General features: G+C 34.0%; 6 protein-coding genes and 1 pseudogene across 9 annotated transcripts; 4 read left to right on the top strand and 3 right to left on the bottom strand.

Annotated features, from left to right (window-relative positions):
- Positions 1 to 1,896: 1,896 nt before the first annotated feature.
- LOC146959153 (uncharacterized) lies at positions 1,897 to 3,305 on the bottom strand. Its single transcript, XM_085740682.1, has one exon. The coding sequence runs from the start codon at positions 2,977 to 2,979 to the stop codon at positions 2,077 to 2,079; it is 903 nt and encodes a 300-aa protein (XP_085596808.1). The 5' UTR covers positions 2,980 to 3,305; the 3' UTR covers positions 1,897 to 2,076.
- Positions 3,306 to 6,445: 3,140 nt separating this feature from the next.
- Positions 6,446 to 21,133, bottom strand: TTN1 (ARM repeat superfamily protein). 2 transcript variants are annotated; one of them, XM_085740680.1, is made up of 17 exons: positions 20,827 to 21,133; positions 20,187 to 20,734; positions 19,327 to 19,426; positions 18,299 to 18,475; positions 17,152 to 17,337; positions 15,502 to 15,618; positions 14,933 to 15,037; positions 14,546 to 14,716; positions 14,235 to 14,450; positions 13,010 to 13,208; positions 11,931 to 12,136; positions 11,624 to 11,848; positions 10,967 to 11,542; positions 10,618 to 10,887; positions 10,046 to 10,090; positions 8,251 to 8,436; positions 6,446 to 8,083 (listed from the first exon to the last, which is right to left on the bottom strand). In XM_085740680.1, exons 1-17 carry the CDS (start codon positions 21,025 to 21,027, stop codon positions 7,793 to 7,795), a joined length of 3,819 nt encoding a protein of 1,272 aa, XP_085596806.1. In that variant the 5' UTR covers positions 21,028 to 21,133; the 3' UTR covers positions 6,446 to 7,792. The 2 variants fall into 2 exon arrangements, with proteins under 2 accessions (XP_085596806.1, XP_085596807.1); XM_085740681.1 differs by lacking the exons at positions 14,235 to 14,450; positions 14,546 to 14,716.
- Positions 21,134 to 24,983: 3,850 nt separating this feature from the next.
- Positions 24,984 to 27,096, top strand: LOC146959151 (uncharacterized). The gene has a single exon (XM_085734898.1). The coding sequence runs from the start codon at positions 25,650 to 25,652 to the stop codon at positions 27,063 to 27,065; it is 1,416 nt and encodes a 471-aa protein (XP_085591024.1). The 5' UTR covers positions 24,984 to 25,649; the 3' UTR covers positions 27,066 to 27,096.
- A 290-nt stretch (positions 27,097 to 27,386) lies between these two features.
- LOC146959150 (uncharacterized) lies at positions 27,387 to 31,103 on the top strand. Its single transcript, XM_085740679.1, has one exon. It carries the CDS (start codon positions 27,472 to 27,474, stop codon positions 30,979 to 30,981), a length of 3,510 nt encoding a protein of 1,169 aa, XP_085596805.1. The 5' UTR covers positions 27,387 to 27,471; the 3' UTR covers positions 30,982 to 31,103.
- A 15,762-nt stretch (positions 31,104 to 46,865) lies between these two features.
- On the top strand, positions 46,866 to 49,874 carry LOC146959149 (uncharacterized). 2 transcript variants are annotated; one of them, XM_085740640.1, is made up of 3 exons: positions 46,866 to 47,523; positions 49,168 to 49,348; positions 49,513 to 49,874. In XM_085740640.1, the coding sequence occupies exons 1-3, from the start codon at positions 46,977 to 46,979 to the stop codon at positions 49,526 to 49,528; spliced, it is 744 nt and encodes a 247-aa protein (XP_085596766.1). In that variant the 5' UTR covers positions 46,866 to 46,976; the 3' UTR covers positions 49,529 to 49,874. The 2 variants fall into 2 exon arrangements, with proteins under 2 accessions (XP_085596766.1, XP_085596767.1); XM_085740641.1 differs by having other exon boundaries at positions 49,168 to 49,543.
- Positions 49,875 to 52,635: 2,761 nt separating this feature from the next.
- On the bottom strand, positions 52,636 to 58,610 carry LOC146959148 (uncharacterized). The gene is made up of 9 exons (XM_085740639.1): positions 57,071 to 58,610; positions 56,731 to 56,832; positions 55,869 to 56,636; positions 55,662 to 55,766; positions 55,403 to 55,459; positions 55,091 to 55,252; positions 54,601 to 54,690; positions 53,691 to 54,011; positions 52,636 to 53,265 (listed from the first exon to the last, which is right to left on the bottom strand). Exons 2-9 carry the CDS (start codon positions 56,819 to 56,821, stop codon positions 53,045 to 53,047), a joined length of 1,815 nt encoding a protein of 604 aa, XP_085596765.1. The 5' UTR covers positions 56,822 to 56,832; positions 57,071 to 58,610; the 3' UTR covers positions 52,636 to 53,044.
- Positions 58,611 to 62,223: 3,613 nt separating this feature from the next.
- LOC146959147 (ferredoxin, root R-B1 pseudogene) lies at positions 62,224 to 64,158 on the top strand (annotated as a pseudogene). Its single transcript, XR_015024829.1, has 2 exons — positions 62,224 to 62,288; positions 63,396 to 64,158. The product of XR_015024829.1 is annotated as a ferredoxin, root R-B1 pseudogene (transcript).
- The last annotated feature ends 1,948 nt before the right edge of the window (positions 64,159 to 66,106 follow it).

Genomic DNA, 66,106 nt, shown 5'->3' with positions numbered 1-66,106 from the left:
TTTTTGTACGAGCTTAGGTCTCGTTTCTTTGTTGTTGTGGTTCTTGTTTTCATGTAGTTTGTATAGTAATTGTTTTTGGTTAATGAAAGTTATCTCTTTTTACCAAAAAAATATTTTTTTTTATTTAAATTTCACTTTTTAATATTCAATTTATATGTTTTAAAATTTAAATTTGAATTTAATTTTTTTAACAAAGGAATATTTGTAAAAGAAAAATCTTCAAGGAAAATATTGTTAGTTTTCGAATTTCCTATTATTATAGTGTAAATTTAAATTTGAAAAATAATTGAGTCGTTAAGCGTTAATTTTTTTTTTTTTCAAAAACAACGTCCGACCATGATGTATGTTATTTTTTAACTTGATTTTTTTTTAACGCTTAACAACGTCAAACATATTGTTTGTCAAAAAAAAAAAAAAAACGTCAAACATATTGTATCATTGCATGAGCTATGTTATTGCACGTTTAAATCTTTTTTTAAGGTACAATAAGAAAGAAAAAGAAACCAAAAGCCTTTAGAGGAAGGTAATAAAGAATGAATGAGACGTGATGCAATAAATCATGCAGTATAGGAGGGAGTAAATTCCACACTTCCATGTTGATAGTTATCCATCCATATTTTAGGGTTTGGGGGGGTAAATAAACATATATTGTGTGAACTAGTGTAATTCTTCAATCGATAAAACAAATGAAAGAAGCAATAATTAAGCTGCATAATTAAATCCTAAATGTACAATTTTTTTTTTCATAAATGAAATGATTTTTGTTAGCATTTTCTTTGAAGACAAAATATTGTACGAGTACTTTTGACATCAAAATTTCTTAGAAGTTTCGCAAAGGTGTATGATTAGAGAATTTCTTAAAAGTATATATTCTTCCAAAAAACAGCATGATTAGGTATTGTTTGTTTATTATAGCGTGGAAAATGTTGAAAGTTTGTCTTCTTCGATTTACCTTATTACACTACTTCTAATTTTACTAGTCTTGTATTTCTTGCAAAACTTATTAAAAATCAGACTAACTATTAGAAAGATTTTTTTTGTTTTTTGAGGGAACTATTAGAAAGAAATGAAACTCAATCTGACATTGAAAAGATATCTATCTATATATAAAAGCGATATATCAATTTGGTTGGATTTTTTTGGTTTCCGATTTTACACTTCATTTAAATTATTTTATTTACTATTTTATCATTTGTTTAAAATTTCTTAAAAGCTTCTAAACTCTTTAATAAAATGTGCTTAGCTCAGTTGGTAGGGACAATACATAAACATAAAATATGCAAGGTTCGGAGTTCGAACCCCGACCAGGAGTTCGAACCCCGACCACCACAAAATATAATGGAGTTCGAACCCCGACCAGGAGTTCGAACCCCAACCACCACAAAATATAAAAAATATAAACTCATATAAACTCTCTAATCACTTACTCTTCATTTAAACTATTTTATCTTTTTTTTTTATAATTTCTTAAAAACTTCTAAGCTCTCTAATAAAAAAAACTCACCAAACTCTCTAATCACTTACTCTTCATTTAAACTATTTTATCTTTTTTTTTATAATTTCTTAAAAAATTCTAAGCTCTCTAATAAAAAAAACTCACCAATCACATCTCTGTTATTTTTTAAAAAATGTTAAATTAATCGATCTAAATTGACACGGGAATACATTTGTGTCATACTAGTGAAGATTTTAGAGACAAGCATACGAGGGTCCAATTTAGTGTAGATTCATGAACTAGTATTTAAAATCTCTATTTTTTTTTTTTCACAATCTGAAATTACTTTAGAATAAACTTATATAATGTTCCAATCTCTAAAAAACTACAAAATACATTGGTATCAGTGCAAGCTTTTTATACATACATCTAAATTCTAATATATACCCACACATCTAAAATTATATCCGAAAACATATGGTATGTTCATGAATATTTTTATTAATAATTTTCTAATAATACATTTCATTATTACATAGTTTATTATAACAAACAATACTACAACAAACATGTAGAATTTAAGCAATACTTTTATTGTCACTAGTAAAAGTGTAAAACATTTATTAATTTCACAAATATCTTCAAATTTTCTCTTCCATTCTAGTAGAAATCATCTGGATATGTGACTCAACATCGAAATTTTTTGAGCCATCGCCTTCACCGTACTGTTCCTCCTTCATCAGTGAATCGCACTCCACTTTTTCACCATAAATTATAGCCATAATCAAGTAGAAAGACACTGCAAAAACAGTGACTCCAATAAAGAACCAGCTGAATTGAAGATTCACCAATGAAACAGCACGATGCATAGCCTTTTCATCATTGCACCTAACCATAAGTTGATCTCCTTCATATTCCAAGAAGCAACCTTTGGGTTGATAACCAGATATAGAAAGCACTAAACCCATGAACATAATGAACAAACCTTGGAAGATCATGCTAACAGAACGAACAAAACATACCAAAAAACTCATTGGAAAACCAATTCCCATAAGGGTTGTAACAAAACCTATCAGAATCAAAACTTGCAAACAATAATGATATTGTCCTTCTATCCCCATGTGACTTCTTGAATGAAGATGGAAGAGAAGAAATTCTTGTCCAAATGCTATAGCTGCAAGCAAAAGAGTAATTTCATACTGAGTTTTTTTAGTAACAGTTGATTTGTTTCTATCAAGAATTATGGCAAAGGTAGCATATATGAAGAAAGACACGGTAATGGAAGTGTGTTCAACTTGGTGGATATGGTTGGTAGGAATGGTTCCATTACTAGAAGCTTCGAAGATTTCTGCGGCTGAGAAGATTGCGCAACTGGCCACAATGAAATAAAGCTCTAAGTATCTACTTATTTTGGTGGGAAACCAAAAGGGTAATGAAGTGTTGGAAGAACAAACAAAGTGGAGTTTGAGGTAGTTGAAGAGGTGCCAGAAACCAAGTACAAAGAAAACAAACCCCATGCATATATGTCCCTCCAATGCAATCATAGTGCCTAGATAGTTATTTGATAAACACAACACACACAAAAATATAACTTAGCTGAGAATCAATGTGTTGGTGATAAAATTTGTTGTTCTTAAAGACCTTAGTTTATCACTCCAAAGTCCAAAACCAAATAAGATGCTTTATAGAGCTAGCTCTTTGTGTATCTATATAATGGGAGGGGGTATAATTAATATCTTCTCTTTGTATATAAAACAAAGAAGAAAAAAAACAAAAGAATGTCTCGGACAAATAATTTCCGCTCAAAATGCAATTATTGATTTGTCAAAAAAATATGAGTGGATGTTATGTAGTGTGCTATTCGTATGTGGTTGATTGCTGTGGATTGGGATTTGTGATTTATGTATACCTTCTAAGTTGTTTTGTTTTACTCATTCTGTTGTTTTTTTCCTTCCTGGTTTATACTTAGTCATGTTTTATGTTTTCTCAATTTTTTGTGTACTCTATTTATTTTTAATCTAAGTAGGATGTCTCATTGGCTTAAAAAATGGAAAGAGTGTAGTTAGCCAGTGTCCAAACAAGAGAACAGGCTAAGCCATCAATTATGATAGTCGAAAGCTAAATTAACATATTTTGTCTTCAGCCATTAATAGGAAAATATCTTGACTTTATCTAAAATATAATGAATAGAGACTTCCTTATTATTCATTTCATTCCAAATTACCCAAACACATAAAAACCAAATAACATACATAAAAGACGCCGTATTTTTGAACCGACTGTTAAAAAGCCAAACTGTAAAAAATGATTTGAAATACTTGAAGGATCAACCGATGAGAAACGAATCTAATGCCTGACATGCTGCCAAATTTTGCTGAAGAAATTACAATTCAAATAAAACAATTAACGATGTTTAAATATGATTTTGGTCCCGACGAATATACACATTTTTGCATTTAGTCCCTGTAAATTTTTGTCATTGGTCCTTGTAAATATAAAAAAATAAAAATTGGTCCATCGAAAGTTTTTAGACCAGTAAAATCTGTTTATTTTTAAATTGATTTCTTTTTTCAAAAAATTGATCTTTGTTATTAGTACATATAGACTAAAATCTTCACAAAAAAAAGGTACATATAGACTAAAATTGATATTAAACACATTTTACGAGGATTAATTCTAACTAACAAATTTTACACTAGTGACCAAAAAAATGACGATAAACAAATTTTATAATATCTTCAAAACTAAAACCATAAACTTTTTAATAATTATTGAAATCAAAACGACTCGTATTTGCATGGACTAAAAATATATTTAAGTTACAAAACTAATGTAATTAGATTAGTATAATTTAATATCCTACAAACCTATTTATAATAAAGTATAAATTTTGTCAACAAAAAAAAGTATAAATCGGATATACCGAGTTTAAAAATAAAAACAAAGTACTACATAAATTATATATATATATTTTTTTTGGACTAAGGTAGTATAAATGTATATAAAAGGTTCTATAAGAATGAAATTTGACTTTTACATAACAAAAGGTTATTTCGGAAAAATTTGATGTTGAATTTTACGAGATCTTTTTTTCTAACAAAAGGTAAATGATGAATTTGCAAATAAAATCATAAAATACTGTACAAGTTAATAGCTACTTGTAAAATGCCTACAAATAATATGATAAAATTAAAATAAATGGAATACACATGCATCCAAATCTACATTGACGCTTAAATCATTGATTAAATAGTCGGTATTTCAATAGTACCAAACCAACATCACAATTTGATGGGAAATCAAACAACGAGATCAGTTTTTGGAAACAATGTTATTCAAAACTCAACTATAAATTTCAAACTAGTTTTTCTTTCCCTAAAATTGAGTTATCCGTGTAATAAAACTATAATTGAGTTATCTGTGTAATAACTAGACCCTGACCCGTGCGATGCACGGGTTTATTTCGATTTTCATATATAAACATCAGATTGATTATATTATAAGTTTTTTTTTAGCAAAGATTATATTATTAGTTGTCGACATGTTTAAATGTATTATGTATAACATTTCAATAGAGACTACAATGAGCAAATTAAATAGTTCAAAATACACATCAAAGGAAAAAAAGTTACTGTATAAAGGGAAAGAAATGGATGAAACCGCAGACTTTTGGGTTTAGATTGCGAAGGAGAAAAAATGGTTCAAAACCGTTTGGAAAGAAAGGAAAAAGAATTTTTGAAAAGGGAGTTTAATATTGGATATCATGTAGTGGAAGGCAAATGATAACACAAAAACAGCAAGTGACTTGGTGGTCAACATGCGATGCACGGGTTTTTGTAGAGTTTCATATATAAAATATCAAATTGGCTATACTATTAATTGTAGAGTTACATTTAAACTCAGAAACAATCAAACTAAGTGACAATTGAGAGTGATCGACATGCACAATCTCAAAGAAGCAAATTAACAACATTTAGTTTGCATCAACAAAAATGAATATGGAAATCAACAAAAATGAATATAAAATCAAAGTCATTACTTTGCCAAAACAAAGTAATGTTATAGTCTACTGTAGTAATTTTTGCAAATAAAAATTCTGAACAAAAACTTCATGTAATATAATATAGGAAAAAGTGAAGTTTCTAATGAAAAAATTTATCATATGGATCAGTCAAATTATCTACAATTTTAAAGATGCAACTTTAATATCGTAACACGTAGTTAGTGTACACCAAAAAAAATATGAAAAAGAACTACTATCAATAAAGTTACTAAAAAATAACTGCTATGAGAGAGGTAACCATTAGGGCGGTTGGGGCTCTAAAAAAATATTTTAGTCATGTATTTCATTTTTGGAAGCAACAATATTTCAACAAAAAGAGAAATGGCATAGTGGCTATAGTTGTAAAGTGTAAGCATATGGTACCTGGTTCGATTCCTTGCAAACTCTTTTTTTCATAAAAATTACTCAGACCCACCGAAAAAGGCGGGATCAGAATTAGGGCAAACCTTTCAGAACTGTTTAACATTTATATATATTAAGATTAAGATTTCAATAAAACTATAGTTATTTCAATAAAACTATAATTTTTGTGGAATGAAAAAATTATTTCAATAAAAACTGAAATTTCAGTTTAGGGAAAGAAAAACTAGTTTGAAATTTATAGTTGAGTTTTGCATAACATTGTTTGAAAAAACTATAATTTTTGTGGAATGAAAAACTATAATTTTTATTTTATTACACAGATAACTCCATCCATCTAATAAAACTATAAATTTCAGTTTTTCGTTAAAGTAAAAATCGAGTTATCTGTGTAATAAAATAAAATTGAGTTATCTATCTATCTATTACTCTAAACGATTGCAAGCTTAAAAAAACAGCTCATGACTCTAGGAGCTCTTTGCAAACACGGCACAACCACAGCAATTCTAAAGTAAAACGCATATGCCTAATATCACTCCAACAAAACGGACCCTGCTATCAAAATTAAACATGCAAACACATGCAAGTATGGAATTTGATGTCATTTCATTTATATATGTTATCTCACAAATTCAAATATGCATGATTGATTGACTATCAATCGACATAGTAATTGGTATCAGAACAATCTCGTCAACATTAAATGCTTCAATTTGATAGTTGTCCTGACTCTTGAGTGTCTCGGCCGAGCAACGATCTAAAACGCTCTTGCTCGACCGCAACCATAGCTCATCACATCGTCTGATTTTTCCACGTGTATTCCAGGTTTGCCACAAGGCCATCTGAGAAATGAACTAAAGCGCTCTTGCTCGACCGCAACCATAGCGAATAAGGTTCTATATACATTATCCTCAAAACATACTCATCATATGCAAAACTTCATCTTCTCACAAAGTTATCAAAGCAACAATGGTCATTTTCTCAATATACATCTCATCCGCCATAAAACTCTATATTGGATACAATCTCTTCTCGACACTTATGGTCGAACATAGGTACCTTCAATGAATGTTCAACGCATGACTTGGTTTTCTAAATCATCCTTCTCATGCACTTCACCAAACACAATTGTATGTTCATTTCGATGCATCCTTGTATGTACATATAAAATCACTCTGATGCGCCCCGTTGGCTCAATACCCTAGCATAAGGCGTAGGATTCCCGCAAATGTGCCTTTAAACATAAATGCACTACAAAGATTGTCAGTTTCAACATCGTTATCTGCTAGTTATGATTGTCTGTCAACGGCTACCCCCGCAATTATATTATTAGTTATATAAATAGGTCATTGAGCGTCAGGAACCCCCTCTTCTTTTTCGGCTCTCAACGGATTGTTATTTGACAGAAACCTGATCACTCCAAATGACTAAACTTATGATAAATCACGCTAACTATTGTAAAAAAAATTAAAAAAATCATATTTATAAGATGTATATTATGTAAAGAGATTTTCGAAAGTGGCATCTATTCTTCTGCAAGACAATTTTATAAGAGAAGTTAGATCAAATATAAAAATATGATATCATATTTTATTTATATTTCATTCAAATCACCAAACAAATGACAAGTTTTGAATAACTTCTCCGCAAAATCATTTTTGATAACTAAATTATTTTTTAAAAAGAATAATTTTCATTATGATAAACAAACACAAGACTTCTTTTTTAAAATATCTATAAATTAATTAATTTTTACATTATTTAATATATCAAAATCATTTTTTTATAACTCGAAAAAAAATACTCTAGTCAATTCACTTGAAGTTCAATCTTAATTTCTTCCACAGAAAAAAGCACAATCTTAATTAATTTAATTTTACCATGTTGGTCAAACGTTCACCCACACGCTAAATCTAGGTTTGCACCAGTTAAAATCAAAACCCAGATGACTCGACTAATGAGGAATATGATGCATTTTCATCCAAATCTTTAGGCTTCTTAGCGTTGGTTTTCCTTGCTACTCCATCACCGTTCTTGAGAGATGACCCCACCTCCAAACCAAGCAATTCAAACAATTCAACTCTTTGATGTTTTGTCACACCCATGCTATCATCCCAGCGAGTCATAGAAATAATTTCAAGTGCTCTCTCAATCTTGTTTTCATCCACAAGATTTCCATTTTGCAGGAGGACAAGGTAGACATGTTCAGCTGAGGCTTTTCGAATCTGGTTAACAGGAGAGAACAAAGTAAACTGAAGTATGAGAAGCCACAAATCAAGCAAAAAGAGTAAATTGTGAACAAGAACCTATCTGTTTTGCAGGTGGTTACTTTTAAGTAAAAAAACAATATGCAGACTCGTAAATCATGTGCTGATGAATGTTTAAGAATCACCTTAGGGTACGGATGAACAAGAAAAGTAAGAAGTTGAGAGAAGGCTCTCGTATGGATTGGTTCTGGTATTGAAGCTATATAACCAAGTATTGCAATACCAGCATGCAACTTGGAGAAGTCTTTTGATCCCTTTAATTCTATTGCCAGAGAATCCAAAACAGCAGCACAAAAAGTTGGAGTATGATCCTGAAATTACAACGTATAAATCAAATGTGTTCTCACCAAAAGATAAAATCAATAGACACTCACATCTCATATTTGTAAATGGTAAAAATGGCTCATACAGTTTAGTCGTCTGGATGGCATGGGGAACTATGTACATACAAATACAACGTGCTCATGGCAAACCAAAATAGAAAGCGCGAACAGAACATAATAAGAAATGAAGGGGTAAAATAGTGGCATTAAGCATTGTTATCGGTATTCCCTCTTCGTGAATATCTGGACTCTTTCTTCCCTTTCTTATCTGCAATTCTTAATCTCTAGTTTAGCAGCCTATCACACACTTCTGTACATTGTTGTTGAAATTAAAAAGTATCTAGATGTGTGCTTAGTCCAAGTTCAGCTTATACGATTCTGCATCATTAAATAATTTAATGAACAATTCTTTGGTGAGTATGAATGTTTTACTTTAAAGTATAAAAGAAAATTATATATTTGAATAATTTCACTTGAACTTTTAATATTTTAATACTATGCTATAATATTTATTTTAATGTGATAATCAACAACACATGACTCATGTGAATACATGGGTATTTTGCTATTTTATTACATGTAGTATTATAAGAACTAATTTACCAATGAAAAATGGCATTAAAATTTTGTCGGAGTTACTACAATTTTGGATATTGCCCTTTTATATAACAACAACCAAACCTTATCTCACTAAGTGGGGAATTATAATAATTGATAAAGAAGAAAATTAACCTTTTTTAAAGCATATTAAGAAATTCCTTAAGCATTCCCTTCAAACAAAAAAAAAAATCCTTTAGGCCATGCCTTAGCCGATAGTATGATTGCGATGTTGGTTTTTTCTTAATATACAATGAGAATTGTTGTACGATGGTCATTTGATACTTATGAACAAGGACGACAAACAAATCGCATGTTGTGGCTGAGTTATTTTTCTTGAACACACCGTTTCTCACCATTTAACAATATGGTAAATCGTATTGTTTTTAATGCATAAATAAGTGACACAATAAATCAAATTACTGCCCATTTTCTTTTATCCACTGCAAGGAAGAAAAGTTTACAAAAATTAAGGGATTTTACACATGCAGTTTCTATATTGCATTCAAGATAGCATTATAAAGAATATAAGTTTGAAGACTTTGCAGGGAGCTACCTTCTTAAATTTCCATGTGATATCCTATATATTCATTTTCTAACTTTTTATTTGCTTCCACTTAGGTATCAAGGGGTACCAAACATCTCTTGCCTAAACAATATACAGGGGTACTTGACCGCCAAACTAATGCAGAAATAGACAGCATGAAGAGGAATATCAGACAACCTACTAAGGGTGTTCAAAACTGAGCGAACCAAATAGAAAAACCGTGAACCGGATCAACCCAAACCGAAACCGCAAAAAACTGCATTTGATTCGGATGTAATCAGGCCATTTTTTTATTCAACCGCACGGTTTGGTTCGGTTTGTGGTTTTCATTTTACCAAATGAACCAAACCGCAACATAAGAGAAACATTAATTAAACTTACGTCACCCAGCCCAATACTCATAGAAACTCAACAGGAAAGATGACAAATAGAAAACAGAGAAGCAGGACTAACCTCCATATTAAGGAATATCTTTTTGCTGAGCAGACTCTCAATAGTCTGAAATACAACATAAGATCATAAGTTTGTTCCAGAAAAAAAAAAAAAAAAAAAAAAAAAAGATCACAAGTATATGAGAGTTCCATATTATACTCGGAACAAATTTAATTACATGTATAGATTTACATTTCAAAACAGAGGAGGTATGCAACAACTATTATTGTATATACAACAAAAAGGACATAAGCCAACATTTGATTTAAATAAAAAATTAAAAAATTATTAATGATTGGGGTTAAAGAGAGTGCTGACCAGGACTCTATGAACTCAAAACATGACAAGGTATTTTTTGAAAGCAGGTCCTTCAACTGCGACCTATGGACCAGTCTTACCTTGTAGCCAACCGATTATAGCAAATTATGGGGGCAAGTAGAAGGTAACATACAGAACATTTTCCAACCCCCATACCATACGTGAAAATAAAAAAGAGATAACAAAAAGGTATAAAATAGTACCAGATCTTTTGAATGTGCCATTAACCAAACCAAGAATAATAAAGCTAAAGCACTGCTTAGGAAAGGCAATACCTTTAAAGTGGGTACGATGACTCTATCGCATTTCCTGTATTGTTGGAGAACCCACAGGATGTCAACTGACAGCATATACTCCCTGAGCATTCTTGTATTAGGGTCTTCAAATTCAACCCCTTTTAAATACTCTAACAGTGCCGAGAGTGATACCCTCTTCAAAGAATCTACCAAATCACCAATAGATATGACTAAACCTGATACCACATATCTGCTATAACAACCAAATTGAAGCAGCTGTATGATGTGTGGGTAAGTGTAAGAACGAACCTGCAATAAAATAGTATTGTATCTCAATAAAAAATTTGACTATCAACTTCAAGAAAGGATGAAAAATCTATAAACTTACAGCCCATTTTGCATCTGCTTCCTTCGGAATGACTTCTTCTAACTTCTCTCGGAAAGGTATATATGGAATATAAATAATCTGATTGTACAAAATTCTGTAGAGAACATTTGCTGCTATTTCTCTCAACTTATCCATCTTCTCCACAGCTTGCTTACAAATCCCTCCAACTAAATTGGTAGCAAGATTTTCATCGAATAAAAAAATCTCCGCATTTTTCTTAAGCATATTATCAGTCAAAGGCTGCACTGCGGATTCAATTTCATTTCCATCTGATTTTCTAGACAAGCAACCTGATCTGCCAATCCTACAGAGCATATACGCACACTTTTCAAGGCCATGTAATGCAGCCTCACGAACCCAAGAACCTACATCACCTCTGTTGTCAACAGAATAGTCATCAAGAGCTTCAAATAAACTTGTCATCACCTCATTCTTTATAAAAATAAATAGAGAAAAATCATTCTCGGTGAAAGAGGTAGCAGTATTCTCTCTTCCACTAACTAATGTTTCACATACTGATACAAGTCCTTTGACAGCATTTACTCGCGCTTCAGCATCTCTTTCCTCAGGGTTTTCCTGCAATAGGAAAGTGTATTGATAACACAAGAATTGAACCTTAACTAGTATAGATGTAATATTTACAATTTCATAAATTACCTCAATTTTACAACAGCCACAAAGCTTCAAAAGCACATTTCTCCATTGACTGGTTAATAACTCATTTGGGAAGACACCTATTGCCAATGCAGATCCTCTCCTTACAGCGGCATTTGGATCAGTCAACATGTTGACGTACTTCGCTATCAAATCACTAGTACCTTTATCATCTAAATCTAGTAAGTAAGCACGGATGAAATGTTCCAGCCCTTTAACAGCAACATTCTGTACATTAAAAGAGTGTTTCGCATGTCAGATACAGTAAATAATGATTCAAATTGCTGGTGTCAAAGGGATAGAATAGAACCTGTATGTGAGATTTTGGATGCCTCAAATTCTCATTTAGAGTATCGAGTAAGCTTTTCTTGATCTTTTCTGATAATGCCACTTTAGATATGGAGATGCGTTCAATAAATCGAGAAACAGCTGCACGCATTATTTCTCCTCCCTTTCCACGATAAAGACGTGCTTTTTCAATAGCAGGAACGACATTTGCAAGAGTTCTCTGTTTATCTGCCATTGACATTTTCAAAAATGTCAAAGTTCAGCTAACATCCTAAATATTTTAAAAACAATTAACTTCAATAAAGATATGTTTTACCATGATCATTAGTTCGTAAGATAAATTTAATAAACTTAAATATAATCCTCAGTCCAAGACCTCTTTTAATTTTCTTCTCAAGTTAAGGAATAAAGTTAAATTATTCCAGCAATTCTATTTCATAGGTTTCTTCTAAAAAATATTTTGTTTGAAATAAATGATATTCCCCTTCAATATCATATAAGTTAGACTATGAAAGAAAACTAAAACAGCTAACGACTCTAATAAATTTGCATAGCTCTGAAGTCGTTATGACATTCACTTATAAGTCAGATAGGAAATCAGCATCTTTAGTGCTTTACAAATGATAAGAAGTAGGGTAGATAGAACAAATGAAAATATTGCTGCTGTTGCTATTCCGAACACTTTCTGTACTTATATTCATAATATAAGACTACCGTTCCAAGTGTATATTAGTATAAGTCTAGCCCAAAGTTTCATTGTCCTATAACGCAGGCCCAACATAGACAATTATTAAAACAGAGCGATTCTGGCCAATCAATATATTTTGTATGTAAAATGTATAACATCGTGGGTTATCCAAGTTGTTTGAAGTTCCATCAGTTGAAGAAACAATTTAGTTTCACAGCAACATGTGAATATGAAACTGTATTGGTTGCACTGCAAGGAAATAGTCTCTTCGATTTCAGAACACAAGCTTAAATTATAGACAAGGCATGCAAGGCTAACTGCCTCGTTTTTTTTTTTTTGTTTCTTTTATAGAATAAACTTGTTTCACTTTCATGACTAACAGGAAACAGCATAAATAAAAGTTAAGTGACAACCTGAGGGAAGAACATAATTGCATTGATGTAATGCGAAAACAAGTTCCCCAGTTGCCAATGTTGCACCCTGGCGCATGCACAAGTCAGATGAAAGAGTACAAGGAATTAACTTCTCCATTACAGCACTTGCAAAATACTGAGGATCGTACTTTACAAGAAAAGAAAGGGCCTCTGCAGCAAGTTCTCTCAAGCTTTTATCCTGAAGACGTAATTTCCATGTCAATTCTCTAAGAATATATCACGAAAACTGAATACTGGGAAGGAACAAAAATAGCCATAAACTGTTGGTAAATACCAGAATATAAATAAGTTATGGGGAAAAAGTATACAAGATGACAACGAATCATTAGATTAAAAAGTAACAAACAGTTGGAAATAATCAAACTTAAAAACTTAGACCATCCTATTTAGCCATGTTAACTCAAGAGTTAAAAACCTCCACCGCTAAATGAACCTCATCTGTTACCAGTGAACTGCTGTGAGCCACATTGTCAGGAAAGTTTTGATGAAGTGTTGTGCCATTTGAAAATGATCAAAACCTTGCAAAGGAGCTCAAGTGAAATTATTCAAAGGTGGTCCAATGAAAGCATTCTTTTTGTTCTTTTCAAGACACGACTCATGGGTGACAAGTTGTTAGTTCTATAATCCTACAGAGTCACACACTGCAGGTAAGTAAAGCATCAAGAAGGGTCTCAAATTGATCAGGATAAAAAAACTGGACCACCAATAGAGAAAAGCGGGGTAGCGATTGTGTGAACTCAAAGGAGAAACTCGGATATGTGTGATTTCCCTTGGTAATCGTATTCGTACGTAACTCATATTGGTTAACATGTGAATGGAAAAAATCCTATTGAGGAATACCTCTACCATGTTTCTTCTAGGGAAGCCAATACCTGTAAGCAAGGATCTCCACGGGACTGCCCCATTTGACTATTCGAGGCTCTATGGACGGAGAATTTTTCCTACAAGGACGGAGATCATACCCTTTCCATACGAAGAACCCTTCCTCAAGCGGATTACTGAAATACCCTTTGGGTGCGTGTGTGAGTGAGTATTATGGTATGTTTGTTTGTCTTTTCACACTTTGTTTTTTTATAAAAAAAATACATAATCATTAGGTCACAATTTTTTTAAATATACATACATATACAAGGGAAATTAGGGTCAATAAGGTAGCGGTAGAATTGGCAGGGGGAAGAGAGAGAGATATTTAATTGGAGCATACCCAGTGACAAATTTTTCTATCCAGCAGGTCACTCACAAATGGAATAAGATATCCTTCGTATTGAGCGACGGAGATGGCAACATGAAGATAAGAGTTTGCTCGAGAAGAAAGTGAAAAAAAATCAGCAGTATTCACAATGTCAATGCCATGCGGATAATTTCCCTGCCGTCCAACATTCTCCTGGAAAGCTGCTGCTGCTGCTCTTCTGCAGTTGACCTAATTATCACATGCCAGTTAACCATTCCATTTACAAGGAGAGAGACGTTCTAAAATAAAGTGTGCCATAAGAAGGGCGTAAAAGATATACGGACCTCACGGTCGTAGCATGCCACTGTTAAGAGGTGCGGAGCAAGCTCTTCTAAAATGCTCCTCATATCTGTGTGATAATATGCACGTCCAAATGCCCAGCATACATATGCAGCAGCATCACGTACATTAGACCCGACACTATGCGGACCTCTTCGAACATCGTAATGTAGTGCCTAATAAAAAAATTATGTTTATTATTCCCACTGTCATGTCGCATTTATCTCAAAATTGATGTCAACAACGCCCCTGGATTCAGGTATAGGTTTCAAAATAAATAAAGTGCTTTGAACAAATAAATAATTATAAGCAGCAAACACCAAATAGTTTGAAGCCCCAAATCCTACAATTCATAAGCCTATGGAAATAGTTGCATCAATCGAAAATACCACCTTCACAACAACAGGAACAACTTTGGGAAGACTAGCAGGTAAGAGCAAGCCTCTACGAGAAAGTTCAGCCAACGCTAAGCAGCCTCCATGCCATGAACCCTCGCCCTGAAAAAATTATTGAATTTGAGCTGTAACACAAGAAGTCTGGCACCGGACAATAATAGAACACCAAAAAACTTGATATTTAATTAGGGTTTGTTGTGATCAAACTCAAACAGAACTAGACACAAAATCAACAAGGATGCTTTATCAAACTCCTAAGGATAATAAACTTTCCAAACTACCATATACATGTACCTTGTCTTGTCTCCCTATTAACATTTACTTATATCATAATATCAGAAATACCTAACTGCTATGCAACTATGTAATTGAATAACCACACAACTGCCTACATAGCTTCCACATGGGCAGACCTTCCCAATAGGTGGGTTATTGGTCTCTCGAGTTCCATCAGACAACTAGTTAACATAGCAAAACTTCTGCAATATTTGTATAAACCTAGGTGAATATAAATCTAATTAGTAAATTATGATAGTCGGGAACATGTATAATCAAAAGTATCATACCTCACCAGGTGAAAACAGCTCCAAAACAGAGGATAAAACCTCCTCAGAAAGGGAAGACGTCAAATGTGAAGTTATGCGACCAATACCTTTCGCTGCAGACCAACGGACAACAGTGTTCTACAACCCAATGGCAACATTTATATGGTAAGAGAGAGAAAAACATAATAGATGAAGAAAACATGATCAGCGTAAGTAGCTTGTAATGAATTAATGAGATGTTTAAACAGCGGTATATCATATATAATGGTGTGTCTGTCATCAGCACATCTGCCAGTTCACTTCATCAAATTTCCTACAAGCCCTCCAGGCAATCAGGCGGTCTACACTACAGTATGGAAAAACTAGTAAGGAATGAGGTGCAAATCAAGGATGTGTTGATACTTAATTAAGGGTGATTAACTGGATGATTGATTTTGGATGATATCTTACTTCTGGTTGGGAGTCTAATTGTTAAGTAATTGACTGACAATGGGGGTATGGGACCACTGTCTGTCAAGCAGGAAGGAAATAAATTGTGGTAGCTACAACTCAGTGTTATCGATTGCGGATGGCGGAAAGCAAAAAACCCACCATTTTAGGCCTTCGTATCAGCCATGGCACCGCCGTCCTTTACAAATCGGTTGTGGTGGTTCATGGTTATCAAAAAAACCGCCACAGATGATATTTGACAACACTGTTACAGCTACAGTACTATCGCATATGAGAGGATCGGGTTTTGGAAATATACAAAGAGCATGCAGAAAACTATTTGTAAGTTGTACTGAAACAGAATAATTAATAAAACTGAAAGATAGTTACAAGTCAGAGAATCATAAGTTTCAAGCTATGTCAACAATACTCTAGTATTATGTCAGGGAACCATTCATCTGAATAAATTATATAATTAAGAGCCCTATAATTATTTTGATGGAGCAGTGTTATTTCACCCAACAACCAACATTACAATCTAATAAACAAATCACAAAAGGAATGTTTCAGGATCTAAGGAAAACAGCATAAATACAGAGCCCATATAACTCAAAGCTCTACAACACAACCAAATCACGAGAAGAAATTTGTTATTTGATAGACTTGTCTATTTAGGTAACCCAAACATGTCAGAGCTGACTAATATTGGAGTAATATCTTAGTCCTTTATATTTAAAAGTGCTTCAGCAAGCCTGTTAGTCGGACCAGTTTCATCATACTTGATAAAGAGTCCCACATTGGTTGTGAGATGGCTTGAACAAGTGTTTAGAAGCGGGGGCAATCCTCACCTCACAAGCCGGTTTTGTGGGGTTGAGTTAGGCCCAAGGGGGGTGTTAAAGAGTCCCACATTGGTTGTGAGATGGTCTGAACAAGTGTTTGTATGTGGGGGCAATCATCACCTCACAAAACCGGCCTAATGCAACATTTTAACAATACACATCAGTATTATTTCACATCTCATGCAAGTTCATATTTCATATATCAAATGAGCATAGTCAACGTCAACGGAGTAATTAGAGCATGCAATAGCTTAATAGACTCCTTTATACAAACCATTTACAGAGAAATCAAGTCACCCCGTTTCCTTTCAGATGTATTATCATTAACCTGGACTTAGACTCACAACTTAGTACTGAGATGGAACATAAAATTCACTATAAGACTCTCACCCTTTAGACATACCATATCCCTCAAACCAGATAGCAACATCTCAATGATCTCTTCAACATTTTCTGGAACATCCATATCCTCATCTTCCGCCTCATCTGTAATTTCAATTGAGTTGGAGTAATTGTTGTTCGCACCCAAATTGGACTGATTCTCTTTGCTGGATGTATTCAAAGTAATATTTAGTTTGGTGGTTCTTCCCTGCAAGGTATGCATAGAATTGTCAAGGGAAGGAAATGGTGGCAGACATTATGCTTCTACAGTTGTTTATAATTAACTAATATACAAGTTCTTCTAAAAACAAAAGCTATAATGCTATTATATTTGATAACCCATTACTTAGTAACACCGATGAGAACCAAACATTGGAGTACAAATTTATGTCGCTGATACAGTTAGCTTTTATTAAGGGTTCAAACCACTAAATTCTATGAAGTTTAAGTCTGAAGCTCAGTTCAACTAAGTTGACTCGGGTCAGTAAGTAACATGATAGAAATACTTTCATTCATAATAGCTCAAATTTTTAAGAGGACCAATTACCCAGCATTACAAGGCTAAATTGCCCAAGAGATCCAACGGAAACTGTAAAATCAAGATAGAGAAATTGTGTATTATTGAATGACAAAGTTGAGCTCAAGAGCTCTACAATGGTGAAAACAGAAAATGAAAGAGATAAACCAGAGTCAAAGACTCCTAATCCAGAACAAAGCTCAAACTCTTCAAACAAACTCTAACGATAATTCTCCATGAGTTACACAATACCCTGCGCACTCTTTTATAAGAGAAAATCCTCTCCTTACAAAATATTCCCACGTCAAAATCAATTGGGCTAAAGCCCAGATATAGTATCCTATCAGGATCTTTGAGTTCAACTCTTCATATTTCCATTATCAATGTTTTCTTCAATTTCATCCACCCAGTTTTGTTTCAAGTTCTACACCAAGTCTTGTCTTGACTTGCAATAGAAGCACTGACTTATTTTGTTGCCATAACATGCATTTCAGGATAATGCATATAACTACAGTTTATTAGTTCCTGAGATTTAAATGCCAGCTCAAAGTAGAAATAAACAAAATATGGATAATTATACTTGCAAGTAAACAAAGGTCTCTTCAAACATAAGATATAAGATCCATGGAACTTGAATCACAGAAAAGCTAACCGTATAACGCCATGAGTGTATACGATGAGGAAGGCAAGTAAGCCCAATCCTTTGGGTTAACTTCATCAGATGCTTGCGGAGTAATGGACGTCGAGCTGCGATGGAAGACTTGTACAATATCGAAGTGTCGTTCCAAACGATAGGAATTACATCAAGCAAGAGATTCCGACTGCCTGCCTGCTTATAAATTTACGCTATAGCAGTTAGAATCATTGAAGGCAACAAAGACAGTCATTAGTTTTGACTACTTGAATCATAATGTTTTGCTCCTCATTCTTAGTTTGTATCTATTTGCATGAAAAGGCTATTATCAATTAGCAATTATCAATTTGTAACTTTATCAGGTTTAAGTAAGGAAGGAGAAAAGAATAGAAAAGAGGAAGAAAAACAAACTCAGAATAAAAAAATGGATATTGACTTGAAACGTTAAGGATGCAAAATAAAATACTAACCGATTAGTATTATTTACATTCCAATAATAGACTCTCAATCCTAGTTAAACAAAGGAACAAATAACTTCATAAAATAAGGTAAAAGCCCTCAAATTATTATATAAGTTATCCTGACAAATAAGACCCCTAAACATAAGGTAACAAATTATCACTAAAATAACATAATTGTCATAATCTACTATACGTCGCTCTCTCCATCAAATATATTGCTAATATTCTAATATTCCCCCTCAAGCTAAATTTCACTGAGTTTAAAGCTTGCTACAAATGAACACTTCAGATAAAAAAGAAGCTTCTAAAAATATAGAAAGCAACCTCTGCCAAACATGGCTGTAAAATAACTTAGGAATATGGTAGATAAGTCAAACTGATGAATATCTTTAGAGAGACTATTCAACAAGACAGCTGAAATGATAATAAGCCAAACAGAAATTTGTTGGCAAGCAATCAAGCATGACATGGCCTAAACTTGTCCGAACAACATATGCAAGCTTTCAATTCAAACACCAGTAATATTTAGGAGACCCAGAAACTCAAAATTGAAATTAAGGCCAGAGAATAAGGTTGCTAACAAACCTTGAAAATAGCAGCCAGTGCTTCAATGGCTCCAAGTAATTGGAAATTATGTGCATCTTCAGTTACAGAAGACATGACCTCGTGTGTCCAATCGACAAAGCTGAAGCAATAAGAAAAGTCAGTTTATACAGCAATGGTAGGGTAATTCAGTTCTTGGTTAGCATGATGATTAGTGAAACAATAGCTTGAACACGACACAAATGCAGGCATGAATACAAGCTAAAACATGCCGGGAGATGATAACATGTAAAGTGTTGTGATTTGTGAACTAGTGCCGATTAAAACATAAGACGTATGAAGATACTTAACAAAAACTTTACATATATATTATATTTGTAAACATGAGCAAAAAACAGAGAATCTATTAATTATTTAAGCAAAACTTGAATCAAAATGAAAATTATCTTTACATCATGACACAGATGTTTAAGGCAAGCAAAGAGAAAGCATGAGCTGACATTAAGAGGGTGGTTCAATGAGCAACTTAATTAATCAATTATCATTTTAAAGCTTATGCATAAGTTGTTTCTACGGTCAAGAATTGAATGGGTACCACCTCCAAATAAACTCCCTATGAACTTTTTCTATAAGCTGTCTCATGGACCTTACTAAAATAAGAAGTGAACAGCTTATGGCAATGTAGCACTAACACCAACACATGTGATTATTACATTCAATTATGTCATTTTTTTCAAATAATTATCTGCTTCGATGTGTCGGTGTCGGTGTCAGTTTCGTGTCAGGCGTCGGTGCTACATTAATAAGCTCTTCAAACACTTGGTGCTTATACTACTAATAAATTTAAAAGAAAAACTCTTCCAAACAAGTTCTAAATAAGCTATAAAAGTAAATGAATAAACCTTGTAAAGGCTTTTGTCATATCCGGACGAGTAAGTAGTCTCGAGAGCACTAATCCAGCCATAGTACTCATCCGACCAGAAACTGAAAGATAATCCTTACAAAACCCTATGATCCTCAACACAAGAGGTACAATCTCAAACTCACCCAAATTATCACTGCTCGCAATACTAGAATCAACACTAGATAAATCAAAAGGAACCAATACAAGTATATATAGCCACAACAACAACACACATTTCGCTTCAAATTCTCCAGTACTTTCCTCTCTCAAAGACGAAACTGAATTTTTGTCATGACACTTTTCCAGTAGAGACACCGCAAGTTCGAGATCAGAAACTTGATGTGGAAAAAACTTAATCACTGATTTGTATCCACAGACTTTGATAACTGAATACACGACTATGCATATAGGATTAATTATTTCAAAAATTTCGTCGGAAATTACACCGAGTTCGATTGTTTTTGATCGAATAATGTTCATCAATGGTGGAATTATGCTTTCGAGATACGGTTCTAGAAGTTGGCCTTGCTCTTGATACTTATCCATCTGCAACAAAAATATGAACAAAAAAAAGGTTATGAACGAAAACAGCATGAAATTTGAAATTTGATGAATGAAGAGAGAAAGGTGAAATGTACGATTGATCTGATTTGGTGAACGGAGGAAGGGTCGGAGACGCGAGAATTGGAAACGGTGTCGTTGAGGAAGGATTTGACGAGGTTCCATTCTTGAAGGAAGCACTTTTGAAGAACTCGCTCTTTTGAATCGTGTTCATCGTCTTCTTCTTCTTCTAGATTCATCACCGTCGCTGTAACTGTTTCTTCGCTCGGTGCTTCCATATTCTGCTTCTAGAACTGTTGTGACTCTACTGTCTGTTATCGCGCCTCTAATTTGAAAACCCTGCTTCTATCAATCAAATTTCATAATTATTCCATGATTAATGGTGATTTCCTAAATTAAGAGATCTTCGCGAATAACAATCAAATTTTAGATATGTTTGTACCTCCTTCAAAAAAAAAAAAAGATATGTTTGAACCTTGTGTTTGGTATGAGTGAAATGGGTGAGAGATATGCTTAGGCTATGTTTGGATGACCAAAGAAAGTAAAAGGAAAGATAGTGAAAGGAAAGAATGATAAAGGATTAAAAGTGAGTAGAAAGTGAATGGAAAGTAGGATGATTGTTTAGTTGTTTGAAATGAATGAAAGTGATAAGAAAGTGAAGGGAAAGAAAGATATAAATTTGGGAAATGACATAATTACCCCACTTTAAAATGAAATAATATATTTTAACTAAGTAGTATATTTTTTTTTCTTGTGATCAACTAAAATTGAAAAAACAAACAACAGAACAACATAAAATTAATGAATATTTAAAATGGAATGGTAAGCCGTAAGCATGCCTGAAGCTATAGTACTTAAGCGAATTAATTAAATACAAAGAAAATGAGCACGTGATGTAAAAAAATGTGCCTCAAAAGCAAGGACTGGTTGGTCATTTTCTTTTATTGGATGTCCCCTTCCAGTTTCTTCCCAAAATTGGACGGAAGGTTTTTTGTTATGGGCCCCACCAAAATGAAGCTTTCTTTCCTCACTTACAAAACAACCAAACTGTGGAAGCACAATGTTCAATAAACTTTCTTTCCTTTGTGCTATCTTTCCACTCACTATCACTGGATCCAAACATAGCATTGAGATTAGTTTTCTTCTGTTTGTTTGAGTGGAAATGGTGAAGAGAGAACAAAAAACATGAGATCCACCACCTTGACCCTTGAGTTGGGTTTGTTCATTTTTTACCATTGATTTATTAGGCATATAAATACAAATGAAATATTAACGTGACTCCTTCAATAAATTGAGGAAACTCAAACTTCACTGCATTTTCAATTCTCAACTCTTATGCGATGAAATAGTAAAATAAGTTGTATTTAGTTTCTGCATTCATCTTTATCCATCCGTGGAATTCATGGAGGATGGTCGTTAGACCATCATAAAAGGAAATGCTTTGAAAAAGATTTTTTTTTTTTTTATATTTGACGTATGTATGGAAGAGTGACTTTATTTTAGGTGAATTTGAGACTTTTTTTTTTCTCAAATAACACAATGGTATTATTTTTTAGGAGAAATTAATTTTATAGAGTTATAAATAAAAAGTAATATGATAAGTTGAATATAATTAATCAATTATAACTTTAATTAAGTTGCTTACACCAATTTATTTAAATAAATAGTTACTTTTTTTTTTGAAGAAAAATAGTTACCTGATTGGTGATATTTTTGTCATTTCACAAGTAATTTTGTTTCTCTATTCTCACTTTATATTCAACCAAACAAAAGAAGATAAATAGAGTATATCTTCTTCTTTTTTTTCTCTTTTTCTAAAACCAAATTGTACATTAAATTTTCTCCATTTCATCTTAGAATCAAATATATCATTTATGAATCCACTCATATATTTCATGAATTTCTTTTATTTTTAACGTATACTAACGTTTAGACGGGTACTCCGTACTCGTCTACCCGCTCTTTTTATTCTGATAATGTGTATGAATTACGTACATTGTTTTTTATGAAAATTATAGGTATATATAATAGAAATTTTGCATTTTTTTTGACAAAAACAAAACGATATTCATTCATTTAAATCGATATAGTACATCAGATACAAACATCGCTAAAAACGTAAAGGGTGAATCTGCGAACAAATTCATAGCACCCAAGTTAATAGCATAAAACGGCAAAATGCTTACAAATAATATGATAAAACCTAAGTCACCGAAATTCACATGCTTCCGGATCTGCAACGTTGTCGCCCTGTCATACCCCAATTTTTGACCTAAGGTCCCACTGACACATGTCCTCTGACCTGGAATATTCTCTGTCTTTTCAGTGAAAAATTTCGGTAGAGAGGTATTTTAAAATCATGTTTGGTTCCTAGTCGGGCCCTCTTCTCACTTTTTTTTATTATTATTATTAGTCCTTTTATTTTAATCTTTTATTTAACTCATTTCCATCTTTTATCTTTATTTTCTATTTCTTATTTTGTTTCCTTTATTATTTTTATTTTCCATTTTAGTGTTACTATTTATTTATCATTTTTTATTATATTTTTTTTATTATTAGAGAATATCCAATAAGTCCAAAATTAAATGTCCAGGGGTCCAAAATATTTTTCCTCTAAGCCATGCCATAATCAGTGTAGAGTCAAAACTTTCTTCCCATTTTTCATCAGGAACGCGTTTCATCATCAATACCTCTTCTCACTTTTTTTATTTTATTAGTCATTTTTTTTAAACTTTTAGTTTTTATTTTTATCTTTCATTTTTATTCAGTCTTGATTTTTATATTTTTTTTATTTTCCATTTTACCATTTTGTTTTTATTTTTTTCGTTTAATTACTTCTTTAGGTTTTTATTAACTTTTTTTTTTAATGAGTCCAAAAATTGTCAAAAAATATAGTGTCAAGGTCCAATTTTTTTCTTTCTCAAGTGTGCCACCAATCATGCCATGTCAACTCTACCATTTGAAAATTCATTCAAATCACATTCCAAAACCATCAATCTCATTCAAATCCCCATCAAAGTGCATTAAACCAATTTTCCATTTTTCATCAACCTTAGAACCTATAAATAGAGCTCTCATCCTTCACAATTTCACACACCAAAAGTTCTCTTGAGTTGTCAAAGAACTTTTCTCTCTTCTCCCTCATTTAGCTTGTGTTGACGAGCTATTCTTTTCTTCTCCCTCTTTTTTTCTGTCCCTTCGGAATTTTGTCCCTTCGGTAATTTTTGTCCCTTCGGTTGTCCCTCTTTTATATTTTCTTGCATTTTATTCTTTTTAGCATTTTATTTTATTTCTATTTAGCATTTTAATTATTGTCATTTATTTTCCAGCAATTAGAATGTATTTAGGTCCAATGTAAATATAAATGAGAAAAGTGTGTGTGTGTGCGTGTGTGTGTCTGTGTGTGTGTGTCTTTTATTTCTTTACCGCTTTATATATATCAAAAAATACAAAAAAATTAGATTAGGGATTTTGTGGTGACCTAACGTCACTACAAAAACCCACGCGCTTTTATTTTTATTGCTTCGTTAGTTTAATTTTCATTTATTATTCCAAAACAACAAAAACATTCAAATAACAAAAATCACAAAAATATTTTCATAATAAACCTTGATTTTCAATCAAGTGATCGTTCTTTTTACTTTCTTTCTTAATCAAATATCAAATCAATTTTAATCATACTTTGAGTCATCTTTCTTTCAATATAAAAAATACAAACAAATACTCATTTGCCACTTGGCTTTTATTTTAAAACCTTTTTTCAAAATTAATAAAAAAACACCAAAACAAATCAAAGGTCATTTTCTTAACCCGAACTACGTGATTTTGATCTTTCACGGGTACGTAGGCAGAGGACTCGTCCTTTCAAATCAAATTAAAATCAACTCTTTTTTTTCTTTTTTCATTTTGTTCACCATTTATGCACATCTCATTATTTTCTTTCAAAGCAAGTTTAAAGCACAAAACGCTAAATAAAGCCAAAAGGTTCTCGTAGAGTACTACGAATATTTAGGGTGCTAATACCTTCCCTAAATATAACCAACCCCCGGACCCCCCAATTTAAATAAATCTTTTCAAAGTCGTGAAATAAAAAGTGAGTCAAACGCTAATCAAATAGCCTTGATCTCCGAAAAATGACGCGACAGAAATGGCGACTTCACTGGGGAAGAGATTAAGAGGGTTAAGCCTAACTTGGCTTTGTTTAAAATTTTGTGCTTTAAACTTGCTTAAAAAATCCAAAAAAAATCAAAAATAAAAGATGGAAATTCGTGTATATATTTGTGCTTCCTTCTTCTTCCTCATTTCTTAAACGTGAGTGGTGAGATAAAGCTCTATACCCGGGCTTGAGGGAACTTAAGATAGGATCGGGTATAATCATAGTATCCATGCCAAGAGTACTCTTCGGTATTGGTACATGTGATAACCCACTCAATGGAGGGATCTTGGAGGTATACGTTTGTCGACGTGAGTACTCGCGTATGGCATGTTACTTTCAAGTGACCGTCGAAGTTGAGGAACTTTAGTCACCTTTAACCCATCTTGGCCTTTTAGGACGTAGTGCGGTGGCTAGTTGAGAGTACTCTCATATTGGTCGTCACGCGATACTACACCCAAACGAGACTAACCGATGAATATTGTTGGAACGAGAGTACTCTCGTCGCCTAACAAATATTCGGACGTGGTTGAAAACTTTGGGAACCTTGATAGAACCCTTGTTACATGTGCAAATGAAAACTTTAGCCCTTACCAGATAACGTTGTTACCCCTAAGCTCCAAGATTGTATAAACCTCATCATATCTCCTTGCATAATCATACATCCATGCATTCATTCATGAAAACTTTTTCCATTCATTAAAATATTGAAGGACTTATATTAGTTTCATTGTAAACATCGTAGATATGGCTTTTAAAACAAGGAAGCTTAAACAGTATAGCTTCAGGAAGTTGGATCTTGTAAGGTTAAGGGATCTAGGGAATAAGGTGAAATGCTCAGACCGCTTCCATCAAGACCATGGGAATCTGCTCGGTATTGTCAGGATGAAGGTTGATGAAGGACTCCTTGGCACTTTTGTTCAGTTCTATGACCCAGAGTATCATTGCTTTGGTTTCCCAGAGTTTCAATTGGTTCCCACTTTGGAAGAATATGCTTTTTGGATTGATCGACCAGTGCTCGACCAAGTACCTTTCAGTGGTCTTGAAAATCCTCCCAAATTCTCAACCATTGCCGAAGCTCTCCATTTACCAACTACCGAAGTAAAAGACCATATTACCACTAATAGCAAACTCTTAGGTCTCCCTACCAAGTTCCTTTACGAAAAAGCCGACTATTTCTACAGAATGTCCAGTGCTGACGCCTTTGATACCATCCTTGCCTTACTCATTTACGGCCTAGTGCTCTTTCCCAACCTTGACAACTTTGTCGACATCCATGCCATTCAAATATTCCTTTCAAAAAACCCTGCTCCCACTTTGTTAGCCGATACCTATCACTCCATCCATGAACATACTCTAGCGGGTCGTGGACTTATCAAGTGTTGTGCACCATTGCTCTATAGATGGATTACCTCTCATTTACCCCGAACTCCTCGTTTCACCACCAACCCAGACGGCCTCCGTTGGTCAGAGAGACTCATGGCCCTTACTCCAAATGAGGTGGTGTGGTATGAACCAGCTTACGACAAGGGAACCATCATTGATAGTTGCGGGTTATTCAACAATGTACCACTCATGGGCATGTATGGAGGAATCAGTTATAATCCGGTCCTTGCTAGACGCCAGTTTAGACTCCCCATGGAAGGAAAGCCTCTCAGCATTCATCTGGAGAACGTATATTACCACAATGAGAGTGACACTGCGGGAATGAGGCGTCAAATCGCACGAGCTTGGCACGCCGTCCGGAGGAGAGACAGAGGCCAGTTAGGAAAGCGGACGGGGGCCGTCCATGCAGACTATACGCAATGGGTTATTGATCGATCCACTGACTTTGGAATGCCTTATAAGCTCACCAGGTTCTTGTCCGCAACTACTCCAGCACCACCCATGCCGATGACCCTTGAGACTGAAAGGGAATATCAGAAAAAGATAGCTGAGTTGATGGAAGAGAATGCAAGAGTGACAGAAGAGTATAAAGAAGTAGTACGCGAGAATGAATGTGTAATGGGCCTACTAGAACAGAAGGATTGGGATATCAGCGAGTTGAAGAAGGAAATTGTTAGATTGAATGAAGAGAAGGAGGCCATAATTGGCCAGATCCCGGGACATAAGAAGAAACGAAGTGCTTTCTTTGCCAACACATGTTCTTATCCGTCTCCCTAGAATGATCAAAGTTTCCTCCAGAGTTGTTTACTGCCTTATGTTTTATATTTAAGTCTATCCCTTAGCTTGGTTGTTAGAAAGGGAACTATCTTGTAAAATTTTATATTTGTAAGTCTATCCCTTGGCTTGGTTGTTAGAAAGGGAATTATCTTGTAAACACTTTATTTATTATTAATGTTTAGGTTGTTTGTTTACAAATTTGCTTTTATAAGTCCTTCGATAAATAAAAAAAATATCATTTTTGCATAAACATATCATGCATCATTTTGCATTTCATGGTCTCAAAACCAAAGTCTCACACAAATTTTCTTTTCCAGAAAAAGTCAGTCCATTTCAAAAGGTGGCCCCACGTATCATCTACAAGCCTACCCGCACTATCTACACTCGAGCAAACGTTAAGAAGAAGATGGATTCTCTCGAACATGAAAACCGAGTGCTCCGTGAAGAAATGACAGCCATGCAGGCTAAAATGGACGAAATGGCTGAAGTGATGAAGACAATGGCGGAAGCGCAGGTCCAAGCTCAAGTCCAAGCTCAAGCACAAGCTCAAGCACAAGCTCAAGCGCTGGCTCAAGCACTAGCTCAAGCACAATCTCAAGCACAAGCACCACCGCCTCCTCCTCCTATCAGAACTCAGGCTGAAACATCCGCTGCCCCTGGATGGACAATATGTGCCGAGACTCCGACACACTCTGCTCCGCAACGTTCCATGCCTCGGTTCTCCCCTTTTACTGCTGGCGAAATACTCCGTCCTATTGTTTGTGAAGCTTCAAACTCTATGCCAGAAGGTCGTCCTTGGGGTGTGCCTGTTTGTCTCAGTGAAGTATTCCGCCCTATCATTTCTGAAGTGCCGATGCCTACTCACCAAAATACAGCTCATGTTCCTCCACCTTTTGTAAGAGCTCCTCCAGCCGCTATGACCTATTCAGCACCTGTGATGCATACCCTTCCACAAGATGAAGAACCCATCTACCATTCAGGGGATATGGAAGCCTATGATAGAGTCAATGACTTACAACAAAAATATGATGAAATTCAGCGAGATGTGAGAGCCCTCCATGGAAAGAAAATGTTTGGGAAGACTGCTTACGATCTCTGTTTGGTGCCGGACGTTCAAGTACCCCACAAATTCAAGGTCCCGGATTTTGAGAAATATAAAGGGAACTCCTGCCCTGAGGAGCATCTGACAATGTATGTGAGAAGGATGTCAGCATATGCCAATGATGACAAGGTCCTTATTTATTTCTTTCAAGAAAGTTTGGCTAGTCCTGCTTCAAAGTGGTACATGAATCTGGATAAGACAAAGATTCAGACTTTTCGTGATCTGTGTGATGCTTTTATTGAACAATACAGTTACAATGTGGATATGGCCCCAGACCGAAGTGATCTTCAGGCTATGACTCAGGGAGACAAAGAAACGTTCAAAGAGTATGCCCAGCGGTGGAGGGATACCGCTGCCCAAGTCAGCCCGCGCATAGAAGAGAAGGAGATGACCAAGCTCTTCTTAAAAACTCTCAGTCAGTTCTATTACATGAATATGGTCGGAAGTACCCCCAGGGACTTTGTTGAAATGGTTGCTACGGGTGTACGACTGGAAGAAGGAGTCCGAGAAGGACGTTTAGTAAAAGAAGGAACATCTGCAAGTGGAGCCAAGAAGTCTGGGAACCACCTCCCAAAAAGGAAAGAACAAGAGGTCAGTATGGTGGCTCATGGGGGGCCTCAACAAAACTATTCAACCTATCAACACGTTGCTGCCATCACACCTGCTGCCAATACCATCCAACCACTAAATGGCCAACCTCAATTCCCACAATATCCTCCACAACAATATCCCCAACACCAACAATATCCCCAACAACAATACCTTCAACAATATCCCCAACCACCATACCAACAATATCACCAACAACCATACCAACAATATCACCAACAACCATCTCAACAACAACAACCTCGACCACAAAATAACAGACTGAAAATTGACCCAATTCCCGTGACATATGCAGAATTACTCCCAGGGTTGCTCAGTAAGAATTTGGTTCAACTCAGAGCACCTCTACCAGTGCCAGAGAAACCGCCAGCATGGTATAAACCTAACCAGACTTGTGCTTTCCATCAAGGGTCCCCAGGTCATAGTATTGAAGACTGTTATGCCATGAAGAATGCAGTTCAGAGGCTAATCAACGAAAAGAAGATAACCTTTACAGACTCCGCACCAAATGTTCGAACCAATCCATTACCAAACCATGGTGCCGCAGCTGTCAACATGGTCGAAGATTGCCCAAAGACCCATCTCATTCTGAACGTCCAACACATCCGAACACCTTTGGTCCCTATACATACCAAGATGTGTCAAGCGTCTCTCTTTGAACATGATCATGCAGCCTGTGAAGTGTGTCTTCTAGATCCTCAAGGTTGTCAGAAAGTAAAAGATGATATCCAAGTACTCTTAGACCGAGGAGAACTTGTTGTTGAAAGGAAATGTGATGATGTATGTGTTATAACTCCCGAGGGGCCTTTGGAGATATTCTACGACAGTCGAAAGCCAGTTGCTGCTCCTTTAGTAATCTGTCTACCTGGTCCAATACCTTATGCTTCTGAGAGGGCCATTCCGTACAAGTACAATGCCACTATGATAGAGGATGGTCGTGAAGTTCCAATACCACCTTTGCTGTCTGTGGGAAATGTTGTTGAAGACAGTAGGATACTGAGAAATGGGCGTGTTGTTCCTGTGCTGTTTCCAAAGAAAGTCAGTGCTCCAGTAATTGAGGAGACTCGAGCTAAAGGTTCTAGTGCAGTCAAAGGTGTAAGTCAGTCTGGGGGGACCAGTGCAAATTCTGATATTGATGAGATTCTCAAGCTAATAAAGAAGAGTGAGTACAAGGTGGTTGATCAGTTGATGCAGACTCCGTCGAAAATATCAATAATGTCTTTATTGGTGAATTCTGATGCTCACAAAGAAGCTTTGATGAAGGTCTTGGAACAAGCTTTTGTGGACTACGATGTAACTGTTGATCAATTCGGAGGAATAGTGGGGAATATCACTGCATGCAACAATCTGAGTTTCAGTGATGAAGAACTCCTAAAAGAGGGAAGAAACCATAATCTGGCTTTGCACATATCTGTGAATTGCAAGTCGGATGCTTTGTCAAATGTGCTGATAGATACCGGTTCGTCTCTAAATGTGATGGCCAAAACAACTTATGACCAACTCTCTTACAAGGGAACACCTTTAAGACGAAGTGAAGTAATGGTCAAGGCTTTTGATGGTTCAAGGAAGGACGTTCATGGGGAGGTGGATCTGCCGATTACGGTTGGGCCACAGGTTTTCCAGGTTACATTTCAAGTAATGGATATCCAAGCATCATACAGTTGCTTGTTGGGCCGTCCTTGGATTCATAAAGCTGGGGCAGTAACCTCTACATTGCATCAAAAGTTAAAATTTGTGCATGATGGGAAGCTGGTAACTGTGAATGGTGAAGAAGCCTTGTTAATGAGCCATTTGTCATCTTTCTCTTTCATCGGGGCTGGCAGTGTTGAGGGGACATCATTCCAAGGACTTGTCGTGGAAGAAGAGAATACTAAGAAGAGTGGGGCATCTATTTCCTCTCTTAAAGATGCTCAAAACATAATACAAGCTGGAGGGTCTGCAAGCTGGGGAAAGTTGATAGAATTGCCAGAGAACAAGCGTCGAGAAGGACTGGGTTTCTCTCCGTCAGCTGATATGCCCTGGAAAATCGTCGTGCCAGCAAGAGGTACTTTCCACAGTGCGGGCTTTATTAATGCCCTGTCAGAAGCCAATGATATCATTGAAGACAATCCTGAGGGGATACCACAAAGCTTCGTGACTCACGGAAGGACTAGCCGCAATTGGGTTGCTGTAGATGTTCCTTTTGTTGCTCACTTGTCCAAGTAATGCATTTGTTTGTTTTTATGCTTTTTCAAAAATCCTTTCGCCCTGCCCCAAGCGAAAGTGAATATATCTAGGGCTTTTTGTTTCAAGAAATTATCATCAATCAAATAAAAATGCCGCTTTGTTCCCGACTTTTGTTTTGTGCTTTTTCTGAAAAATGGTAATACAAAAAACCAAAAAAATATATATAATCACTTTCAAAAAATCTGCATTTTACTTATTTTCTAAAATCATCAATCATATGTGCAGATTAAACATCAATGAACCCTTTGAACAACATAACCCTATGATCTCTCCCAACTTCGAATCCCCTGTGTATGAGGCGGAAGAAGAAGAGAATGAAGAGATTCCCGACGAAATCTCTCGACTACTTGAACGAGAAGGAAAGACCATTCAACCTTATGGGGAAGCAATAGAGGTGATCAACTTGGGTACTGAAGAAGACAAGAAAGATATCAAGATTGGGGCATCACTTGAAGCAAGTATCAAGAAACAAGTGATAGAACTTCTCAAAGAATATGTTGATGTGTTTGCTTGGTCATACCGAGATATGCCGGGTCTAGATACTGATATTGTGGTGCACCGGTTGCCGTTAAAGCCTGAATGCCCGCCAATCAAGCAGAAGTTGAGGAGAACCCGTCCTGATATGGCCCTCAAGATTAAAGAAGAAGTGCAGAAACAGATTGATGCAGGTTTCCTTGTCACATCAGAATACCCTCAGTGGCTTGCCAACATTGTGCCTGTTCCGAAGAAGGATGGTAAAGTCAAAATGTGTGTTGATTACCGTGATTTGAACAAGGCTAGTCCCAAAGATGATTTTCCATTGCCTCACATTGATGTATTGGTTGACAGTACTGCAAAATCCAAAGTTTTCTCCTTCATGGATGGTTTCTCCGGTTACAATCAGATCAAGATGGCACCCGAAGATAGAGAAAAGACATCTTTCATTACACCTTGGGGCACCTTCTGTTACAGAGTAATGCCGTTTGGGTTAATAAATGCAGGCGCTACTTATCAGAGAGGTATGACTACTCTTTTCCACGATATGATGCACAAAGAGATCGAGGTTTATGTAGATGATATGATTGTCAAGTCAGGTACTGAAGAGGAGCATGTCGAGTATTTGCTGAAGATGTTCCAACGGCTAAGAAAGTATCAACTCCGTCTGAATCCTAACAAATGTACCTTTGGTGTAAGATCCGGAAAGCTGCTGGGCTTCATTGTCAGCCAGAAAGGTATTGAAGTAGATCCCGACAAGGTCAGAGCTATCAGAGAAATGTCCGCTCCACAAACAGAAAAGCAAGTAAGAGGGTTTCTCGGACGACTAAATTACATCTCCCGTTTTATTTCTCATATGACTGAAACATGTGGGCCGATATTCAAGCTACTCCGTAAAGAGCAAGGTGTTGTGTGGACAGAAGATTGCCAGAAAGCCTTCGACAGTATCAAAGAGTATTTGCTGGAGCCTCCAATTCTTATCCCTCCAGTTGAAGGGAGACCATTAATCATGTACCTGACTGTGCTAGAAGATTCCATGGGTTGTGTGCTCGGACAACAAGATGAAACCGGAAGAAAAGAGCACACCATTTACTATCTGAGCAAGAAGTTTACTGACTGCGAGTCTCGATATTCCATGCTTGAGAAGACTTGCTGCGCTCTAGCCTGGGCTGCCAAACGCCTTCGTCACTATATGGTTAATCATACTACTTGGTTGATTTCTAAAATGGATCCGATCAAGTACATCTTTGAGAAGCCCGCAGTAACGGGAAGAATCGCCAGGTGGCAGATGCTGTTATCTGAATATGACATCGTGTACCGTACCCAGAAAGCAATCAAAGGGAGTATCGTTGCAGATCATTTGGCTCACCAACCAGTTGAGGATTATTAGCCTATCAAGTTTGACTTTCCTGATGAAGAAATTATGTATTTAAAGATGAAAGATTGTGATGAACCGTTATTCGGAGAAGGTCCAGATCCTGAATCAAGATGGGGTCTAATATTTGACGGAGCTGTTAATGTTTATGGCAACGGAATTGGGGCAATCATCATCACTCCTAAAGGTGCTCATATCCCCTTCACTGCCAGGCTGACATTCGACTGTACGAACAACATGGCAGAATACGAAGCATGTATCATGGGTCTTGAAGAAGCCATTGACCTGAGAATCAAAATCCTTGACATTTATGGTGACTCAGCCCTCGTAATCAATCAGATCACAGGAGAATGGGAGACGCGTCACCCCGGCTTGGTCCCCTACAAAGACTATGCAAGACGATTACTGACTTTCTTCAACAAAGTCGAGCTACACCACATTCCCCGTGATGAGAACCAGATGGCAGATGCTCTAGCGACCTTGTCTTCCATGTACCAAGTAAACCATCACAATGAAGTGCCTTTGATCCGTATCAGATGTCTTGAAAGACCTGCTCATGTATTCGCTACTGAAGAAGTTGTTGATGACAAGCCATGGTTCCATGATATCAAGTGTTTCCTTCAAAATCAAGAGTATCCACTTGGAGCTTCCAATAAGGACAAGAAGACTCTAAGAAGATTGTCTGGCAATTTCTTCTCAAACGAGGATATTTTGTATAAAAGAAACTTTGACATGGTGTTGCTCAGATGTGTGGACAAACACGAGGCAGATTTATTGATGCATGAAATACACGAAGGCTCTTTCGGAACTCATTCTAGCGGGCATGCAATGGCTAAGAAGTTATTGAGAGCGGGTTATTACTGGATGACGATGGAAGCTGATTGTTACAAGCACGCCAGAAAATGTCATAAGTGTCAGATCTATGCCGATAAAATTCATGTGCCGCCAACTGCACTCAATGTTCTTTCCTCTCCGTGGCCTTTCTCTATGTGGGGCATTGACATGATTGGAAGGATTCAACCAAAAGCGTCAAACGGGCACCGCTTCATTCTAGTGGCTATTGACTATTTCACCAAGTGGGTTGAGGCTGCATCCTATGCTAATGTGACCAAGCAAGTGGTAGTCAAGTTTATCAAGAACCATATTATCTGCCACTAGGGTGTCCCTAACCGCATCATTACAGACAATGGAACAAATTTGAACAACAAGATGATGAAAGAGTTGTGTGATGATTTCAAGATCGAGCATCATAATTCTTCGCCTTACAGACCTCAAATGAATGGTGCTGTCGAAGCTGCAAATAAGAACATAAAGAAAATCGTCCAGAAGATGGTGGTGACTTATAAAGATTGGCATGAGATGCTGCCCTTTGCATTACACGGATATCGTACCTCCATACGCACATCGACAGGGGCAACCCCTTTCTCTTTGGTATATGGCATGGTGGTTGTACTCCCCGTAGAAGTTGAGATTCCTTCAATGAGAGTTCTGATGGAGGCTGAGTTATCGGAGGCTGAATGGGTTCAAAGTAGATATGATCAATTGAATCTGATTGAGGAAAAGCGCATGACGGCCCTATGTCATGGTCAGCTATATCAAAAGAGGATGAAGCAGGCTTTTGACAAGAAAGTTCGCCCCCGTGAATTCAAAGAAGGTGATCTTATGCTCAAAAAGATTTTTAATTTCCAACCTGACTCCAGGGGCAAATGGACGCCTAATTATGAAGGTCCATATGTTGTCAAAAGGGCTTTCTCTGGTGGTGCCATGACTCTTCAAACCATGGATGGTGAAGAACTTCCACGTACTGTAAACACAGATGCAGTCAAGAAATACTTTGTCTAAAAATCATAAGAACAGCTCGGTAAGTCGAAAACCCGAAAGGGCGGCTTAGGCAAAAATGAGCGTCTCGGTGGACTGAAAACCCGTAAGGGCGGTCCAGGCAAAAGTTAGAGACATTAAACAGAAAATCATCCTGATAGGCTGAAAACCCGAAAGGGCGGTCTATGCAAAAGTTAAGGATAAAAAGAAAAGACAAAGTAACTGCATCCAGTCCGGCACAATCCACTTGGGGCATACCTGCTATCAAAGAATCTCCAATCTGAAGCATCAAAAGCAGCGGAATTCAAAGTTGTTAGAGAGTATAGGGTTATGAAGTTCAATGTACCTCTCCATTTTTTAAAAATTACCATTTTTTCAAACTTTGTAAAAGATCTGTGGAGTCGCGCCATTGGCAGGCCACCATTCAGTCAATAAAATTTGAGCCCGTGCCCCTTACTTGAAATTCTCATTTCTTCTACTTTGCAATTTTATTCTATTTTGTTTGATGATAATACTTGAAGCAAGTTTCTTAAAATCTTTTGTGTTTCTTTAAAAGCATAAACAAACAAATGCAGCTTATTTGAACTTGTTAGTAAGAGAAGGCGCGTCTACTTTCACTTCAAGGATGGTTGAGTCCTGACAAGCAAGCATGGTCTGACACTGCGGAAAGCCAAAAAAAAAATAAAAAAAATAATAATAAAAGCTCGCAAAGTCGAAAACCTGGAAAGGCGGCTTAGGCAATAGAGAGCGTCCCGGTGGACTGAAAACCCGAAAGGGCGGTCCAGGCAAAAATTAGGGGCATAAAAAAGGAATACACTCCCGGTGGATTGAAAACCCGAAAGGGCGATCCAGGCAAAAGTTAGGGATTCAAAAAAACAAAGGCACGACGACTAAAATGTGTCAATGAAAGTACATTCTGCATCGGCTTGCAAATGGCAACTTCTTCCAGGCTTTCAATAGAAGACATCAGTTGTTACTTTGTCCCCAATGAGATCATCTCCAACGAAGTTTGCTGAGTGTGTAGTACTGCAATGTCGGTCCACTTCCCACTTTACCAGTCCTTTCTAGTCTCATCGAGTTCATCCATCACATACAGTGAATACAGTCACACAAGTTGTACTCATACATTCATACATTCATGCAATTATACATTCATGCATTAACACCTTCACATATTCGTACACAGCATATGCATAATATCAATTCACACATGGTTGCATCAGTCACCCAAAGTCTCGTTTGGTCGTATCCTTTCGTTTTAGTCCTCAACTGTTTCAAGCTGCCTGTCCTAAACAACGGACCGCTTGAGTTTGTCTTTTTACCCTGTTCAAGCTACCAGTCCTAAACAACGGACCGCTTGAGTCTCTTTTTTGTCTTGTTTCAAGCTGCTAGTCCTAAACAACGGACCGCTTGATTTACCTTTTGTCTTGTACAAGCTGCCAGTCCTAAACAACGGACCGCTTGAGTTTCCTTTTTGTCTTGTTCCAAGCTGCTAGTCCTAAACAACGAACCGCTTGAGTTTGCTTTTCATCTTGTTCAAGCTGCCAGTCCTAAACAACGGACCGCTTGAGTTTACTTTTCATCTTGTTCAAGCTGCCAGTCCTAATCAACGGACCGCTTGAGTTTACCTTTTCATCCTGTTCAAGCTGCCAGTCCTAAACAACGGACCGCTTAAGTTTCCTTTTTGTCTTGTTCAAGCTGCCAGTCCTAAACAACGGACAGCTTGAGTTTCCTTTTTGCCTTGTTCCAAGCTGCTAGTCCTAAACAACGGACCGCTTGAGTTTCCTTTTTGTCTTGTTTTAAGCTGCCAGTCCTAAACAACGGACCGCTTGAGTTTACACTTCGTCACGTTTCAGTTTGAAATCACATTTTATTTTCTTCAGTGTCATCCCCAATTTAACTGTTCAAGTGATGTCGCTAAAAAGTTTTGTCTTCATTAGGCTATCGTTCCGAACTGATACGGTAGTAGACAATCTCTTCCCAGGTGGAACTGTAATTCCCCAGCGCAGTCGGATCCCTTTCTTTCACGAATTTGGGTATCCCGTTATTGTTTCCACCCCAGTCAAATCGTCTTTGCTGTCCTACATTCATACTTGCATCATAAGCATTTCACAACATCTTAGGTCAAAAATTGGTGTACTTTTGTATTTAAGTCTCTTCGGTCCGTCAAATCAAAGACTTCATCTTCAAGACTCCGGACGAAGAAACTTAAATAGGGGCATCTGTCATACCCCAATTTTTGACCTAAGGTCCCACTGACACATGTCCTCTGACCTGGAATATTCTCTGTCTTTTCAGTGAAAAATTTCGGTAGAGAGGTATTTTAAAATACCTCATGTTTGGTTCCTAGTCGGGCCCTCTTCTCACTTTTTTTTATTATTATTATTAGTCCTTTTATTTTAATCTTTTATTTAACTCATTTCCATCTTTTATCTTTATTTTCTATTTCTTATTTTGTTTCCTTTATTATTTTTATTTTCCATTTTAGTGTTACTATTTATTTATCATTTTTTATTATATTTTTTTTATTATTAGAGAATATCCAATAAGTCCAAAATTAAATGTCCAGGGGTCCAAAATATTTTTCCTCTAAGCCATGCCATAATCAGTGTAGAGTCAAAACTTTCTTCCCATTTTTCATCAGGAACGCGTTTCATCATCAATACCTCTTCTCACTTTTTTTATTTTATTAGTCATTTTTTTTAAACTTTTAGTTTTTATTTTTATCTTTCATTTTTATTCAGTCTTGATTTTTATATTTTTTTTATTTTCCATTTTACCATTTTGTTTTTATTTTTTTCGTTTAATTACTTCTTTAGGTTTTTATTAACTTTTTTTTTAATGAGTCCAAAAATTGTCAAAAAATATAGTGTCAAGGTCCAATTTTTTTCTTTCTCAAGTGTGCCACCAATCATGCCATGTCAACTCTACCATTTGAAAATTCATTCAAATCACATTCCAAAACCATCAATCTCATTCAAATCCCCATCAAAGTGCATTAAACCAATTTTCCATTTTTCATCAACCTTAGAACCTATAAATAGAGCTCTCATCCTTCACAATTTCACACACCAAAAGTTCTCTTGAGTTGTCAAAGAACTTTTCTCTCTTCTCCCTCATTTAGCTTGTGTTGACGAGCTATTCTTTTCTTCTCCCTCTTTTTTTCTGTCCCTTCGGAATTTTGTCCCTTCGGTAATTTTTGTCCCTTCGGTTGTCCCTCTTTTATATTTTCTTGCATTTTATTCTTTTTAGCATTTTATTTTATTTCTATTTAGCATTTTAATTATTGTCATTTATTTTCCAGCAATTAGAATGTATTTAGGTCCAATGTAAATATAAATGAGAAAAGTGTGTGTGTGTGCGTGTGTGTGTCTGTGTGTGTGTGTCTTTTATTTCTTTACCGCTTTATATATATCAAAAAATACAAAAAAATTAGATTAGGGATTTTGTGGTGACCTAACGTCACTACAAAAACCCACGCGCTTTTATTTTTATTGCTTCGTTAGTTTAATTTTCATTTATTATTCCAAAACAACAAAAACATTCAAATAACAAAAATCACAAAAATATTTTCATAATAAACCTTGATTTTCAATCAAGTGATCGTTCTTTTTACTTTCTTTCTTAATCAAATATCAAATCAATTTTAATCATACTTTGAGTCATCTTTCTTTCAATATAAAAAATACAGACAAATACTCATTTGCCACTTGGCTTTTATTTTAAAACCTTTTTTCAAAATTAATAAAAAAACACCAAAACAAATCAAAGGTCATTTTCTTAACCCGAACTACGTGATTTTGATCCTTCACGGGTACGTAGGCAGAGGACTCGTCCTTTCAAATCAAATTAAAATCAACTCTTTTTTTTCTTTTTTCATTTTGTTCACCATTTATGCACATCTCATTATTTTCTTTCAAAGCAAGTTTAAAGCACAAAACGCTAAATAAAGCCAAAAGGTTCTCGTAGAGTACTACGAATATTTAGGGTGCTAATACCTTCCCTAAATATAACCAACCCCCGGACCCCACAATTTAAATAAATCTTTTCAAAGTCGTGAAATAAAAAGTGAGTCAAACGCTAATCAAATAGCCTTGATCTCCGAAAAATGACGCGACACGCCCAAATCATTGGTTGAATTTGTAATTGACTGGTGCCGGCCTTTCAATAGGAACTAAACGAACACCGCGACAAGATGCGAAATCAAACGCCGCACAAGACGACAAACAACACAACGCCGCACTTAGACGACGAAATCACAAAAAAAAACACAAAAAAAAAAACTAGATATATGTGAAAACCACTTATTTAGATTGAAAGGAAAGAGAAAAAAGATGCAGAGGGGTGATTCTAGGTCAAAAATGACCTAAAACCACCCTCCTCGATGAACGAAGGAGAAAGAAAGTTTAGAGAGAAGTTGGAGTTTCTCTCACTAGAAGAGCAAAAGGAAGTTGATATTTTGCATTTTTAAATTGCAACAAATTATACTTATAATTTTCAATGATATCAATAAGGTAACAAATATTATATTATACTAGCGGAAAGACGGACACTATCGTGCCCGTCTGTCCGCTCTTTCTATTGCGTTAACGCATGTGATTATTTTATTATGTTTGTTTGTATAATTTTGATTAAATTTTTTAAATATTATGGAAATTATTGATATATTGATTTATAAACAAAATATTGTCAAGTCATATAACAAAATTAAGGTAAAAGAATGATCCTTTATTGTTTATTCTTATAGTAATTAGTAACATCAAAACATATATGTGTGTTGTGTAAAAGAAACATCATAAATAAATGTATAAATGCCATGTTAAGTAAAAGAAACATTGATATGATTGCGATAAAAGAATATTTTTAAAAACTACATTTTTCGTAAAGTCTTCATCTTCTCCTTCTATTTTCCCTTCTTTAATGAGAACTTTTGTTGAATTTTGAGAAACTCCTCTTGATAAAGCTACATATAATTGACCATGGCTGAAAACATGTCGTGGATGATAGATTCCGACATTGTGAATGGTCTGCCCTTGTGACTTATTTATGGTAATAGCAAAACTTAGTCTAACAGGAAACTGTTTTCTACTAAGCACAAAAGGAAGTCATGAACTCGCATTTGTTTTTAATTTAATTCTGGGCAAAAATGCTCTTTTTCCAGCATTGCTTCATGTTAGGATTTTCACATCTAACATATTCTTAAATAAACCACGACATAACAATCGTGTTCCATTACGTAGGCCATATCTAGAGTCTATGTTTCGCAACAACATCAAATGTGCACCTTTTTTTACCTTTAAAATATGTAGTCGGATACTTCCTTGAGTAGTTGAGTTTAGGAATTCCTGTTGATATAAGTTATGAGTATCCCCTTCAACCTCGTTAAATGACAACAAATTATGTTATTCTCCTGGAAACTAATTAATAATTATGTCATTCAATTTTTTAGCATCATCATTTGTAGGTGTAATTATGGCTCTTTCGACCATATATGAATTATGATATTACTCATCACCTATGAATCACATACACTCCTCAAATTAGATGTGTCTGAACACGTGTTGCATCCGCATCCACAAATATAATTACCCTAAATTATGTGATTTTCTCAAATTATCAACGTTATTGGCGTGTCACTATCCGTGTTGTATCTGGTGCCGGTGTTCATATCCATATTTCTTAGCGGACCTATCTTTTTATGGCCTCTCAGATGGTAGTTTGAATGTAACCAAAACAAAAGATGGTGGTTTGAAGCTTTCCAGTGTTTATGTTTTTAGTTGTTGGTAAAATGATTGTGATTATCGTTTAACAATTTTGAATTGTTTAAATGGTTTTAACACTTTGATTTCACTGTAATTTGTTGGGTATTGGATGGGGGCCATGAGAGAAGTTTATCAATTGTATACATACAAAACGTTTGGAATCACAAAGAAAAAAGCAATGCTTTTTTTTCCTTTAAACGGCAGTGGAAGGAGCTTAACGACAGGGGTGTTATTGCTTATTTTCCCTTTATTTAATAATTAAAAAAAAATCACGGTTCTCTTTATATATATAAAAAAAAGTACGCTATCATAGTTTGTATAAGCAATTATAAACCAGCGAAGTCAAATAATTCTTAAAATTAATCGTAAACAATTTGAATCATAACCGCTTATAACCAGCAAAGTCAAATATATAATCTATAAAATTAATCGACTTTGATTAGTTGTAACATGAAAGAAAAAGAAAAAAAAACTAAATAGGTTAATTATGAATTTTCATGCAGAGGGTTGAGAGAGGTTGAAAAAAACTAAACAATACGGGAACGAACTATTAACTGCGAGAACCCTACTTATTAATATTTAATATAGTGCTAACAAATCTTTTTCTAAAATATTTTGTGTCCAAATCTTTTTTTAGAGGATTTAAAGTTCAATCTTTAACATTTTTTTTTTATTTTGGTATAATCATTAAGATTATTTTTTGCTCACGTTTGTTACTAATATTTTTTTTAGAGGATTTAAAGTTCAATCTTTAACATTATATTTTGTTCAAGTTTGTTACTAATCTTTTTTATCAGGAGATTTAAAGTCCAATTTTAACATTATTTTTTGCTCACGTTCGTTACTAATCTTTTTTTTAAAGTATTTAAAGTCCAATCTTTAACATTATTATTTTTTGCTCACGTTCGATACTAATTTTTTTTTTAGAAGATTTAAAATCCAATCTTTAATATTATTTTTTGGACACGTTTGTTACTAATCTTTTTTTAAGAGGATTTAAAGTCCAATTTTTAACAATATTTTTTGCTCATGTTTGTTAGTGATCTTCTTTTTAGAGGATTTAAAGTTCAATCTTTAACATTATTTTTTGCTCACGTTTGTTACTAATATTTTTTTTAGAGGATTTAATGTCCAATTTTAAAAATACTTTTTGCTCACGTTTGTTACTGATCTTTTTTTTAGAGGATTTAAAGTCTAATCTTTAACATTATTTTTTGGTCATGTTTGTTACTGTTTTTTTTTAGAGGATTTAAAGTCTAATCTTTAACATTATTTTTTGCTCACGTTTGTTACTAATCTTGTTTTTAATTTAGAGGATTTAAAGTCCAATTTTTAACAATATTTTTTGCTCACATTTGTTACTGATCTTTTTTTTAGAGGATTTAAAGTCCAATCTTTAACATTATTTTTTAGTCACGTTTGTTACTAATTTTTTTTTGGAGGATTTAAAGTCTAATCTTTAACATTATTTTTTGCTCACGTTTGTTACTAATCTTTTTTTAAGGATTTAAATTTCAATCTTTACCATTATTTTTTACTCACGTTTGTTACAATTGATCAAAGGTTAAGGAAGAATAACTTATATTAATAAAATAATATGGAAATATTGTTTTTTGTGGAAGGGATATGAAAATACTTGGCAACCTTTATCGGTTGTATTGAGGGGAACAACACAGATGCACAACATAAAATCGGCTGATAAAAAAGTAACATGAGTTTTTGTTTTGTGCTAGTTTTTTGTGAGTTTGATTTGTGGTTAACGGAGGTAAAAGAGGGTTAACGGGGACGATTAGTGACATGGATTAGTAATTTACGTGTTATTTTATAATTGGCTAACAGTAAGAACAGTTCATAAGGAATTGTGCGTAAATTTTCTCCTTAAATTAAATTTATTCTTATCTACTTGTTACATGTGTTATTTGTATTTAAAATTAAAATTAAAAATTAAGGGTATTTTTGGAAAGAAAATTCCAACCCAAATGTGTGCTGAAAGGGGTAGTTTTCTTTATATATAGTATAGATAAATACTTATAATTTTGAATGACACAAACAATATAACATTCTTACATTCAAGTTTATTTAATAGTATAATTGAAAGTGAAGAGCCAATATTTAAGAATACAATTGAAAGTTAAAAAATCAACTCAAAATGATTTATTTTTTTATATACAATATTGATATACGCATGTGGACATTCAAGAAAATTGATTTTTCATATACGACTTTAGCTAGAATGTTCTTCTAGCAAATCTCCCCTCAACCACATTTTCGATTTTGATTAGTATCAAATCTTAAATTCACGTGTAGCAACAAAGGAGGGAGTATTTGACTTTATTGTGATCTATGGATGACTTTTTTTTCTTCGTTTTTTGAACTAATTATAACTAATTTGTTTGGCATAACAACTGTTTATGAGTTTATATTTGAAGTTTTATGATAAAATCGAATATATTTACTAGTTTTTGTTAATCTAATTCACGGTGGGCAGCAGGATTTTTCATAACCAGATTGGATAAGCCATGTTTACTTATAAAGATGTCGAAGTAACAGTGGAAAAAAACTATGCTTTAAACTCAATGTATCAAACTTAAACTGTTTTTCATTCATGTAGTCAATCAGCTCATATTAGCAGCAGAAGGTTGTAGACACTTCCTGCGTCATAAACCTCATGATGATGCAGTTTTTTGTATTGCTCGGACGTACATTTTAATGAACTTTACCGCCATTATAGGAGACGCTGATAAATTGATTTAACACAACTCCTTGTCTTTTCGACAAGGATTTTTCACCTCCGCATAATTATCATCAGCGAAAATCGTAGTTAAAGTCTTGCCTTCACGTCGTTGAATTGGAGAATGATTTTAACGTCGTATTCATGTATAGGTCTTCGTCATGACTATTCGCACCACAAATACATATACATGCATTTTTACCGGATAATGTTTCATCTCTTAAATCTTCTTTTTTATAAAAGATAGTATTGTAATTCATGTCGTTGAATTGAATAATGATCCAACAAAAGATCATGGCTACAAACTTAGCACCGTCATGCACGCACTTCTACCGTATAATTTTTCATCTTTTGGATATTTTTATTTAGATCCAATGTAGTACTTTACTCATTGAGAAACCCACGAGCATCCTAGTCTAATTTGTACAAAATGATGAAAGAAAGAAAAAAGACGAAAATACAAAAAATAGATGGAAAAAATGAGACACCATATATTTATTTAATACTGTTGATATTCTTCGTCAAATTTTAAAGTGGTAAACAATATAGATTATAATTTCTCCATAAAACAATTAAACATACAACATTTAATGTGATTATTTATGAAAAAAAATTAGTTATTTGATCCCTAAAAAATAAATTATTTGATATACAATACTAGATACATGTATACTATAGATAAATCAATTAGGCTGGCTTTTTCAGTTTCAGCTACATCGTTAAATAAATTTGACTATAAGAACGTTATTTTGTTGTTGTCATTTAAATAGATAACAATTTATATTATATTTTTTATATTGTTAGTATCTTTGAAAAAAGATAAGTTTAGTTTAATACCTGTAATTTCAATCTAAATCAAAATAATTTTAATCAAAATTTTATAAAACTACTGTTAGTAATGCATCAGCGTAATAAAAAGAACAAACAAACAACTCCGTCTTAACTCTAGTAATACATAAATACAATATATGCTAGAATTTACAACAACTTTATATTTATAATGTATATAAATAACATCTATTATATGACATACATGACCCAATTGAGTCATACACAAACAACGAGTGGGTAGTTGATGTTGTTGTTTGTGATTAAAATGCATAACTCCAAGAGTCATGTTTATCGCATGACAATGAAGAAAATCAAGTGTGTATGATTTATCAAGTATAATTAAATTTGTTTTTTTTATTATATTAGTTGTTTATTTGAGGATATTTTTATCATTTCACAAATATATTTTTTTATTCTTGTCACTTTATATTCAACCAGACAAAAGAAAATGGAGTACTTCTTTTTTTAGGACATACTACCTCCGTCCCAATTTAATTGACCTACTTTGGTTTTTCACACAGATTAAGAAAAGTGTATAAATAAAGGGGAAAGTGGAATATATTGTATTGGGAATGATAAAAGTAGTATTATTTAGTGTTATATTGTATTGGGAATGATGAAAGTTGTATTGAAAATTGAAATGAGTCAGTTATTTTGGGACACTTTTTTTTAGAAAATGGGTCAGTTATTCCGGGACGGAGGGAGTAGCATTTATTTATTTTTCCCTTAAATCAAACAAATACATTAAATCTTTCCTCTTAAACCATTAAAATACACTAAGTTTTCCCTTTAACCTTGGGGTATGTGGCACGCTGTTAGTCAATGAAACCAAACATACCCTTTATGAATCTATTCATTTATTTAGGGTGTATTTGGTTTGGAAGAGAAATTGGTAAGAGAGAAATTGGTAAGAGAGAGTTTGAGAAGAGAGAAAGATGTGAGAAATAGAGTAGATTTGAGAGGTTGTTTGTTGTAAGAGAAAGAGAAATGAAATAGGGAAGAGAGGAGTGTACTTTTATAGAAAAGTGAGAAAAGAGATATTATATTTCCATTTAAAAAGACGAATATACCCTTGATTAAATTTAGTTAATTTTTAAATTAAAGTGAATCCATAAACTATTTAATTTTTATCTTTGTTTATTTAATTTAAAATAAACACAATTTAAACGTCAGATTTTAATACGTTTTTAAAATAACAGGTTCTTTATTTTCTTTTATAAAAAAAAAACAACACTTTTTTGGTTGATATAAAAATTTAAAAACGGACGCAAGCATAATCATCAGGATTATAATCAATGGCAAAAGTGACTTTTTGTATGGAAAAATCAGAACAACACTCTCTCTCTCTTGCCATTCTTCACAATTTCTTCGCTAGTTTGAAGAGAAATCATAATGACATGGGGCCCATCACTTTTTGTTCTCTCTTCTTAACTTCTCTTCATACCAAACAAGAGAAGTTTGCTACTTCTCTTCTATTTCTCTCTTCTCTAACTCTCTCTTTCTTATTTCTCCCAAACCAAACAAAGGGTTAATGTACTTTATTTTTAATTTAAATGTAAAAAAACAATAGTAAATACAATCATGAAAATTTTATTTTATTAAAAGAAAACCTTAAAATGACAAAAAAGAATGGATGGAGAGAGACGCCTCGTACAAAGAATAATCATCAAACCTTGTCAAGAGTTTTCCAATAATATTTCGAGCAGGGACGGTTTTAACCCCAGCAAGCCGGGTACATGCTCAGGCTTAACACATACTTTCTTTGTATCAATACAAAAAATTTAACATGTAGTGACAGCCAAAATCCGTCAATATAGTGTTAATTTCCGTAGCTAAATGTGTCAGTTTGTCATTGCATGTTTTCCATTTTACCTATGGACAAAACTGTAGGTAATTTTAAGGATACCATTTTAAAAACATTAATGACCCCTACCTTGCGGCTGTCACTAAAATCAAAATCTATATATACTCCATTGTTATTTTAATTTATGGTAATAAAATTATAATCACCATTCATAATAGCTTATCAAACAAAATGACATAATATCAAGTTACAATTTACAATCACTTCTATGATCACTTCATACCTAAAAAAAACTTACAATCACTTCTACAACAGGGTTCAATAAATCAGATTTTAACTTCTAATTTGTGGATCTTCAGCAAATCACACTTGGAAAAGCTACACTTATCAACGATCCTTGCATAACCTTCAGTTCACTTCATCAATATATGTAATCAACACATAATGTACAATATATATAAAATTATAAATGCACTCAAATCGCCCAGACATGTTAAGAACATCATAAGAAACTCTATTATAAAATGTTTTAGTTTTTTAACAAATAATAAAAATTTAGACATAATAATCAATTTTGAACTTTTGTCAAAAAAAAAAAAATCAATTTTGAACTAGTTTTTTGCGTAGGAACTTTGTATAATTATCTAAATAAGTACCATTAATCCAAACTTAGGTTAATTTGAAGAATAAAAGAAAAAGGGGAATTAGTCACTTTAGTCTTTGAATAGGAAAGGAGTCGTCACTTTAGTCCCTGAATGCATATAAATTGCAAAATAGTCCTTGAATGTAGACCATGTTAGTCAATTTAGTCCATGAATGCATACTTCGTTAGTCAATTTAGTCCCTGAATGTAGACTCCGTTAGTCACTTTAGTCCATGAAATTGACCAACAGAGTCTACATTCAGGGACTGTTTTGCAATTTCTCTTTATTTAGGGACTAAAAATTAAACTAATGTAAGTGAATTTATTTAAAAAAATATTTTTTGAAATTTAGGTTGCACTGTAAAAAAGTCAAAAGACATAAAAGTGGTTTCATCGTCGTACATAACCGCGTGCGTCAACCAGATAACAAACAAAGACCATTTCCCCGATCTCGATTTCTGGTTCTTCTTCTTCCTACGGTTGATGTTGCAGTTTCTGTATCATTGTACATAACCTCCTAAACTCGTTCGCCAATCATGGGTGTAGGCATATCAGTGTTAATAGCACTAAAAGCAACAACCCTATTACTAATCTTCGCATACCTAAAAAACCTAGGCTTCTTAATTCTATCCATTCCATTCCTCTATTCATCCTTAGTCTCATTCCTCGTCTCAATCGCATCACACCCTTCCATCGATCTTCCCTTACTTCTCGGCAAAACCTCCGACGGAACATTCCCAATTGTTTCACTCATTATCTTCAGTCCTTATCTTTACTTCGTTCGAATCTTCTCCGCGCTTCGAAGACGAAAAAGCGGTGAACCACCTTATAGTAAGGTTCATGATGGACTTTACGTTGGTGGTTGGCCTTCTTCGCCGGAAAAGATGCCCCCGGGTGATCCTGCTATTATTGATTGTACTTGTGAGTTTCCGAGGTTGAAAAGTTTGAGTGGTGGTTTGCCTTATAGATGTGTTCCTACTTGGGATACTAGATCTCCTCAACCTGGTGATATTGAATTGGCTGTTAAATGGGCGCTTCGTAAGAGGGATCTTAATCGTCCCATTTTTGTTCATTGTGCTTATGGTAAGTAATTACTCTTCTTCTCAACTTGTTTTTTACTCCATGAAATGAAATATTGTAGTATCGAATCTCTATGACATAATCAAGATATATGATAGAACATTTATAGCGTAGCTTTATCCATGTAGCTGACCCCACTTAGTGGAATAAGGCTCGGTGGTTGTTGTTAGTATGAATGTAACTAGGTCCTTCAGAGTTTACAAACAACAGTCATACATAATGCACACCAATGACTTATGCTGGACCTTGATGGTAATAAACTAGTGGTTATGTTAGTTTTCCAGGATTTGAACCTTGAACTTAACTCCCTAGGTTTCTTTTGGTTAACATCCATATACACCGGAGTAAAAATAATCAATATTTACCTTGTAACATTTTCAACCTACAATTATATGATAGCATGGTAGTTTTGAACTACCTGTCCAAACAAATGCCTTTTCTAAAGTTGTTTTGAACTTTCTAAATTTGTGCTTGTCAAGGAAAAACTTTGGATGATAAGAGAATGTTTAGAAATTGAAGAAAACGATTTACCAATATATACACTAATCCAAAGTCCAAATTCTCCTATCTAAATTGGAATTGAGACGAGGTCAAAATAGAAGTCATCTTTGACCATTAGTTTGTGACCACATTCTGATTTATGTGAAAGTGAAAATTCTAAATCGCATTTCATTTTATGAGAGTAATGGAAATCTAAACTTTTAAAAATGATCTCTTTACTTTTTCTGCACGTGAGATAATAGAAGGCCCCTTACAGTTTTCTATGTTGTTTGATAAAGGGAGCGGTGATAAAGGGAAATGTTGGACAGGTTGTTAAAATAAGAGTAAGCAAACCAACTAAAGAGAGAAAAGAACCCTCACATGTCTTAAGTGTTTAGAGATCTTTTGTACTGTGAGTCCTTCAAGGAAACAACAGATAATTGAGATAACCATTGGAAGAAAGAATTTTACTATTATAATTTTGCTAGTTTTGGCCGTTGTACACTATTGGCATCAACAACACTGTTTGTTTTGGTGATCTTCTTACTTTCGTGTTCATTATCTTCGGTTGACAGTTTTAAGAACTCCTCGCCCTGTTTACTGGGTGTTTAGCACTCTGTGAGTGCTCTTTCATCACTATTATCAGTACTTGAGCTGCAAATCTATGTATATCAATGTTCCTTAGAATAACACACATGCAATGAAAAAACTGGGTGATGCATGATTATGAAAAGCCCATATTGTCAATTAGGTAGGATTATATGACATTTATAATGCTTACCTTTTTACTCATTTTCATTTATGCCCTAGTCTATTCATATCATACACCCTCCGGTCACTATTATAAGCACAAATCGACGTTGTCTTAATTATTGAATCGATTCAGAGCAAACATCCAGAGATGAATTAAACATACAAAAAAGTGATACTATTATATTCCTAGGTCCCTGCATAGGCATGTGCACTGATATAAGTTTTCTGATTGACTAGTTGTGTTATTGTAATATAGTGAAACTCTCATTGGTCCAATGTCTCCACATTTAACTTACAAGTTACAATGTAAATGTTACATTATTTAGTTACTGTCAAGCCAGACTATTATGCTTGCCTATAAGAATGTGATATAACCAACATCATTTTGTTTTGTTTTCCCTTTCTTGTGTAAAGGTCATGGAAGAAGTGTTGCTGTGATGTGTGCACTGTTAGTTGCACTAGGTGTCACAGATGATTGGAAAAATGCTGAAAAGCTGATAAAGCAAAAACGGCCCTACATTCGCATGAATGCTCTCCATCGCAAGGCACTTGAAGAATGGTCAGCGCATCGATTGTCTACGCCGAAGCCAAAGAAGTGATTCATTGACTAAATCTGATTATTTTTGTCAATCCCAGTTTGATGGTTTTCCAGACAATACTTAATGGCAAAAAACTTGTGTAAAATAGATTCTCCTTGTGCCTCTACTTTATTAGCATTCTTGTTTTCAAATTAATCTAGAACCTATTATCTGGTTACAGATTGCTCTATAAATAGCTTCTTCTGATCGAACATGTTTAGTGAGAACTGATGTGTTGAAGTTGAACAATGGAATGCTCATATTATGAAAAGTTGGAACCACAGTTGAGACCATTGCATCGTGTAATGCCCATGGATAATGATTGCAAGTTATATTTATGACAACTGTTAAACTGTCTGTCTCCAAGCTCAAGTTTTTCTTTGCATAAGGTTTAGTTACTGCTTGTTTTGAGATTGTTTATGACACAATGGAGAGATGCCTGCAAAGTTATATGGCAGTAAATTTTATTGGTGTAATATTGTTGCATGATAGTTTTAATGTTCCAAAGATCTTAGTTGAAAAATAAATTGGAGTTGTATGTAATTGTTGTGGTTATTCTGAAGTTTTGATGTAATGGTGTGATGGAGTATTTTCAAAATCAATCATCATTTTGAAATTTCATAATTTCAAAGATCATCTTGATATTCCACTACAATTTTTGAACTATATTGAATTTATTGATGATTTTGTCATATTCAACTACAACTAATAAACTAAATATAATTAGTTTCCATCATATGCTTTGCACTCATTTTTCTTCACCAATGGTTTATCCCGTTGGATTTTTGTTGGGTTTTATTTTTTATGAGATGGATATATATGTTCACTTCAGTTTTGTTTAATCTTCCAATTTGTGTTCTCAATATTTCCTTTTCCTTTTTCTATTTTAATAATATCTTTTTGAGGTATCGCAGATGATTGTAAGGGGTTGCGGTGCTAACTTTGTTGGGTTGCTTTCTTCTTTTGTGACGAGCCTTAAAGAAGCAAGGATGTAATTTGATCCGGCCTTAAAAAAAAAAATTAAAATCAAGTAGAATTCTGCTCTTTACCCAAATAGTTTTGCTCACTCCCAAAGTAAAAGTCCAAAATGCCCCTACGCAACTTAACATGCGCTAGTTATATTGTTCAAAATACACTAGCGCATGTTAAGTTGCGTAGCGTGACTTAACATAAGTTCAAAATACACTAGCGCATGTTAAGTTGCGTAAGGGTATTTTGGACTTTTACTTTGGGAGTGAGCAAAACCATTTGGTTTCTTTAATAAGCATCAAACTTTTTTATTTGACCACAATTTTTGAGGGTTAGTGGTAAAATAAGCATCAAAGTTTTTTATTTGACGACAATTTTTTATTCTTCTTCCTTTATTTTTTTTTACGCTAAAAAAAATGCATATATATATTTTTTAAAGAAAACAATAGTAAAATTTAAAGAATTGTATATTTATTCTTCTCCCTCTACTATTTTTATATGACATATTTTATTATTTGGTTTCTTTAATATAATCTTGATCTTTTCTTATATTGTAAACACACAATTTTGTACTAATTTGTCACGAAAAAAATACGATAGAGGAAGTAACCCTGGTCTTTTCTTATATCCAATTTATTTACAATAATTTTATAAAAAATAAATAAATTGATGTATTTTTTTATATAAATAACGACAAATTAAAATAATCATCTCCATTTAAATTAATTTTTGTTGTTATGAACATACATAGATGATGATGTTATTTGAGAAAGAGCTCATGATTGTAAAAAAAGTGTATACATAGGAAAAACATACATGTAAAAAAAGCAGGATTGTAACGACAAATTAAAATGCTTAATTTACCATTAACCCTCAAAAACTTTTTTAACGTGAAAAAAAACAATGGGAGAAGAAAAAAAAAACAAATCAATCAATTAAATGACATTTATTGTTGAGGAATGCTAAGGACAATCTCTCTCACACTCTCTTTCAAACACTCCCTTAATTATTGGTCCACATTATCAATTTTTTAAAACCAATTACTTGGTAACCGGTTATGCTGGTTTCTATTCAATTTCACTCACCGTTTTTTTTTTTTCAAATTAAAAAGAAAAGAAGATACATCTCGCATGAGTAATGACCTTTCTTTTTGCCCAGATCTGATTTATGAGAACAGCCAAAATCAACCCTCCTGCCCAAACACAACTACACATCTCAACAATCCAAAGACATACAACATCCTTACAAATTAAAAATGGCTCTTTTTGTCTATTAAAAAAATCAGGTTCTTTGATTTTCTGAAAATGATTACTTGTCTCCTTATGTTTATATCACCTGCAAAATCTCTTTCTTAATGTTCATATCATCTGCAAAATATCCAACATCCATCCAGAAGAAATTTGCTTGAATTTGACACAGACATTATACCAATTTTTTGAAGATTCATGTGCCTTCATCGCATCTACAGTGTAGAGGATTGAATCACTTGTTTATTGCTTGCCACCATTTTTATGAGTTTGATGAAGAAGGTTGTCTTGCCACTAATCTTGTAGTTGACGTGTAACCAAAAAAAAAAATCTTGTAGTTGACGATAACAAATTGGGACTTTGGAAAAACATGAAGTGTGGTAATGAAAAGTCAAGAAAATAGCCTTTTCTGTTTTTATTGTTTGTTTTAAAATTAAAATAAATGAAACCAACCCAATCGGTTGCCTGTTGCAAAGCGTTTTAATAACAAAGACTTGGGCCAATAGTGGAGCGAGTATCTAAGGGCGTCTGTTTGAGCGACTGCGCCTAGCAGTCCTCTTTATTGTTTTGTTATTTTGTTATTTTGTAGTGATAAGTGCTACAATAGAAAATGGAATTAAAGTCTACCATATCAATTAATCTAAACCATTAATCAAAATTGCAATTAAAGGTCAAGATTTGGAGTAAGTTATTATACTTACTCTTGGAGTCAAAATATCCCCTCTATATATATATATATATATATATATATATATATATATATATATATATGAAAACAGGTTCTTGAAAATTTTGCTACTAAAAACTCATTTAGATTGCCTTAAAGTATCTCACGCATGTGAAATGAAGATATGTGATTTGTTGATGGATTCAAAGTTGTAGCATAAGAAATCGTAGGTTGTGGACCTTATGGTTTCATTTCTCAATTGCTGCAAAGTCTTCCGCCAAGTAGAGGTTAAATTGACAAAAGAAACTATCATCAGTGTCATACTTGTAATGGCAGACATAGAACTGGCATAAGTATTTAATTTGAGGGAATGGTGAGCCATTGAGAAGGCAAAACGGTTATAGAATTAGAGGAGACATAGTTGACGATGAAAGAAGTGAATTGTGATGTTTTGAAAAGGGATACTTTGAACCATAATAATAGTAATCAATACTCCCTCCGTTTCAAAATGAGTGTCGTTTTAAGTGTTTACACACATATTAAGAAATGCAATGATTAAAAGAAAGAGAATGGTTATTTTACCAAATTATCCTTATTAACTATTGGTTAGTTTTAAAAGTAATATTTTGGAAGTAGTGTGCAGAGTATTAATTGGAGGGTACAATTGAAAAGAAAAAATTATTATTGCATTGAAAACTGAAAGTGACATTCATTTTGAAACAAACTTTTTTTGCTAAAGCGACACTCATTTTGAAACGGATGGAGTATAAGTTTTCCTTTCAAAAAACAAAAATCAAAATTTCTGATCCCAACATATGGCACCCCATTGTTTAAAGAGATTGCTGTTTGCTGCCATCCCAATACACCCTACCCCATTCATTAAAGGCATTGGCATGATGTTTTGGACGTACACTGTCACCCCAAGACACCGTACCCTGTTTAAAAGGACCGTCTTGATGTTCTGGACGTACGCTGGCACCCCATTGTTTAAAGAGACTGTTCTGATGTTCTGGACGTACGCTGGCACCCCAAGACATCGCATTAGCAACTTCTGTTTATTGTTTTGATCAAATAAGAAACCAAAGGGTGAGTATACTTTAACATGGCTGAAAGTTAAAAAAGAAAAAGACAAGGCACAACAGCCAGATGCATAAATCGAATAGCCAAAAAAAACATAATAGAAGACAGGCAAACATCAAACAACCAAAAAAACATAACAGAAGACCGACAAAACAGCAAAAACAAAATAGAGAATGAATTGGGGTTAATTTTCCAAGTCAGCAATAGTAAGATAATAACCAACTTATAAGCATATTAACACCGAATCAGTAGCTAGCATTTTCTTCATAAAATAGGAAAGCAAAAGGAATTGCATTCTAAAGCCAAAATCTAAATCGTAACAAATGGATGAAGTGCATTAATTCAACTGCAAAGAACACATCAATAGAACATTACAGCATTGAGAGTAAAACTTACCTTTTTCATCTTTAGCTTTCTCTGGCTGCATTTCAGTAGTAGCTTCACCAGGCTGGGTAGTGGGTACAGTAGGAGCAGCCAAGCGTATTCCAGTGACAGGATTTGATGAAGGATCAGAATTATTCTGTTGGCGACATGATACTTTGATTATTCTTTTGGTTGCCAGAACCTCGTCACTGGCTTTTTTGAAAGTTCCAGCTTCAAGGTCATTGTCATTTTCCTCATCGTCAAGAGGAGTGTCTCGAGTGAGCTCCCGTTCAGCAGCCCTTTTCTCTGACGACTGTAAGGCATTCTCGGCATCCTCCATTACAGAAAGAACTTCTATATCCCCAAATTTCAATACAACAAAAATTGCAGTCGGAAAGTATGCATTCAACATAAGAGTGAATGACAACACATGTATGCATAATGTATAATTATAAGCTTCATATACATACTGAAAAGGCAAAGAACATGTTATAAATCCCCAAATTTCAATACAACAAAAATTGCAGTCAGAAAGTATGCATTCAACATAAGAGTGAATGACAACACGTGTATGCATAATGTATAATTATAAGCTTCATATACATACTGAAAAGGCAAAGAACATGTTATAAATCAGCTCACAAATCCCAATAAGATGGTTATAAGGTTCGTTCTATTATGTTAAAAAACATAATAGAAGACAGACAAAACAGGAAAAAAATAGAGAATTCCAAGTCTGACAACAATACCAAGATAAACATAACCAACTTATGTGCATATTAACACTCGATCAAGAGCTTGCATTTACATAAAGCAGTAAAGCAAAAAGAATTCTATTTTCACATGGTTCTAAAGTCAAAATCTAAATCATGACAAATGGATGAAGTGCAGATTAATTCAGCTGCAAAGAACATATTAATACAACATTGAGAGTAAAACTTACTTTCTACTTCTTGTTTCTCAGCAACAAACGGGTTGGTCGTCAGAAGAGACTCTCCCTCTATGCTCTCTACTTTTCGCTGCTTAGCAACTTCTGTTCATTGTTTTGATCAAATAAGAAACCAAAGGGTGACGATATTTCAATATGGTTGAAAGATAAAAATGAAAAAGGCAAGGCACAACAACCAAATGCAAACATCGAACAACCTAAAAAACATAACAGCCGACAAAACAGCCAAAAAAAAAGATAGCAGACAAAACAGGCAAAAAAAAATAAAATGAAACGGGATTAACAACAATAGCAAGATAAAAATAACCAACTTATGTGCATATTAACATTCAATTACAAGCTTGCATTTTAATAAAGCAGTGAAGCAAAAAGAATTGTATCTTCACATGGTTCTAAAGTCAAAATCTAAATCATGACATATGGACAAAGTGCAAATTAATTCAACTGCAAAGAACATATGATTACAACATTGAGTGAAACTTACTTTCTACTTCTTCATTTTTAGAAGGAAATACGTTGATCGTAACATGAGGCTGCTCTCCCTCTGTGCTCTCTATCTCTACTTTTTGCCTCTTAGCAAGAAACAAGTTGATTGCCACATGAGGCTTTCCATTTGTGCGCTCTACGTTTTTTATCTTAGCAACTTCTGTTTATTCATCAAAGGCAAGAAAACTATATCAAAATCGAAACACAATCAATTTCTAAAAATCCCCAAAAAAAAAATCAAAGGTTTTTTAAACCCTAACAAGCGCGGATTCACGTAACATATCATCACACCATTGAGAGTAAAACTTACTTTCTACTTCTACCTTCTTAGCAGGAAACACATTGATCGTCACATGAGGCTCTCCATCTGTGCCAAAGGGTGAGGATAATTTAACACGGCTGAAAGTTATACAATAATAATGTGGATGGAAAGAAAAAAAGAATTGTATCTTGACATGGTTCTAAATCTTGACATGGTTCTAAAGTCAAGATCTAAATCATGACAAAAGGATGAAGTGCAAATTAATTCGCAAAGAACATATTAATACAACATTGATAATAAAACTTACCTTCCACTTCTTGTTTCTCAGCCACTTCTTGTTTCTCAGCAAGTAACGAGTTGGTCGTCACAAGAGGCTCTCCCTCTATGCTCTCTACTTTCCGCTTCTTAGCAACTTTTGTGCATTATTTTGATCAAATGAGAAACCAAGTGTTAGAATATTTCAATATGGTTGAAAGTTAAAAAAAAAAGAAAAAAAGACAAGGCTCAAACTTACTTTCCACTTCTTGCTTCTCAGCAGTAAATGGGCTGGTCACAGGAAGCTTCTCGAAAAGAAATGAGGCGGTCTTCTCAAAAAGAGACTGGCTGGTAGCCACATGAGGCTTCTCAAAAAGAGACGAGCTGGTCTTCACAGGAGGCTTCATAAAATTAAAACGATTCGGGCTGGTCTTCACAGGAGGTTTCTCAAAAGAAAACAGGCTAGTCGTTGCAGGAGGCTTCTCGGAAAGAGATGGGCTTGTCGTCACAGGAGACTTCTCAAATGAAAACAGACAAGTCTTTGCAGGAGGCTTCTCAAAAAGACATGGGCTGGTCGTCGCAGTATCATTCCCAAAAAGAAACGGACTGGTTCTCACATGAGGCTTCTCAAAAAGAGACGAGCTGGTCTTCACAGGAGGCTTCATAAAATCAAAATGAGACGGGCTGGTCTTCACAGGAGGCTTCTCAAAAAGTGACAGGCTTGTCGTCACAGGAGGCTTCTCAAAAGAAAACGGGCTAGTCGTTGCAGGAGGCTTCTCGAAAGAAAACAGGCTTGTCGTTGCAGGAGGCTTCTCGAAAAGAGATGGGCTTGTCGTCACAGGAGACTTCTCAAAAAGACACGGGCTGGTCGTCGCAGGATCATTTCCAAAAAGAAACGGACTGGTTCTCATATGAGGCTTCTCAAAAAGAGATGTGCTGGTCGTCACAGGATCATTCCCAAAATGAAACGGGCTGGTCCCGAAAAGAGAAAGAAACTTACTTTCTTCTTCTTTCTGCTTAGCAACTCCTATTCATTGTTTTGATCAAATAAGAAAGCAAAATGTGAGGATATCTTAATATGGTTGAAAGTTAAAAAAGAAAAAGACGAGACACAAATTTACCTTCAAGAAAATCAAACTGGTTTGTGCTCACAGTATGTCCAAACAAGTTCGTCTCATGAGGCTCTCTATCTTTGCTCTCTATATTTTTCATCTTAGCAACTTCTGTTTAGAGAATTATATCAAAACGCAGTCAATTTCTCAAAATCCCTAAAAAAAAGCAATTCATTCAAAGGTTTTAAACCCTAATCCCCTAAACCAAGAAGATTTGAATAATTAGTGTGGTTGAGGGTTTAATTTCATCAAAGTATCTAAAAAAGGTTTAAGACCCTAAACACCAATTCGTAATTCACAATTCACAACAGATTCATCAAAGGCGGGAGAATTGAAAAAGAAGAAATACCTTTAGCTATGTCGCGTGCAGAAGAAGAAGAAGAAGAACTAGAAACTCTGAAAACGCTTATACTTGTTACCGTTGTTTATATAGGTTTTGGAATTGTTTTTGTTTTTTTTTGAGAGAATAGGTTTTGGAATTGTTATTATTAGATTAGATTAGATTAATAAAAACGCTAACTAAGGGGCTTTATAATTTATTTATCTTTCACAATTTTAATTTTCCACTTTTAACCTCGTTATAGATTAATAAAAACGCTAACTATTGGGTTTTATGCAATTTACATATTTATTTATCTTTCATTTCTTTTTCCGCTTTCGACGTTTTTTTTCCCTTCATCGTTACAATATTACTTCTTGAAGTGGAAGAAATAGTCACAAGAAAGGGGGGTTTGAATTGTGACCCTTTTTAAATTTAATCCTGAAACTTAACAAATTCATGTACTCAAGAATTTTTTTTGGTAAATGTTAGATAAAAGAAGATATAAAATATTTAGATATTTAAACAGTTGTTTTCTCAAGGACTAGAATGTCCTGGATAGAGTAATGTTAAATAATTAAGCAGTTTTACTAAGGACCAGAATGTTCTGGATAATAATTATATAATTAATAAAGAGACTGATATAATAAAACAATATTAATAATTACCAAGGACCAGATAACTCTGGAAGAATATAAATGTTAAGCAGTTATATTAGGACCATAATGTTCTGGATAACAATTATAAGATTAATTATTTAAACTGAATGATAAAATAATATTATGGTTAATTAAGGACCAGAGAACTCTGGATAAATATAAAGTAGTTATATTTAATTATTAAGCTGAACGATAAAACAATATTAATGATTATTTAAGGACCAGATAACTCTAGATTAATTTGGTTGTGATTAATTAGGACCAGAATATTCTGGAGATAAATAAATATTAATGCGAGTGATAGTGTGTGCATATTGTGTAAAAATAAAAGAGAGAGAGAGAGAAAGAAGAATAACACAGGAGAGTTATCCTGGTTCACCAAACCCGGCTACTTCCAGTCCCCGCACCTCGTGTGAGATTATCCACTATAGTATACAGTTGGTAGAAACTTCTAACCAACACTATAAGGTCTTGATCACACCAGATCAGTCTGTAACCCCTGTATTATCAACCTCAGTAGGCTTCTACAATTCTTTGCTTTCGCACAAGAAAGGTTGGAACTCTTCCTATCTCAAACTATTAAGCCCAATAGACTTGAGATCTAGTTATCACTTTGTAGGATGATTGTTTGGATCTAATGTCTCAAACAAAAATAAGAAATATGTTGTTTGGATCTAGCGTCTCAAACAAAAATATGTAGGATGTTGCTTGGATCTTTGTGTCTCAAACAAACTATCCTTTTACAAATACAAACTCAAAAAGATGTTCTCAATGAATGAGATAAAGATGATAAATATAGTGAAAGATTATGGAGTTTGCATTTGTGATTGTCGAACTAAAGATGTTGAAGAGATTGATTTCTTTAGCTTTGAAAGAAAGAGATATCGAAGCTTTTGTAAATCAAAACTCTTGGTTTTAGCCTTGTAAACCTTCTTCTATTTATAGAGACTTGGAAGCTTGTCCTCCACTCCACAAAACAGCTGGTCCTTTCTTTATTTGAATTTTGTTTTGCGCTCCACAATTGTTGCTAAAAGAAGAAATTCCAGCTTGCACAAAACTTGGAAGCCACGCACATTCTTCTACTTTCCATATGTTGTTTGCGCAAGACAGCTTGCTTGAAGTGACTTCATGATGTCATAAGTTGTTATCATGTATATGTCACTATTTTGATCATTTTATGATAATTATTCTTTTTCCTTTAATGGGTGAAGAGAGATTAAGGCCCATAAATATTCATTGTACCAAATCAAGTCATATATTCCTCCTTAATTTGGTGAGACATATTTCTCATGATCTTTCTTGATCTTCATGATTTAATTACTTGTTGTTCAAAAAGTCCAAACTTGTCCTTTCATGCGCGAATGAACATGGAGATGTTTATGTGCCAAGAGCATTCTTGAGATCATTCTCATGAAACATTTCTCACAAAACACATTAGTAGATAACAAGATAATAAATGTAAATATGTGTTATCTTTAAAAACATCAAGTGAGGATGTTCTCTTCACTTTGTATGACCATAATGTTCTTTGTAAGAACATGAGAAACCTCTCTCAAAGTAAAAATTCCTTTGATTGATTTCTATTCTCCCAAATCATATCTTAAAAAAAATGATGGAAGATTCTTCGATCATCCTAAATATTTTATGATAGAATCTTCAAGCATATGATCATGAATTTTCTTCTTTGATATTTTTCCAATCAATATCATTAATGAATGACTTAATAAATAATTCATTCATGAATTGGTTTCTCTTCAAAGTTGATTCTAATCATTTTGATGAAATGATGAGAATAATTTCAAGTGTAATATGCATCCTCATCATGAGAACATTATTTTATCGGAGTTGATAATGTTCTCTTCTATATGAGATGACAATACATTCTTGGTTAATTAACCTTGATTATTTTGTTGATTATGCAATTTATCTCATAATTCCTCTTGGTGATTTCACACAATGTTTTTTGTCCACTAAGTATCTTTGAGATATTTTAGTTTAGGCATGTATATAGTCATGAAGGTACAAACAATCATTCTCTTGAATGAAACTTTTGTGCCTTTTCCTTAAACTTCTTTAGAAACTATTTGAAGATCATTCTTGAATCTTCATATCTTGAAGATAGTCAAGGTATGTAACACAACTCAATTTGTGTTTTGTCATATGACTTTAAGAGTGATCTTGTGTACCTTTCAAATATGAACTTTTCATTCCTTGAATCTTTAAGGCTTTGTTCAAAACCATGCGGTCACGATGATGAATCAATTAATCATAAAGTTCATCTTCTTGTTGAATCTTTACTCAACATTCTTTTGATTCAAACAATTGTTATATCTTCTTTTGAATTTGGGATGCTACTGGTTTGGTATTACTTCTTGTCTACTTCTGTGAAAAGACTCAAGTGCAAACATCAGTAGATCACCATTCATAAAACTTAGTGTTTATTCCATAAGGTTTGTTATCATTAAAACATTCATCAAAAAGATTTTTGTTTCAACACTTCTTTCGTCTCAAATTATAAGTAAAAAACACAAAATCACACTTATTAAGTTTTTTTTTCTTCCACTTTTGCCATTTTTTTCCTTCATGGTTACAATATTACTTCTTTCGTCTCAAATTATAAGTAAAAAACACAAAATCACACTTATTAAGAAATCTTTTTGGTGGTGGCCAAGGTTTGAACCCCGAAACTTACATATTTTATGCATTGTCCGTACCAATTGAGTTAAGCTCACGAGGCCACTTGTTAAGAAATCTACTAACAATATATAAAAACCATATTCTGACAAATTCTCATAATTGTTCTTTCTTAAACTCATGGCCACCTTAATTTTACGTGCTTAATAGTAACTTTGCAAAATATAAAATCAAATTGTTTACTTTTTCTTCTCCTTGTTATCTAATCCCCTTAAACATAGGAAAAAACAATGTATTAGGACATAAATATAAGAACATAGTTTATTCTCATCTACTTTAATTTCTTAATTTCACTAATTTGCATAAAGCACTCCAAAAAATTCTCATAATTGTCCTTTCTTAAACTAATAATCGCTTTAATTTTATGCACTTAATGATAATTTTACAAAATATAAAATCAATTTGTTTACTTTTTCTTCTCCTTATTATCAAATGAATCTAATTATCGTAAGCTGTAAAGTGGTATTTTGAAAGTCCGACGTTAGTCGTCTAAAGCCTGACCAACTAGTTCAATACATGTAGATGTTTTATGAGGCTTCACCGAAAATATTCCAATAATAATATGTGTTCACATTTCTAAGAAAACCTTTAAAAGTGGATTTTTAGACTCGATTGGCCTTACAATTTTGTTCAAAAGTACATATTTAGACAATACAAATATTGTGTTTTTTTTATTTTTTATAATATTTATATCCCAAGTAATCTTGGCGACGTGAAAAGGTCCTCTCTTATAATTTAAGTTTTTCTTTAATTGATTTGTTTTAGTTCGGACAAGTTTTGAGTTGATCTATTTTGTAAGCCTTATCATTGGACAATGATGCCCTCCACTTTTTTTTCTTTATCTAGAATTACTCGATTACCCCTTTCCTTCCCAAACCTCCACACCACTCTTCTTTGGTGCCATCGCCCATGACCCCTGCTCCTACTCTTAAACTTAATTGCTCTTTTAATTTTCTTCTATACATTGGTTTTCAAATTGTATAGTTTTTATGTTCATTTCGAAAATTGGATTCTAAAAGACAATTTTTGAGTTAACTTGCTTCTGAATCATGAGAGTATTCAAGTACTTTCAAATTAGAAAAAAATAAATAAATACAAACGTGTATGCAGCAAAACAAAAAAGTGTACTTCATCTTGTCACTATTTAAATCAACATTTTAGATTTATTCAATAAATAATGTATAAATATCTGTAATATTCAACCCAATTGACCCTAGATTGAAAATTAGTATTAATGTGACCTTAATTTTTTTTAGGGAATTAATGTGACCTTAATGAAACACTAAGAGCATCCACAATGGGAGAGTCTTAAACATTTAAGACCTGGTATCTAATAGGTATCTTCATTGTGGGAAAAAAAATTGAGGGTCTTAAAAGATGCAAATGTCTAAATTAAGATCTCATTCTTAAATGGGCTCACATTACCTTTTTATTAAAATAATAATTAAAAAGTGTATTAAAATAGATAGTGTAATAAAGAAATAATATTGGTGGGACCCAATTAGACCTTTTGTTAGAGGGTCTCAATTGGAGTGGTTGAGTACCTATTAGATACTATTATTAAAAAATTATTAAAAAGTGATGTGTCAATGTGTGACTAATTTAAATGTCAAAAATAAGAGTCTCCGTTGTGGATGCTCTACAAAAATGAGAGTCTCCGTGGATGCGTGATTCATTGAACTCTAGAAATCGGAAAGGACAAGTCAAAGTGAAAGACAACAATACAGCAAGTGAACAAATACAAACTCACATTTGTGTTGTGTCCCGCCGAACTCTCTAAAGGCCACTTTCCACTCCATTATAAACAAACACATCTCCAAATTCATACTTGCTCTTTCAAACTTTCAACTTCTTTTGAGTTCTTTCTCATTCATTCACTTCATTCTTATTCAACTGTAAGTTTCTTTCTTTACGACTTTACCCCTGCAAATCTTTCAGTATGATATTTTATTTAATAGATGTGTGTGTAAATATAGTTTCTTATTATTCTGGCACCCTCTTTTGATCCATAATATTATAGATCGCTAATTTAGTTGATGTTTTCATTTGTTTGACATTGATCCACACTCTATTGGTGTTTTACATCTCTATTCAATGAAATCATCAATCAAATTTCAATATTCATGAAGTCAACAGTGAACAGTCACTAGTTTTTTTAGCACAGTATATACATGAAAGGATTTTTTTGACCTAAATACCCTTTGTTATATTATACTTCAAAGATTTACAGCAGAGAGTGAGTTTCTTATATCCTATGTGATCTCCTTAAACAAACACTTGAAGGTGGTAGGTTGAGAAACTTTTACAATTCTGTACAAGTTGATAGAAAAGTTGATGCTTTTGTAATGATACTAGAATTGTAAAGGACAATTAGAATGGTTTTGATATTCTTTTGGATAAATCAACTTCTGATACAACACAGAAGAAGCATTACAATTGAATTGGATAGAAGACAAGGAAGGACATAGAAGAAGAATCTCAGAAAGAAGAGAATTGATCCCACATATTTCACACCCCATTTCTATTTCCCTTCTCATTCTTATAACCCTTTACACAATGTGTGACGTGACAGTTATTTATCTAGGTTCATTACAGCTTTCCAGCTAAACTAAAAGCTAAGGGGGTTAAGTGATGCTACAAAAACTTGAGGGGGCGAAATTCTAGAGGAATAATGTGTTGTTTATCCTTAATTATGTCATTGTTCTAGTATACAATGCATGTTTGAAATAAATAATGTCATTATGATGATTGGGCAATTTTAAGTCATTATGATTCTCGGGTAGTGTTAACTTGTGCCCTTAGGGCACATGTTAAGAAACCCAAAAGAAGAAGTATTCTCTAAAATTTTGTGCACTTAATGCATTAAAAAGTTGTTTTCTTCCTTTCCTTTCTTTTCTGTTCTACGTTTTGTTGAAGCTTTAGTTATCAAACATGCTCACAGTTGTTTTCTATTCTATGTGGTTAACTCTAAACACACATTGCCTGTATTTATTTTGATTCAGATATAAAAATGTCAGCTGTGAATATGTCCACCATGAAACTTCCGACAGCTTCTTTGCGCGGAACGGCTCCCTCTAGGACATCTTGTGCTCTTCTGAAGAATCCATCAAGTTTGAGATCTGTGAAGAATGTGTCCAAAAGATTTGGACTAAAATCTTCCTCATTTAGAATCTCAGCAATGGCAGTATACAAAGTGAAACTGATTCAACCAGATGGTACAGAGAACGAATTTGATGCCCCCGATGACTATTACATCCTGGATTCAGCTGAAGAAGCTGGAGTGGAGCTACCTTACTCATGCAGAGCTGGTGCATGTTCTACCTGTGCCGGCCAAGTGGTTTCGGGTTCTGTTGATCAGTCTGATCAATCTTTTCTCGACGAGCAGCAAATTGAGAAGGGTTATCTTCTCACATGTGTCTCATACCCGAAATCAGATACTGTGATTTACACACACAAGGAGGAAGAACTCTGCTAAGTGATATATGATTTTTGTTAGTTTTGTCTATTGATTATTATGTGTCATGTAGCTGATTATTGTGAAACTCTTGTTGTTTCCGTGACTTATTGAATAATTTTAGGAAATAAAGAAAGGAAACAATTTATAGGACATAAGTTTGTTTTAAAAATGTACTATTACTAGTAGCCTAGTTTGATGCAGTAGAAGATTTCTTCTCATGTATATGCTGCTGTGGCAATTGAACTTTGGTGTGTAACTTGGTCTTCCTCTTATTTTATATGTTATTAAAACTTGGTGTTCCTCAAAAAGTCTAGCCCCCATTTTGAATTGAATATACAGCTTTCTTCACTGAAGTTTCACAACTTTATCTCACCTTTTTCATAACCTTCATATTTTTTAAAATATGTATCTAAGATGGTGAGGTTTAGTATGGGAATGAGTAGTTTTTTCCCATGATGGGAAAGTTGCACTTTTAACCATTGATTTAATAATTTTTTATTTGGATGGCCAAGATTAATTACCTGGTAATTGTTGATACTTTTTGTTGAGTATTGTGTGACCCATATGTGGACCCCACGAAAATCATTTAATAACCATTTAATAACCATAAATCGTTCTTAATTGTTTTAAAAAAAAAATCTTCTTAATTAATTTACCCTTGGTCATATATTAGAAGAAAATAACTTCATCTCCTTTACGACAAATTACAAGCTGGGAAGGGTTTGTTGCCATTCAACCTAAATTGTTCCAATCCCTTCTCTTCCTTCTTCAATACGAAATTCACAAAACTATGCGTGAAACCCATTTAATTCCTTCTTTAATTCATTCTTCTCTTCCTTCTTCAACATGACTCAGAGATCTATGAAACCCATTTCTCAACTGTGTGATTTACAACACTGACATCTCTTTTTTAATGAAATTACATCAACTTTCTTTAATTATCTATGCTGCGAAATTACAAAATTCATTTGCAAAATATGGACTTAATTGAGAAATTTCACCAAAATAAATAATTTAAAAGATCAGATCACTAGATCAGTGTAAGATCAGATCGGTGCTGAATCCATGGACGACAGAGAAGACGGAGAATGGAAAATTTTGTTTGTTGTTTGAATATATGCCTTTCAACAATGAAGATGGCTTTTCAATGGCTTTGTTCAGTTCCTTATTTACCTGTTGGAGAGAAGGAGGAAGGGAACGAGGAACAAGCTCAGTTCTAAAATAAATCTGAAGTGTTGTGGTTAGTAAACAGGGTGGGTGTACTGGAAAAAGCAAACAACATAAAAAGCTGTTTTTTTTCCTAGCAGGTTCATCCACTGCCACCTGTCTTGAAAAAAGACACTTTCCCATGGTGGGAAAAAAGTGTCTGTTCCCAGGCTAAACGCCACCATCTAAGATTATCTGTGAAGTATCTAATCTTATAAATATTTGAAAATGAAAATTTAAACAATATTTTTTTAATATATGCATATAATTAAATACAATAGAAAATTGAAAAGACATATACGTTAATAGTATACATGTATGGCTAAAATATGGTATTGGTCCCTGCAAAATATGTCAGTTTTGGTTTTAGTCCCTGCAATTTTTTTTATAGTTTTTGGTCCCTGCAAAAATAGGTTAGTTTTGGTTTTAGTCCCTGCAAATTTTTTTTATAGTTTTTGCTCCCTGCAAAAATAGGCCAGTTTTGGTTTTAGTCCCTGCAAAAAATATTTTTATAGTTTTTGGTCCCTACAAAATTTTTGTTTTTGGAAATAGTCAATGACCCCAATTATGTAATGATTTGTCACTTTTGTGGCATATGTGCTTATTAATAAAAAGAATATTATTTTTTATAATTTATATAGCAATAATTATTTTTTAATTAAAAAATGATAATAAAACAGATACAATAATTATTTTTTAATTTATAAAAGTGACAAATCATCACATAACTGGGGTCAGGGGCTATTTCCAAAAACAAAAATTTTTGCAGGGACCAAAAACTATAAAAAAAATTGCAGGGACTAAAACCAAAACTGGCCTATTTTTGCAGGGACCAAAAACTATAAAAAAAATTTGCTGGGACTAAAACCAAAACTGGCCTATTTTGCAGGGACCAATACCATATTTTAGCCTACATGTATCGACGCTAGTAGTAATAAAAAAAGGGCCATGCTAGTGCTTCATTAGTTAAGAAATAAAAAAAGAAATATTTACGTTGAAAATAACATTTTTTTATGGATAAAAAGGTTATAAAATGGCGAATAGATCCAC

This window comes from Medicago sativa, chromosome 1 (assembly GCF_051527215.1).
Source record: "Medicago sativa cultivar Bolivia chromosome 1, Bolivia_mono, whole genome shotgun sequence".
NCBI lineage: Eukaryota > Viridiplantae > Streptophyta > Magnoliopsida > Fabales > Fabaceae > Medicago > Medicago sativa.
This window is presented reverse-complemented; position numbering and strand designations above follow the sequence as displayed.

Coding starts and splice junctions, on each gene's coding strand:
- LOC146959149 (XM_085740640.1), top strand. CDS start 46,977: ATGGGTGTAGGCATATCAGTGTTAATAGCACTAAAAGCAACAACCCTA. Junction 47,524..49,167: donor TTTTGTTCATTGTGCTTATG/GTAAGTAATTAC, acceptor TCTTGTGTAAAG/GTCATGGAAGAAGTGTTGCT.
- TTN1 (XM_085740680.1), bottom strand. CDS start 21,027: ATGGAAGCACCGAGCGAAGAAACAGTTACAGCGACGGTGATGAATCTA. Junction 15,038..15,501: donor AGCTGTTTTCACCTGGTGAG/GTATGATACTTT, acceptor TAATTTTTTCAG/GGCGAGGGTTCATGGCATGG. Junction 14,717..14,932: donor TTGTTCCTGTTGTTGTGAAG/GTGGTATTTTCG, acceptor TTTTTTTATTAG/GCACTACATTACGATGTTCG.
- LOC146959150 (XM_085740679.1), top strand. CDS start 27,472: ATGGATTCTCTCGAACATGAAAACCGAGTGCTCCGTGAAGAAATGACA.
- LOC146959148 (XM_085740639.1), bottom strand. CDS start 56,821: ATGAAAAATATAGAGAGCAAAGATAGAGAGCCTCATGAGACGAACTTG. Junction 56,637..56,730: donor CCAGTTTGATTTTCTTGAAG/GTAAATTTGTGT, acceptor AACAATGAATAG/GAGTTGCTAAGCAGAAAGAA. Junction 54,012..54,600: donor TGAGAAACAAGAAGTAGAAA/GTAAGTTTTACT, acceptor TTGGGGATATAG/AAGTTCTTTCTGTAATGGAG.
- LOC146959153 (XM_085740682.1), bottom strand. CDS start 2,979: ATGATTGCATTGGAGGGACATATATGCATGGGGTTTGTTTTCTTTGTA.
- LOC146959151 (XM_085734898.1), top strand. CDS start 25,650: ATGGCTTTTAAAACAAGGAAGCTTAAACAGTATAGCTTCAGGAAGTTG.